The 72,089-nt window shown below is 35.1% G+C and overlaps 1 protein-coding gene across 3 annotated transcripts; it reads left to right on the top strand.

Moving 5' to 3' along the window:
• Positions 1-20,688: 20,688 nt before the first annotated feature.
• On the top strand, positions 20,689-55,564 carry LOC149542722 (chorismate synthase). 3 transcript variants are annotated; one of them, XM_089797599.1, is made up of 11 exons: positions 20,689-22,156; positions 22,794-22,954; positions 23,084-23,182; positions 23,339-23,425; positions 23,575-23,864; positions 32,035-32,249; positions 32,331-32,439; positions 32,623-32,945; positions 33,233-33,688; positions 52,535-52,616; positions 52,762-55,564. In XM_089797599.1, exons 2-11 carry the CDS (start codon positions 22,881-22,883, stop codon positions 55,236-55,238), a joined length of 4,212 nt encoding a protein of 1,403 aa, XP_089653725.1. In that variant the 5' UTR covers positions 20,689-22,156; positions 22,794-22,880; the 3' UTR covers positions 55,239-55,564. The 3 variants fall into 3 exon arrangements, with proteins under 3 accessions (XP_089653725.1, XP_089653724.1, XP_089653726.1); XM_089797598.1 differs by having other exon boundaries at positions 20,732-22,638; XM_089797600.1 differs by having other exon boundaries at positions 20,910-21,029.
• Positions 55,565-72,089: the final 16,525 nt, after the last annotated feature.

The raw sequence follows: 72,089 nt of genomic DNA on the forward strand, positions 1-72,089 counted from the left end.
TCAGCACATGGTGTCTACAACACTGGAGTTTGCATAATTAACTGAGTTGTCATGTAGACAACACAATTATTTGCACTCCTAATTAAGCACATGGTGTCTAAAACATTATTTTTCATGCTACAACTTTGTAGGCTTATCCTACAAAGTCTACTTCAAGTTATATGTTTCACCTTGGTTCCGACCCTATTTGTTGGTAAAGTAAGAAGCAAAATAATGTTCTCTTTCTCCCACAGAGGCTAAGTATTGAGGCGTTGTTAATGCAGCTACAGAGGCTCTTTGGTTATAACACATCCTGGAGGAGTTTGGATTTGATCTACCTAAACCTACAGTCATACATTGTGACAATCAGAGTGCTATTGAGATATCTAAGCATCCAGTTCAGCATCAATGGATCGAGCACATTAAGGTTCATATGCACTATATTAGAAATCTGATACATGAGCATATCATTGCATTACAATATTGTCCTATAGTAGAGTAGGTCACCGATATCTTCACCAAACCCTTAATTGAGATCAAGTATATCCATTTGCAAGATCTCTTGGGGGTGTGGGATGTTGCAGAAAGGGGAGTCCCTTGACTTCTCTCTTCTTTCTTCTGGGAAGGATCTTTTCCTCATCTGAGATCTTCTTCTCTCTCATCTTCTTTATTGTACTTATCTCTCTTTTTGGAGGATGGTTTTTCCCATGTCATTTTCCTTCTTTCTCCACTTTATGAGAGATTGCATTGCATCACATTGTATGCAGAGCATTACTTTTGTACATGGGTACCTAACATGGCCTTATAGTCGGGACCCATCATGCATTTGTGAGCTTAAGTGCATTCCCCTAAGTTGCACTTAAGGGGGGGTGTTGGTGTAAATGGGTATTTACTATTTACACTTTACTTAAGTTTATTTAGGTTAATGCATTATTTTATTATTTATTAGGTTGACACTTAGGAGTTTGTGTAGTTTTATGAGTTGTCGTGTTGACAACATAGAAGTATGCAAATCTAATTCAACACATGGTGTCTACAACACTGGAGTTTGCATAATTAACTGAGTTGTCATGTATACAACACAGTTATTTGCACTCCTAATTAAGCACATGGTGTCTACAACATTATTTTTTTTGCTACAACTTTGTAGGCTTATCCTCTCATCATCACACTTACTCTTGTGCTAAATGGAGGATAACCCACACCTGGTGGACATGTGCCTAGTTGTGAGACTTATCATGTTATTGATTCTCATGCATTTTAGAAGCATTCCAGAGGCCTTTATATGTAGGCACTCCTAATGTACTTGTAGATTGAATTGAATACTATATTGTTATTTTAGATCATACTTTGGTCTATTTTGTGCTTGTGTTTGAGTTCCTTGGTCTTGGGTGACTTTTTCCCTAAGGAAATTCTTATAGATTTAAAAGAAAATTCAATAGTAGTAGGGGTGAAATTATCAAAATTTGACATCTCAAAAGCAGTAAGCCTACCAATCACACCTTCTAAAGTTAGTTTATTACTAGGAGTACATCTCAATTCTTGTAATGCAAAAACCTTTATAGCATAAATAGGAACTAGAGTTCTGAATACCTCCCTGATTACAATCTCATCATCAATCTTTCCATTTTCTCCTCTTATGACAACTTTTTTTATTCTTCCACAATACTGGACTATATTCTCACCTTCCATCATTCTCATTTCATTAAACTTACCTCTCAAGCTCTCTAATTTTGCCCTCAAGACATTTTTGTCTCCTCCATAGATAGTCTACAATGTATCTCACATTTTTTTGCTAGTCTTGCAGTCTTTTATATCATCAAACTCAACGTAGCTTAGGCCTGATGCAATCTCCAACATAGCTTGGTTGCGTTCTTACTTCTCTTTCAAATGTTGAGCTATCAGAGGAAGAATTGTTATCTCCACAAATACATTATCCATAAAATGTATTGCACCATCTCCAATTACTACCAAATGTAGCCTCATCAAACTTTGTAATGCAAGGAAGTTCTCTTTGTTCAATCTTGGCACTTCCTTTTTGTACATCGTGATTGTTAGCTTCAAGTACCTTCAACCTTTCTCTACAATTACCAATGCTTTGATACCAGTTGTTAAAATGTTTAGAACAACTAATAGGGTGGGTGGCGGGGGGGGAGGTGTGGTGAATCAATTATCCAAGGTCTAGATGTACCAATTGAACAAATAAACACTTAAACTACTTCAAATTTGAATATCCATTAGCTCTACCTCTATATTAGATTATTAATAACATCAACTAGTAGTCCATTGTCCTACTTATAATAGACTTGTAGAATGTAGAACATTAACTGTAAATCATCACAAATAACATCCACACAAGTTTGACACTAGGACTTAACGTGGAAACCCAAATTGGGAAAAACCACTAGTAACATGTCACCAATATTTTCACTCTTTTGAAGTGACCTCTGATATGAGCCAACCCTAAAACACATTGTTTTGATTAAGTAAAAATAGGTTTTAAAAGACCTGAAACCTTTAATAGAGTAGCTAACAACAAGAGAAAAGAAGCCTACAAGTACTTTGCATCAGCACCAAAAAACCAGAACTAACTAAGACCATAAGTCTTAATACAAACAAAGGAAAAGATAGCAAAAAGACAAAAAAAAAAGACAACTACAGGGTCTTTAAGACATCCACAACCTAATCTGCAAGGATATTCATGTTAACCACCGAGGCCTTCAGATCAGCCATTTCTTTGGCTTCCATAACCTTAGTCTTCTTAGAATTAGCCCTAGTATGTTTTTTGGATCCTTTTTCCTCTTTCAAGTCCTTTAAACCTTGGATTCTCCCCTATTCCATTTTTTCCAATAGAGTGTTAATTTTTTTTGCCACAGTCTTCAAGATGGAGCAACTCTGATCAATCACTTCTTAGTGTTGACCACTCTGTTATCCATGTCATCCAGCTTTTTCTACAAATCCTTTATCTTTTGTTCAATAGCTTTGTTATTAGCTTCTAAGGGTGGAACTCTTCATTAGATTCTTAACCTCTTCTGCATTACCAATCACCTCAGAAAGCCTATCAATATGTTGACCAAGATTTCTCTCACCTCTAGTGGTCCTATTTAATTGAGAAAACTCTCTCCTAATGTCTTGCATCTGCTCCTATGTCCTACTGATATCCCTTTTCATCAATCCCAGATTACCAATCATACCCTTCCAATACCCTTGTTCCTCATAGTCCTTGTTATGAGCCAAGTAATCCTCATCCCTTTCCATATTGTCTCTATCGATATCTACCTCCTTAAAACCTTTATCAACAACCCTCCCTTGAGAAAGTATATTCTTACCATTTTTCTCCATCCTCTTGATCAGAGATTCATCATCAGAAGGAATGCCATAAACCCTACTAGTCTTCTTCCCCTTATTTCTGGTAGCAATACTAGAATTACCAGTGGTTTTCTTCCCTATACCCTCCCTTAACTCCTCTTTAGATTTTGTGTCCATCTCACAGACAAGCTCCCAGGAGCAAACTTATTCCTCTTCTTAACCTCCATCTCATCATCTTCCTCCTCTATGTCCTCATCATTTCCCTCATCTTGTTCACTCCCCTTAGTTTCACACTCCAAAGTTTTCTCACTAAAACCAGGTCTATCCACTTTCTTGGCTTAAGGAGATTCATAATCAAAATCATCAAGCCTTCATGGAAAGCATGGTCACCCTCACAATTATTTTTGAATAGCCAGAATGATGTTACCCAACAACTACCAGAGGTAAAAGGGGAGATTAAGTCTAACCCTATGCCTAAAATGGTTAAACAACATAAAATAATGTCCAAAAATATTAGTAAACTAACCATCTAGGGTTAGGTATTCAATCACCATGAACATGATAAACCTCCAAGGACGAGAAATGGAGCTAGGGCTAAAATTAGCATTGGCAATTTTAACCAACCTGTTACGCTCGTTAGTTGTCTCTGCAAATTCTTCAACAACGTGATCCTACAACTTCCTATCCCTGTAGAAGTTGATACCCTCTATATCAAGACTAGTGGCTTCCACTATAATGTCCTCCATGACATCCATTCTCTGATTCCCCACCAAAATACTACCATCCTTCCAGGTCTTAATAAATTGGCGAGTAATGGAGGGATTGCTACCCTTTAACTTCTTCATGAAGCCTATGAAATGCCCCTATTCCAAAATATCCCAAATATACGTCTTCTTCATCCCTTTCTTGTAGATCACACGCTTGATCCTTTTTCCTCTACCTCCCATTTTCCTCAAACTACAACAGATTCTCCTAATTGTTGCAGAAATAGTAAATAAGGAAAACTCAGTGTCAATATCAAAAAAAAGATTTTTGTTATGCATAAAGACCTATAATCCATGTGGAAATGAATGTATAGTCCCTTAAAAACTAATCATAGCCCGCAACTCTCCATTCCTGCCCAAAACATAATTATTCCTAATGTCGTGTTCATCATTATTAAAGCTTTTTTGCAAACTTCTAACCTTGTTGTACTCTATCAAGGCTAGCCCATTGATAGGGATGTTGTCACCATGATTCTAAATTATCTTTACATGACTATTACATGCCACATTCATAGTCCAATCAACAAATTGTTCATTTCTCTATAGTTGTGAGTGATAATAGACTCCTCAAAAGAATTAATAAGATTCAAAGCCTTGCACATAATATTATGGATGGTCCAAAAAGGATTATTAATTTTATAAACACAATTAATAATATTAAGGGAATCCCCCTCAAGCCAAATTTTCTTCAAATTCAAACTCTTGGCTAAATTAAGATTATAGAGAGCTGCACTAGTCTCCATAACATGATTAGTTTATTTGCCAATAGGAATAGCCATAATACCCAAACTATCCCCATTCATATTTTTGATAATGACACCACAACCCGCAATCCTTGGGTTACCCTTTGAGGCCCAATCAAAACTAATCTCACACCAGCCCTATGGTGAACAGTCCCACGTAGCCAAATTCCTAGGATTGATAGCATTCCGAGAGATGCTTAACCCTTCCAAATTCCAGTTTTGAATCACTTTACCTTCCCATTCATTTTGAGGTTCATGACCTTTCCCTAATATCAAAATATTTTCAATCACCAAATGCTTAATCTTATGAAATAACTGAACATAATTAGTCTCCTTACCTCTAAACACCCTGTCATTTCTTTCTTTCCACACACCCCAACAAAGAAATGGGAGGATGAAATCCCATAACTTCATAATCAAAGTATTACTGGAAGGAGACTCCCAAGCTAGGAATAAATCTTGAATTTTGAGGGAGAAAACCCAATCCAAATCCAACATAGCACAGATCCTTTCCCATAACCTTCTAGTATAAGAGCAGTGAATAGTCAAATGGCTAACCGACTCTTCCTTTTCCTTACAAAGTTAACACCTACTGACAAGACACGTACCTTTCTTCATTAAATTGTTAATGGTGAGAATTTTTTCCTACAAAAAGAATCCAAAAAAAATGTTAACTTTAGGGGTCAAGCCTTTAAACCAAGCTTTAGCCCAGCAAGGCACCTGATAGTCTCTTAAAGCATTGCCATACATAGAGGAAACATAGAATAACCCATTAGGATTATACTTCCATATTAAAGTATCCTCTTCTTGAACTAAAAAGACAACATTTAGAATTTTATTAAGTTCATTAAGATTCTCATCCACTCTGTTAAGGTTCACCCATTTATCCTCTTCCCAATAATCAACAACATAATTCCCAAAAGCATTGATCCATATACCCATTCCACCTCTGATCAAAACTCAAGGCATGCTCAAGAATCCAAACATCCTCCCAAAAATGGATAGTCCTATCATTACCAACCTTCCATCTAACTCCTTTTTTGATCAATTATTTGTTTTTATGAGCATGCTTCCAAATCACAAATCCCCCTTGAGTGATCTCACTACACATGAAAGATTAAACCCTTGATCCTCCCTATTATATTTATCATTCCATATATCTTTCCATTCACCCTCCTCATTATACCTTCTCCATTTTAGCTTGGCAAGTAAATAATCATTCATACTTTTGATCTTTCTTAGACCATGTCCTCCTTTTTTGATTGGCATGCGGACTTTATCCCAAACAATCAAAGCCAATTTTTTTTTTTTCCCATACCTGTCCATAAGAATAGTTTCTGAATTTTTTCAATGGCTAAAGAAAATTTTCTAAGAATCTTGAAAACACTCAAAGCATACAGAGGCATATTCTGGAAAGTGGATTTGACCATAGTAATCTTACCAGCCTGGCTAAGGAGGGAACCTTTCGAACTAGCTAACTTTGAGTGGATTTTGTCGATCAATGAACTCTATAAGGACTTAGGAGGATCAAGACAAAGAGGAAGACCGAGGTAAGATCTTGAAAGGCTGCTAACCTCACAACCAATGATTCTTTTGATTTTTTTTTGCCTATTCTCATTAACATTGATAAAGTAAATCAAGCTTTTGTTCTAGTTAATAATCTATCTAGTGGCCTACCCATAATCTTCAAGAGCCTTCCTGATATTTCTTGCATTTTTGGCAGAGGCTTCTCCCATCATAATTGATTCATCAACAAATTGTTGATGAGAGCAAGTTAAATTCTTAGAAGAAGGTATTAGACCCACAAAATGCCCCTTAAGAACCATTTTATCCACATATCTTCCGAAACATTCAACCACAAGAATGAATAGGATAGGAGATACCAGGTCCCCTTAGCTTAAACCATGAGAATGCTGAAAGAAAGGGATCAGAGAACCATTGATAAGAAGAGAAAAGGTGCAAAGGAAACCAACATAAGGACCAATTCCAAAAATCTTTTATTTAACCCAAAAGCTTCTAGCCCAAATTTCAAAAACTTCCAATCTACCCTGTCATAAGCTTTGGATAAATCGATCTTTAGTAAGAACCCCTCTTTCTTGGAATTAGCAAGGGAATAAATATTTTCATGTGCTATAATGATAGAATCCAAAATTTGCCTACCTAAAACAAACCCATTCCACTGTCTCAAAATCAGAGAAGGTAATAAAGATAAAATCCTTAGAGTAAGAACTTTGGATATAATTTTATAAAAAGAGTTACAAAGACTAATTGGTCTAAATTAGTCCATACAATCAGCACCAGTCTTTTTAGGAATCAAAGCCTATAAAAGTACCATTCAATTCCTTAAGGAGCTTTCTAGGCTCAAAGAACTCTTTAACACCATTAAACACATCCTCTTGAATGATATCCCAGTAAGTATGAAAAAAGAGAAAGGGGAAACCATCCAGACTAGGAGCTTTATCTCCCTTAAAGGAAAAAATAGCTTTGGTAATTTCATCATTGGTAGGGATGGCAGTGATTTTTTTTATTACGATCATCAGAGATGCTCTTAGGGATACACTCTAGAAATTCCTTTTGCTTAACCTTGTCCAAATTGGGTTCACTCTATAGCAGTCCACTAAAAAAATTCACGGCTTCCCTTTTAATAGCCTCATCATCATCAATAAAAAGACCATGAACATTGAGTCTAAAGAACTTATTAACCATTTTATGCTTCAAAGTAGTCATATGGAAAAATTTAGTATTCCTATCCCCTTTAAAAAAAAAAAAAAAAAACTTTTCTAGATCGTTATCTCCAGTACATCTCAATATACTCAGATATAGTCAAAACATACACATGGATACCTAAAATACTTAGATATATGATCTATCTATCTAATCTGCAAATAGACATCAATCCTCAAATGAAGTTCATACTTATCAGATCCTCCTATGATCCTTGCAATTCTGTCTATGCAATTTCAAGCAAATTACTTAGGTTCTTGACCCGACAACAAGACATGCAGTGCCATACAACTTCAGAAGATAAGCTATAACTAGACCATATGCACTTTGTGTTGAAAAAAATTAAAACAAGTACATGAATATGTTTTTCAATCATTATTTTGTCATTGATGTCAAACTTGCTACTTGTTGGTAAGACAATTGCTTATATGATTTGAGTAATATCATTTGTTTGATTGATGAAGAGGATTTGATCAAATGAGGTAACAATAGCACCTAGAGGAAAGGTTGAGTTATGATATGGAAAAGGAGTACAAGGATCAGTTAAGAAAGTGATTTTATAATACATTGATAATCTACTTGAGGTTGCAAAGGATGGATAAACTGATTATGTTCAGAAGAACAAGTCAAACAAAGTATGTCTGCCAAGATTAACAATCTGCACAATAGGTGCTAAGAAAAGTTAGTATAAGCTGAGCTGAAAATTAGTTGGAGTTGAACAAAGTCAATTTTAGTATAAGCCAAGTAAAGTTTAGTCGATGACGATCACTAGTAAACTTTAGTTCATGCCGAGTGTTTTGACAGTGGATGTCGAGCAACGCAATATGTGTCAAGCATCAAAAGCAAGTTAATTCTGAGTGCCAGAAGTATGAGAAAGGTCAAGAATTCGATGAATTTGAGCTAACAAGTTTAATTTATTGGATTGTGTGAATTGTGTGGAAGATAATTTTGACGAGCTGGTGGCACAGAATTCATGGTGAACCATTTTGAGGTGAATTCAAAGAGAATTGAAGGAGAAGTTGCTAGAAGGGGATGAAATGAAATAATGGGTAGATTCATTGAATCCCACCTAATCTAACCTAACCCTAAAATGTATGAAGGAGGATGAACGAAAAAATATCTTGATTCTCTATTTATAGACATGGTTGGTGAGAAGCAAAGGTTGTCATGTGCAAGAAGATAAGGAAGACAAGGAGTCCAGGGTATTACTTCATTCAATGACCTAAGAGAAGAGTTTGCATTGGTAAGCAAAACAAGAAGGCTTAAGGGTAGCGTGTTTGAAGGGTGAACAAGCTATCCGAGATGAAGTCTGTGAAAGCCAAGCAGAATGGAGGACTGAAACAAAGATCTATAATATGCAAGTGTGTTGTAAGCTGTTATCAAATCAAGCCTTACTATTAGTCTCTAATCATTGTATCAGTCTAGGGTAAATCCTTTGGATTAAGGTTGACCTAATAGTTATTTATAAATCCTTTAACCAAGTGACATTCCAAGTGAATGATCTAAAGTCCTTTAACAAGGCTCACTCCTAACAAGATGATTGAAATCCCTTAACTAGGCCACATTTAACAGTCTGCATTGTAACCTTTAACAGGGTTGGCCTTTCACAGGACATCACTTGAAAAGAGTGAGAATGAGTAGCATGTTACTAGTGGTTTTTCCCAAATTGGGTTTCCACATTAAATCATTATGTCAAATGTGTTATTGAATCTATTATGTTTCATGTTTACATTTTTGTAAAGTTGATATGATAGTAACCTACAAGTTTAAGTGAATGTATGATCTAATGGATGCATGCATGATGAAAATGTTTTATGAATATGGGTTCACTAAGTTGTGAAATTTTTTAATTGTACATCTGGACCTTGGATAACTGATTCACCCACCCCCCCCTCAGTTATTCTAAAGAATTCCAACACTTTGGGCATGTGTCAGCATAAAATTATAGACCCACTGAAAAGGAGATAACTTCATAATGAAATTGTCAATGAAACTACGTATTCAATTCTTTGAAATCAATACATCATGTATATGCAAAACTCATAAAATATACAATGAATGACTGTACAATCTGAATACATAAAAAAGAACTACACTATTGTTGTTCAATATAGAGGAAAATATGTTGAGAAATTTGGAATCACAATTCTAGAACTAGAGCCAACCTTGTGGTCTCACAGTTATAAAAATTGGAACCTATATAATGAGAAGAGAAGAAAGATTTATAGAGGAAAAGAAGCTCAGATCAAAAATCTAATTCTGACAAGTGTCATGCTGAGACTCCTCATACTGATGCTATTGGCTTCTGAATTAACAATTTTTGAATAACCCAGTGATAAGAACACATCCACCTAGGGGTAGGTAATTCCCATGGTCAATGCACCTATTCAAACACTTGGGCCAACTATAAAGCTATACTCTCCTTCTTCTTCTTTAGGCTCTACAAGACCTAGGTGGGTGAACCTTAGATTCTTTATATGGTACATGTGTAAAGGCATATAACTGAATCTAGATAACAAATAAAAACCCCTGAATCTTCTATGTTTATGCAAACATTCATGGACATGAAATAGCTAATAACAGGGCACGTGAACTTGATAAACTAAGTGAGGGCAACTTCTTTTCAATTCTTAAACATAAAGGGAAAATATATTCGATTAAATATTTGAATCATCAACATAACCCAGGTATGTAACAACAAAAACATGCAACCTCTAAGTTAATCAATCCCTTGTCCATTGGGAATTCAATAAGTTAGAACATACACATGGATACCCAAAATACTTAGATATCTGATCGATCTATCTACTTTGTAAATAGACATCAATCTTCAAATGAAGTTCATACTTATCAGATCCTCCTATGATCCCTGCAATTCTCTTAATGCAATATCAAACAAATTACTCAGGTTCTTGACCCAACAACAAGATACACAGTGACATACAACTTCAGAAGACAAGCTGCAATTGGACAATATGCACTTTGGACATATATCAACTAAAACTATAGACCCACAGAAAAGGAGATAAACTTCAAAATGAAACTGTCAGTGAAACTTTGTATTCAATTCCTTGAAATCAATACATCATATATATGCAAAACTCAAAAAATATAAAATGAACAACTGTATAATCTAAATACACAAAAAAAACTAAACTGTTGTTGTTTAATACAAAGGAAAATATGCTGAGAAATGTGGAATCACAATTCTAGAACTGGAGCCAACCTTAAGGTCTCACAGTCATAAAAAATGGAACTTGTACAATGAGGAGAGAAGAAAGATTTATAGAGGAGAAGAAGCTCAAATCAAAAATCTGATTCTAACAAGTGTCATGCTAAGACTCCTCATCTTGATGCTGTTGAAACCGATCTCCTTTCTCCATCTATCAACAATCAAAACTAATTAAATATTGTTGCAGAGTGTTTGAAAATATCTCCTTAAAGTAATCAAGAAAACTCTTTTCCAAAGAAATATCAAATATCTAATAAGATGTGCAGAAATTTCAATTTGAACCTGTTTGTCTTATTCTGCCTTTTCCATGAAACTCTAACTGTTCTTGCTAACAAAACACTATCTTCTACATTTTCTTTTAAAACACATCCAATTCTCTCTTGGTGGTTGTTTATGAATCTAATCCTATGAAAATTTGATCATATTTGATCTTATTCCCCTTTGAAATTGTAAAACTGCATTATCATTGAGGATGCCCCTAAAAACACAAAACTGCCTATAGCTTCTTCTAGTGAATACTTCTGTAAAAACTGATTGCAGAAATGGAAAATTTGGATTCTCCCAGTTTTGACAGTATATAATAGTCCATATCTCTAATGAAAATGGTGTCTCTAAGGTTGATTTGAAAAACTAGGCCCCAAGCCATGAACAAAGCAAATTAAATGAAAAATTTAAATGACTATATAGTCAAAACTATTTAATATCATTAAATTCATTTAAAATATCCCACCCTCAAAATGTACGCTTAGTTTCGAAGATAATTGGATATGAATATTTTGTTTGATTTCAAATTTTAATACCTTTTCCTTGCCACTTGTCAATTTTCCATTTGCCAGTTGACCCGGGTGGGCCACACATCACCTTATACAACATTTGAAACACTTTAATCTTCCCCTCATAAGATCGTAAGATAATATGATCCTATAGTAACTTCGTACCTCTCAAATTCACCTCTCCTGACCTTACGATAACTTCAATTTGGTGTAGCATCATATCTCTCCAACGATAACCTCTTGACCTTATGATTTGATTTTGGTGTGACATCTTAAGCCATCATGTTTTGTCCTCTAACCTTATGTAATGACCATGACCATTATAACATCATATCACTTTGAATTTCATCTCACAATCTTATGAAATTTCGTAGCATCTTATCATTCATATCTCCTCCTCCTGATCTTACGACTTTGCTTCTCAACATGCCACGTGTCACCTTATTTTTTGGGCATTTGAATAGTCAAAATTTGTTTGATTTTGTTACCAAGTTGGCCGTAGGTGGGCCTCCTCCGCATATGTTTTCACTTCAGGCTTACATCTAAAAGAAATTACTTTTGACACCTCTCTATGTTTTGGTAGCACATATAAAATGCCCTAGGTCTTACCACACACACAATGTGGGACATTGTTCATCATGGATAGTTTTGACAATGGCAATCATTAGGTAGACATAGGTGGAGAGAGCCCGCCCTTCCCGAGCCTTGAACCATGGGTGCTTTGTCCTCACCTTGCCATGGACTACTCCCCTTCCTAGCCCAACCATGCTAAGTGTTTCCCCTGCTCTTTAACATGGACTATGCTCTCATGGATGTTCTATTCCTTTCATTGGACTACAACCCCTCTACACATTTTAAACTATGCCCCCCCCGCCCTTGAAACTTATAATTGTAGTTTCATGATTCATCCCTTACATGTCATGGGCCTCCTCACTGTCATTATCGTAGAATGCTAAAACATCTACTGTTGTTGTTGTTTGGGCGTCACTATATGATCCAAAATGTTAAGAAGTGGGTTTTGTTCCAACTCCTCTCATGGTCTACAGCTGTAATGGTGTCTCTCCCTTTATGTGGGGCTCTATTCCTACCTTTTGTGTGGGCTACTCCCCTGTTCTTCATCTCTTCCCTGTGCATTTGCGAGCAAAGGGGCAATCTTTACCATCCAATCCTTACATTGCATTCCTACACTAGAAAAAGCAATGTAGCATGCTAACTTGTCTTTTGCCCATGCCTCTCACTATTTACACTTCAAAGGCATCTTTGCTTCAAGTATTAACAAAAAACTCAAAAATGAACAAGGCCCTTTCAAGTTTTTTCTTCTATGAATTAATTGGGAAGAGATCCTATCTCATGCAACAACTACTTGGAAAATCAAAGAAGTTCGTCGCTTGATCACAAGCCTCCCACTCATTACTTATTAGAGCTTGCAAATGACTTGCATCTAAACCGCTATCTTTCTATAATTTGGTTCTCTTCCCTCAGATGATTTGGCCATAAATGTAATAGATTTCAAACCTAAACTCACTAAGTACTTAGTTGCTTGAACCTCACTAAATCCCGCTCCCACAATACCGACCTTCTTTTGCCTATACCCTATTGAACTGATGAAGGTCAAAAATATTGTGCACTATATCCCTTTTTCTAAAAGTCTTCTTACATTGCCCATGGATTCTTCTCCATCTTTTTAACAGATATGATAGGTTTAGATACACTAAGAACTTTAGTTCATTTCTGCTTTGAAAACATCTTATGTTGCCTCAATTTTTATCAGTCTGGCAAAGTCAGTCGGACCTCGAAGCAGGTATGGCTAATTTTTTTTTGAACTCAAACAATTAACACCTCGAATTGATCCATTGAGAATTTGGTACTGACTAGGTTCAAATTCGAGCATTGAATCATCACTTAAAACTTGTTTACCATGTTTTCACAAACAGTGATTTTCTGATAAGAGGGCCTATAGGCTAGCTTTAAAAACTGACAAAAACAAATAACCAGGCTCTAAGAAATGACATGTTGATAGTTTGTTCTACATTCTTCCACCCTGTCATATTTTGTCTCATGACAACTTTGAGATCAAAATATATTGACCATCAAAGTTTCCCACTTGAAACAACCTGCAAATAAACATGTTAGAAAACAAGAAAGTGGATTCAGTTTTGGTTTTGAAAATAGGTCAAATAGATACTTGGGGGCATAAAAACTAGGGCATTAGTTTAATACCATGAGAGGAATATAATTCTATGATTTGGGCTCATGACGAATAACAGGGCGCATTCAGTGAGCAATTAAAATTAGGTACTTAGAATTGCAGGACTGGAAACATTAGCAGATTTGTGGTTTTTGCAAATGGAATAGACCTGGGAAGTATGCAGATGGATTTGTCAAGACTTGCAAACTGGCAAACTTGAAGTATTTTTGGAATAAAACATAGTGGTACAAGCCATTTGATCTCATCATTCATGGATTCAAAGTTATGACATCCCGCATAGGGGTACTGATCAATCTACATTTCTTGACACCAATAAAAATTTATAAATTGCATTTGGAATCACGTTCGAAAACTGATCAAATAGATTCATCATAAGATCAAATCTAAAACATGGAAAGTGTGTGACCTCTAGAATGCAATGCAAAAGGAATTTTCTTAGTATGATTAATTGGGTCAAAGTTATAGTTGGTCAAATAGGGCCTCCTAGAATTTAGGGTAATTTGCATCAGCATGATAGAGAAAAGTAACCAACTTCGAGGGATTCAAAACCTAGTGAAAACATATTGAATGACATGAAAATTGAAATATAGGTTCACTGATATGCATAATAAACACTCCAAAAGTGGCGACTCATGAAATATTACCCGATGCGAGATATTCAAATGCAAACTAGGTTTCCTGTCGTTGTTTGATACTTGGGCAAAAATGTGGAATCAAACATTGCTCGAAATGAAACTTCATAGAATGATTCAAAATGTTAGTTTATCATTATAGGACACATAGATTTACTGAATTCAAGGTGCTAGACACATAAAACACCTCTTAGGTCTCAAAATGATAGTCGGGTACATAAGCATGAAAATGCATTTACAGGGCTCAAAATGACTCAAAATTTTGGAATGGTACTCAAAATGGGAATGCAATTTTGAGTTCCATCATTGTCCTTGGTAATAATATCATGCATCTCAATCAGCTTCAAACCTTCCTCCTTCCTAGTCATGTGCTCATAACCCTCATACTGAATGATATCCTGAATCTCCTTTAATTCCTCAAGAATCCTCCTTTTGTTGTCAAAGATGTTCCCAAAGGTCTCCTTGTTCCATCTTTTGATATTATCTTTAACATTCCTCAAGTTTTTAGCAACTTTAAACATAATTGTTCCCTCCACTTGAATAGCCCACCAGACCTTAATAAGGTTTTCCAACCCAGGATGGAGACTCCACATTTTTTCAAAACAAAAGGGATAATGCTTCTTAATAGTGATTGGGTCAAACAAAAGAAAAATGGGGTAGTGGTCATAGCCCACTCTTACATGATTAGATAGAGAGCATTTATAATACAAAAACCAATCATTACTAATAAGGGCTCTATCCAACCTCACTTGACTAAAGTCTTTTCCTGACCTTCTATTTGTCCAAGTATAGTCAGCACCATGAAGATCCATGTCATGCAAAAGATGGCTATCAATAAATTCCATCAAATCCAGCCTGCTATCCAAATTTGTTTGACTACCATACATCTTCTCATTTTCTTCCAGAGGTGTGTCAAAGTCACCCATAATAACCCAATTCTCACCCTCAAAATTCTTTCTCTGATTAGAAAGATCAATCCAAAGATCTTTCCTACCCCATTTAGTGTTACACGCATAAATATTAGTTAACACCTATGAAGTGTCATCCTTAGTATTAGAGAATCTAATATTCATCATATTCCTAATCTGTGAAACAAGTTCCCCACAAATAAATTTATCAAATCAATAGACAATCATACCTCTTGAGGCCCCATCAACATCTCCCCCTAGAATCTTGCCACTTTTAAATAATAACAAACTTTAAACTTTATCTTTAAGCATCTTAATTTCTTACAAAAGAACATTATCCAACTTATTATCTCTAATCATGTTCTTCACCATGTCTTGCTTAAGAGGATTATTTAATCCTTTGATATTCCATGAGATAAACTTCATTTCTTATGGAAAGATTTTGTCTCTAAGATAGTCCTCTGACTACCATCTGCTATATTTTTGTTGATCTCCACAATTCTTTTTAGCACATTAGAAGGTCTCCCTATAGAAATAGGGTTTTGGCCAACATCTCTAGATTTGATACCCTTCACAGCTGGGGTAAGAGGTAAACATCCATCCCTAGCTTTGTTATTCCTAAGACTCCTTTTTTAAAGCTATTTCCAATAGGAGAGCTAAAAGGCATAATGACCCCTATCTTGTTACTCCTCATTTTCTTAATCATCAAAGCATTCTCTTTGTTCTTCTTAAATTTGATCTCCTCCTTTTTTTAAAAAAAAATTTCTTTTTGGCCCCCACCTCTGACCAATCATCTCCAATAACTTCTTCCTCTTCCTTCAAGGCTTTAGAGATATCTTCAACACCCCCCCACTTTGATGAGCCATCCATAGTAGGGTCTTCTTTATGAGACCTATTCTTAACGTGGGAGTCCGACCCAAGAATGATCCACTCCTATGCCTCTTGGAGGTCTAATTCCTTTCTTTCATTTAAATTGTTACTATAGTCTCCTGAAATATCTTCAATAAGAATATCACTATCCTCATTCCCACCCCTATTGGTAATCTTGCCATCATTACCAAGGTTATCTTTTGCCACCACAATGTTGCCCTTTGCTGTCAGGTGATTATCTAAGGCCTCCATACCCTGAATCTTCATCACCTCAATATTAGTCAGCTGGGTAAAATCCACTTGATCACAATCATTTGCCACCAAAGCCACCTTCTCAATACTGTTACCTTGCTGAAGAATCATCACCTGAGAACCAATACTAACCTTGTTAGTTCCCTCCACATCATCGTTTTGATCAACACCCATAGAATCCTTAGATCCTTTACGAACCCATATTTTCTTAAATTTTTTCTACTTGCTAATCAGAGTGGGGCATTTCTTCGCCTAGTGACACAATGTTTTAGAGTGAAAACAAGCAAAAGGGATGGATTCATATTCAATCTTCTATTGTTTGACTCCCAATTTAGATTTGAGTGTAATAGCCTCTGACATATCAACTCCTTGAATAACCCCCACATAGATTTTGGCATAAGTTGATCTTCTTCTAGACACTGTAACTGGGTCCATAGATAAGAGTTCACCAAAAGCATTAGCAATTCCTTGGAAAACATCTTCAACCTAAAACTCAAGAGGCATACTTGGAAGTTTTATCCATACAGGGGCTTGAATCATCATTTTATCTTGAGAGTTTAGGTTCGAGGACCATCTATGCAAGATCAAAGTATGCTTACCCATAACCCACAGTCCATTGCATAAAATTTCCCTTCTATCTTCATCATAGGAGAAGCTAAAGGATAAGCATCTTTTTGACATAACAACTATATCAACCTGTCCCTTCAAGGCCCATTTCCTTTTAACATAGGCACGAATAATCTCAATGTTCGGTCCGGCCCCTAAGAACCTCCCCATAAGAGTCTGATACATTCTAGATATATTCATGTCCATGATTTGGTCTGGAATCTCTAGGGTAATCAAACCTTGCTCGGAAGAGGAAACACTCTTAACCGAAGGAAAGGAAGACTTATCTGTCGACTTGATGCCAAACAAGCTAGACCATTTTTTGACCGAAATAAATGTGGCGTCCATTGGCCTGGGTCCCCAGGTGCCCCACCTCCATCAGGATCCTTCCCATTCTTTGCATCTACTATCTTCTCCCCTTGACCTCCTTCACCAGACAAACCTGCACCATTGTCATTCCCTTTTGAAATTTGAAAACCATCTTTCCCACTCATGAAAACCATCTTTCCCACTCATGACACCCAACTTTCCTACTCCAGCTCCCATCTTCAATATTTTTCATCTATGTTGCCATCAATGCCCATTACAAAACACATTGTTAAATGTGACCTTATTAAAGGATTTAATCACCTTGTCAGGAGTGGCCTTACTAAAGGACTTTAGAACATTCCATTAGAATGCCACCTTAACTAAAGGATTTATATATGACTGTTAGGTCGACCTTGATTTAAGGATTTCAATATTGATATAATGTTTATAAAGTAACATTAGGTTTTGATCTGACAAATACAACTCACTTTGCAAATATAGATCATAGTTCGACTCACATACTGATCAATTGACTGGCCTCCATTTTCATCTTAGTCTCTCATTCTCTTGACAACCTTTCAAGCAATCACTCTTCACTTCTTCACAACTCTTCTCAGCCTCTTGCTTAAGTTTGCCAATCAATAACATCAACAACTACTCTAGCCTTGTTAGGTTAGTCATTATACATCCTTAAATAGGTAATTTTGATCTTTTGTCACTTAAATATCATCATATATCTTACGGTTTCGATCAAATTCAACACATACAATGAATCTATCCACCTTCTTGTCAATCCTCTTCTTTTGTAGAAACTTCTCCTTGAATCCTTGCATAGAAATACACAAACATGGTTTCCCTTGATTTAAATGTTCTACATCATCCATACTTATCTTCCACACACTTTACATATTCCAAGAAATCAACTATATTGGCTAGAAATGACGGTTTCCTCATAGACTGTCAAAATGTTGTCCCTCAACCAGCACTGTGTTATGACGCTTGGTCATCACTAGGTTACTCGGTCGCTACCAACTCTCTATTTGGCACATATACTAATGCTTTGTCAATATTGATGCTCGATTGATATTACTTATGCTCGATCGACATTACTTCTACTCGACACATACCGGGGCTCAGTCGACACTAGCATCACTCGACATTAGCATCAGTCGACATAAACTTCAAGTTCCTTAATCTTTTGCTCTATTGCTTGGTCAAGCCTATCTATTTGGTCAATCTTTAATCACTTCTTCAAGGCTTCAATACAACTATCTTCTTCACTTGTAGTATGATTAAACAATTACTTTATCTTGTCAAAGTCTAACAAATCAAGTGCCCATTGTAGTTTCCTCTCATAACTCAACCTTTACTCCAGGTGCTTTTGTTATGACCAACTTCTTAATTCCTCTTCATCAATCACCTAGATATGACACTCAAATCAGATAAAAAATTGTCTTACTAATAAGGTTTGACATCAATGACAATATAACAATTGTTCTAATTGTAGTTTCTAACACAAATATCACCATTGAATGCCACACCTCCCTTCATCATTAAAATAGTAATCACAAAATCCTCAAAGCCACCTAGAAGTACATAAGATAAAATATTTTTTTTCCACTACTAAGAAAATCAATACCTACCTTCATACATCCAAAAACAAGTTGAAAAATATTTGTAATTATTATTCAAAGTTGCTACCATAATAAACTCTCCCCACTTCTAATATAATGATGATGAGAATAATGCTAATAATCATATTCAAGATACAAACTTATACCCCAATCCTCTCGAGATCCTAAAAAATACTCCCAATGCTCTGAAAAGACACTACCCATTTTGGAAATGTAGTAACTATTGAATTTGCTTCCCTCATTATGTGTGTAATTTTGAAGTTTTGAAACTTGCCTAATTTTGTTGGACAATATCAACAATTTTACTAAATGAGTTTCCCCTCCAACACTGCATTCACAATCACCTGCAACTCTCATTCCAAGTGAACTTGGTTTACATTTGATTTATGCACCAATTCTACCATGAATAGAGATATCATAGCCTTGGCTTTGTTATTGTACCATCTTCCAATTTAGATGAAGCAAAAACAACTATATATTCTAGCTCATCTCTATCCACACAAGCATCTCCAAAAGGGCCCAAATTTCCTTTGGAGGTGCCATCAAAATTGATTTTAATCCAACCTTTTGTCCAATTTTGACCACTCCACATTTTCCCCATAAGATCCACAATGGTAAACCCTTGAAAATCCATAAATAGATAATTTGTACACTGATTATTTTGTATTTAGTGTATGCAAACAAAAGATTCAATAATCATTTTATAAGAATAACAAAAGTATGAATATGTTAACTTTGAACATGAATGTAATTTGTTATGAAAAATATAAACAATGTAATCTAATGTTTATTTGAAATTGAATAAAATCTTGATAAGTATTAGTAAGTTGAATAGCCAAATTGTTTGGATTTGGAATAATTAGTGAATTTGTTAAACTTGAGAAATATAAATTGTTCTCTTGAATGATTTTCATTTAGGTATTTTATTGTTCATAATTTTTTTATTCAAGATATTTATATCACTATGGCGAGAATGTTGTACTCTTGTTTATATCTATGTAAATAAAAAAGTTTTTTGGTTTTGGGCCGAATTTTTCCGATACAAATGTGTGTTAGATGATCCTTAGAGGATTGACTTTACATATTTGAACGAAGGATGAAAATGCATCAAGCAAGCAGACCTAGGATGACATTCTTTAGTAATTCTCAAATATGTGTTGTTGTAATGCTCTTCTATGTTTTAATAATAAAACTCTACATGATCCTTGCTAACTTTTAGATGATAGTCATTAATATTTTAAAAACGAGCAAATTAATATATTTAAATAGACTAATCATGCACAATCAAGAACATGAGCTAAGCAAATTAATATATTTAAATAGGCTAATCATGCATACGATCAAGAACATGAGCTAGGTGAATTAACATAACTAGTAAATTAATCAATATGACAAGAATTTGAACTTAAAAGTTCAGTTGTCAAATTCACAATTATGAAACTCATTAGATTCAAATCAAAACTTAATAAACCTAAGACCAAACTTATACAATATTATACTACTCATAAATTGATTATTATATCTTAATCTCAAAATCATAAATTTCAAAATATCTCCGTTGGAAATATAAATTATTTCATAAGTAGATTCAAAATCTACTCTTATATTTACGACGTTCTTTTTATTATAATTACATAAATTAATTTTGTATCAACGTTCCACGTTAGAGATCATAATCCAACATCGTAGTTTATAGTATATCACTTACGTGCTTAAATCTAACTAAATATCTTTATTCCGAACGATAGCCAAGGGATTCAAATACCGTTTTTAATCGAGACGACCGAGGGATGCGCATTTTTCTTTGTTGAAAAATGTCATTGGATTAATTACTTTGGAGAAAATGACATAAAAGCCTCTATTTCTTCTCGTTGTTGGGTCTGGCTCGCTGTTGGGATTCTGTTGTTGTTGATTTGCAAAGCACCGTTTGATCAAACCAGGAGCAGGGGCTTTCTTCGACGACAGCCTTTATACGAATGAAAACGAAGGGCTCTGTAAATGGACGGCATTGATTCTCAATCTGCTTGGCTATCGATCCATCTTCTGGTTTACTCTCTCGTTTACGGGCTTTCTCTGACTTCTGAGGTAGGGTTTTCAAAAAGTCAGAACATCTTCAAATCAAAAACAGGAAAAAAAATATAAAATTGAAAAGACCAATTGCTAGGCTTTTTAAAATTCCACAGATGAGATAATTGTATAAGGTCGGCTGCCATTGCTTTTGTTTACTGTTCGAGATTTCCAGATGTCCAACTAGGGTTTTTAGTTGATCGGCTACATCAGATTTTCCTTTCATCAAAATTTTAGCAAACCCCTTTTGTTCCTTTGTAAATTCGGAAGAAACATTATGTGAATTCGAGGAAATAGTATGGAACAGGTTTAAACACATTAAAACTTACAGGTCTTATTGGACCCACTGTTGGTTTTGCCCAGAAGTTTACTTGTGGCACTGGATGACATGGCTTCGTTTCGAGTAAAGAGAATTTATGGAACTAAGCCTGTCCATTGAGCAGAAAGGCCTGCCTCGATCTTCCATTAAGATCATTTATTCTATTTTGTGTTGGAAAAGCTTAATATGCATCGTGCCTTCTGCTTGAATTGCCCGTTACCTGTCCCTAAGTTTCCTTATAAGACTTTCTTGTGTTATGACATACCTCGTAGAAAAGATCAAGAGGAAATTGGCATCTATGGTTTGTATTTGTTGTAGCTTTTACCGCAGTTGGGGCAGTTGCATAGGGCATTGACTGCAAATTTGGTATTTCCAGCAGCTGATGCTTCTGACTGATTAAGCTATATGTATAAGGTTGGTATAAAGATCAATCTTTAGGGGACACAGGTGAGGATACAAATGCATATCACTGTTTTCTGAAGAGAAATAGGTAACCATCGATATAGACTGGGTTGTAATCAGATGGACAAAATGTTCAATGGTTCTTGAACTGGAGCTGTGTCTGTGATTGTCTTGCAATGACTGTAAAATACAGCGATATATATCAATATCGTTCGGCAGTGGGGGTGAGGCTTACAGCTGAAAGTTGGAGCAGTTGGATAATGCCTACCTCGCTAGTTCAAGGTTGAGTAATTGAGAAATTGCACAGAGTTTGGCACTGCTGTAGCAAAAGTTGACATTTAATTGGAAGCTGTTGGCCTATATAGATCTCCATCAGATTGGGATTGTTTCTAATTGCCACAAAAGAGGATTGCAGGAATGAAATGTATATTATCTACATCCTCTCTTTGAAAAGTTTGCTTCTGTCACTTCCCATGGATGTGCTTTAATACTTGTGCTTAAGCTGTGACATTATCTCCACTGATATGCAGCTGTTGTCTGAACTTTGATTTTTTTGGTTGCTTCATATTGACATTAGCGTGAATTGGTGTTTTGTTGCGACCACCACCTGTAGATTTCTTGACAGGAAATAATTTGGTTTTCCGTTTTCGAAGGGGTTCTTGAAGTGATCACATTTAGCTGGACTGGAAACAGATTAAGAATTTTCTCATTATGGTGTATAGTAATATTTGCTTTTGAATTGTTGAAAGCTTGGTTGTGTCCCGGATACCGTATCTTGCTTTGAAGCAGTTACTGTAAAATAGTGAACATTATTGATTTGGTTAAGGATCAAGCTATCGCTTCATACCGACTATTAGAATTTTATGTCCTTCAACCAGTTAAAAGATTAATTGATCTTTCTGAAAGGTAATTTTCTAGGAACACTTTTCCAAAAATGTCAATGTTGTCATCTTGTTTCATGGTGCCTTTAGTTTGCTATCTTAGGTCTGTTTTAACTTTTAAACCTTTAAAAAACGTGTTCATAAAGATTTGTTTTATTGGAATCTCTTAATTTATGGCAGAATATCAAACTCCTCTAAAGTGTGATTGAGAGCTCCAGTTCATTTGTTTGTACTGGAACCGTGTGGGATCTCGTTGTATTCTTTATAATGGGACAAGAGCCCAACAGTCAGTCTGCAGCTTTGAAGGGTTCCCTTGATTCAAAGGAAGCTGTTCCTTGTCAGTATCCTTGTTATTGTGAAAAATAATACTGAGTTATAGTGCACTTATAAATCAAGTCAAGCTATATTGTTGTACTTGTGCAGCTGGTAAACATAGTTTTCAGAGGGTTAGATTTCTTAACTGCATTTAGAAAAGCAAAGATCTCGTATGCAAGGAATTTCCTTTTATCCTTCGCTGAACTGGAGAGTTGCAAAATACAGCCTGATGGGCTTGATCCTCAGATTCTCAGGTAATTTTTTGGTATAATTTAAGGTGATGTGACTTGATGGTTTGCAGAATTGGAAGTATCAATTAATCAATATTGGAAATTTACAATTTCTGGGAAAGCTAGTCTGAAATTCAGTTCCAATAAGATAGAAATTTAATAAAAGCATTTTTGGTGCAGAAATCCACCACCTGGCCTTGTTGTGGAAGGAGTAAATGCTTCATCATCTTTTTCAACAAGAGGGTTAATTCGTAGAGACAAGGATGAGTACGTTTTCCAAGTAATATCATGGATATATGGTTATTTTTGGAAATTCGACATTTTCTAGTGCTTGAATGCCAAGACAATTTAACGATTTCTTGTTTCAATTATTTTCCTTTTTTGAATCAGACTTTATTAGCTTTAAATATCTGCAGGGATAGAAATTTAGAAGTTCCTGAATGGCGAAGAACTCCAGCTAATCCAGGTGGTTTGCTCCCACAAGCTACTAAACGTACTGAGCATGTTGGTTCCTCCTTTAACAACAACTTCACTTCAAGATCAGTGCCATGTCGGGTGGAAGCTAGCCAGCCACGAAGTAACTATGATAGGGCTGGTTGGCAGGGTCTTGGACCAGGAGGAGGTCCAGGAAGATGGGAACATAGATTAATAAGCAGTGACAGAGAAAGGGATCGCACTCGTCATGATCGGGTTGCACTTGAACAAGGTGATTTGTCAACTTGGCTGTTATATAAGGGAATCTACTAAAGCATTGTTTCACACAGATAATTTGAATAATTTCGGTTTATTATTAAAATCCTAGATGGGCAGCATGAGTTACTCATAGTTAGATTGCAACCTCTTTGTTAGAATCTAGATTGAAGTGTTATTTTTTGTTAATTATGATATTTTTTAGATGTTCTATTCATGTTCCAATTTATTGCCTTGTATGCCGAGTTGCAATGCAAATGCGATGAGATTTTCTGTTTCAGGAAAATCTGGGTTATATTGCCAATATTTCTTGATTCTAAATACAGTTTTCAGATAAACAAATTTGTTTCAAAGTTTATGTCAGATTCAATCATTTTAAACTATGGTTTGTATGAAAAAAACATGATTTCTCTTTCTTCCCTCCCTTACTGGCTTATCAACTGTCTAAAGAATTTTAAGCTAAATTATATTTTACAATAAAGATGTATTGTGCATTGCATGAATTCAGACTAAAAAAATTCAAGTGCAAATCACAGATTGTTGTAGGCAAAAATGAATTTGCTGCAATTTGTACAAGAGGGAAAGTAGAATAGAATAGGTTTGAGCTTTAGCAGTTCAGAACTAGCTGTGATATTGAACTTGGTTGCTACATAGAACAGTTTTTATAAGTTTTAGCACAGAGAAAATTTGGGTAATCATAGTGTGCATAGCTGTACTATGTCTATTAAATTTTAGGTGAGGCTTTTCCTTGCTAAGAAAGTTAACTTTGCTTCTTCACGAGTCATAGCAGATTTTACCTTTTGGATGATATTATTGGAGGTGTTGGTAAATGGAAGAGTTAGTTTAGTACTTATATGTTCTAATGGAAGAGTTAGTTTAGTACTTATATGTTCTAACTTCTCATTTTGTCATGTGTCGCATATGTAGCAGTTCTTTACCCTGTTTATTGATTATTCCACAGTTCTTTAATAACATCTAGACTTGTTTTGGAGCTGGTCAAAATTGGTTAAATCTGTCCACTGATTGTTTTCACTTGATTTTAGCTTTCAGATATTTAAGCGGTCTAGTTAGGCTGTTGGTGGCTTCTGCCCCAAGTTTCACAGGAGTTTTAATCATTTGCTAGAAACATTGTTATCTATCCTCATATTATCAATCATCTGACTGCCTGTGACATGTGAATGCAATTGGTTGTTACTTGCCTAGCACAAATTTATCACACATGAAGCAAGGTGGAGCAGAGTTGATAACAAATTTTCATTCATAAATCTCGAAGTTATGAACTTGTAATTTATAAATTTCCTTTCAGTCTGTTTTTCCCATCAAGGAATCCATTACAACTTACTTTCTTTCCACAAAATTCTGGTTATTTCTGAGCACCGTGCTGTAAACTGCTTTCAGGGAGGCATTCTTGATTGGAAGTTATTTTTATATAGTTGACATTCTGATGGTTAAGACCTACACAATTAAGTCTTGGCATTACATTATTTAATTTACCGGTTTTCGGTTATGGAACCGAGTTTGATAAACTCAAGATGGTTTCTAACTAATATCTTTCTTACATATATTTAGAATTTGAAATGCTGGGCTTTCTTTGTTTGGGGCACCAAGCTTTCTTTGTTGTCTCTTCGATATAAATATTTTTAAGTGCGTATGTATTACAATATCAAAATATGTAATGGAACAACATTAATAATGCCAAGTGAACTGTAAATGGTAAATCACAGTGCTCATATTGAAGGTGTGCCGAAATTTTCTGAGAATTTATTAATACTAATATGCTAAGTTGCCAATTCAGGTGTGCAGATGCACGATTTTTTTTTGGGGATGTTGGATGTCTTTATATATATAATATATATTTTAAAATATCATTTGATAGTATGATACTTCGTCATTTGCACGATAGTTCACTAATAACTTAATATGTCATATCACATAAGCCTATATTCACGATTCCAATGCAAATCAGAAAATCATTATAATAACAAAATCAAAATGTAGTTCATGATTCAATGTTTATCAATCAAGATTCAATAGTCACTAATTAGAATCATAAAGATTCTCAGAAAAAGCTTCATCATCTCCAACTACTACAAGTTCAAGATCATTTGAACCTGAAGTGGTTCCACTTGTACCAATTACACCATGTGTCGTGATGTTATCATCATCATCATAATTTATAGTGAATCTAGTAAGATCTTCAATGGTTGCATCTAAGTTAGCACCCTCAGGGGCTACGTCCCAAAGCTTGGCTGCCCCATCCTTATAGTGATCCTCCATATGTCACAAAAGATGCAAGTTGGCATGAATGTAAACCACGTCTTCAACTTTTTTGAGCCTAACCAGTCCACTTCACTGAGTGGGTAAAGTAGTATGCTTAGTCACAACGTTTGACGAATATAATGCTTCAAGTTCAGATTTTTCTGAATTTCAAATATTTTCAAGAAAATCATTGGAGTTCACCATTTTATTCGTGTGGAAAAATCTGCAGTGTTCTGAGATTGTTTCTTAGTGCAAACATAAAAAAAATGCTGTTTCCAAAGTTTTAGAATGTTTCCCGCCAATTCTTTTCTGTATAGAATTGTTCTGGGGCCGTCCAATGCACAGATTGGCAATCTCTGGGCCATTTTCTGTAAGCCTATCTGCAGTGCTGTGTGATGGAAAAACCTGAGTGCTCAATGGATTTTTCTGTTGATTTTTCCATTTTAAAATATTAGGTGACTGTTTGAAACTAATTTTCAAACTAGGTGATTGTTTGGAAGTTGTTTGTGCAATTAGCCAAAAAGTTGTCAGGTTAAGTTGACAACATTTGCAACTTTTTGCCAATCGACATTTCCAAGGTTTTGCAACTTTGCCTATGCACTCCTATGGCTATCTTAGGACCACTACACCCTAGATCAACCATTTCCTACTCTCCTATGGACCCATATGACCAATTACCCTTGATGGCTTATAACTATGCAATCAAGACAATGGCCTTGCAACTTGGGCCTTATTGAACCTACAACTCAGCCTATTACATTAATGAGACATATCTTTAACTCCACCTCATGGCATTCCATGGGTGTCTTTGTTGCCTTTATGAGGTGCTCTTGCACCACTTTGGTTGCAAGAGGCTTTACATACTTAAGTGGTTGATCGTATGAGAACGTGGTAGCTCCCATGTCGTTTTGGCCCCTTATTGTAATTGGACTATGTTTTATTCCCAAGGCAAAGAAGCCAAATTCTTGTGGTTTTTTAATTTTGGATGAGTCTTTCAAAAGCTTTCTTCATCTGCATATGGTGTTACTCTATCTAGTGTAGCAAGTACTTCAAGCTATAGTACCTTGCAGATAGGGCATATGCAAGGAGGTGCAATGGGTTGGTCATCTTTTCCAGCCTCATTGGATTAGATTTCACATTCTATGGGGTCAATCTCATGTGTTTGTATTGCAAATTTTACCTTCTCCACCATTGTGTCCATGCCATCATCGACATCCCCCCAAACAAGGTGAATCCATGTTCGCAAATTGGAGCATAGTTATGATAGGCTCGGTGAAATCCAATACATATTGCACACAGTCCCACCAACTATAATCCAAGACCAATGTCTTGACCTTTTGGGCCCTCTCTTAATTCGAAGTCTTCCATGCACCCCCACTGGCTAGAAATAACCATTTGGCACAATGCTTCTTTCTCCTTGACAAGTTGTCTCATAACAATAGTATGAGAAGCAAACCTGGTCTCAACAACCTAGGTAAGTTAATAACAATATGTCAATAAATATTAAGCAAATTTATATACAATTTGATAATTGAACACGACATAATTTTTTTCAAAATTAAATAAATAAATTAAATTTAGTAATCACAATTGGAATCTACTCTCAAGTTCTCGATAACTCTGATTTGGAGAAAGATATGAATTTCTAATTGGTCGAAGAGATCTCTTTATAGAAGTCCGCTCTTTTTGCAATAGGGTGGTTCGCACCTTTTCATACCTAGGACTTATGTAATCGGCTACTGCATTATTAATGGCTGCCACCATTTTCTTCCAATGTGATGATCTCACCAAGTTGAAAGGAAGATCATTGGCGTAGAGGCAACGTGCAATGGGTTTATCAACAAGCCCTCTTGCCTCCATTTTAAATGTCGTGTCCAATAGACCTCTTTTGCAGGTGGTAATTTTTACTTCTTCCTCTTCCACTTTTGGTACAAGTACTTGCAAAAATGGATGTTTGGAGGATACAACTGGATTAGTGGGTGATTTGCTATGCGGATGGACCACCATAAGAAGTTTGAACCTTGTTTTGATTTGATAACCAATTTATCAGCCTCTACTTGTTCTTTTACATATGCTTCTATTTGTGCATTAGACATCCCTCTCTTACCTTGGCCTTTGCATATTTCGATTCGTTTAATTGAAGGGCCCATAAAATGAAGTTTAACTCAACAATATGAGCTATTAAATGGTTTACTATCACATACACTACACTCTAAATATATAACACACCTCCCGCAACCTATGATATTCTTTCGGTATTTCTCCATAAAGGAGATCCTATCTCAAATTTGAATTTATTGGCTTTTGGCTTTCCCACTTAACATTCACCACTGTTGGCAGCCATTCTTGCACAATACAATCTGCTTTCTTGCTACTATAAGAATTTAAATAAGTTTAAATTAAAAACTACTATGGATCTCAAACATTCAACTGCAAAAAAACAGATATGAAAATATTAAAATAGATACCTAAACTTATTTCTTTATTTCTTGAAAAAATGAAAACAAACATCAAAATTTCAAAAGAATTCATTAAATAACTCAAGATTGGATTAAATGCTTACCTTAGACACTAAGATCTCCTTTGTGGAAGCTATCTATCATGCCACAAATAATCTTTTTTGAAAATAATTGTCTGTCCTTCAAAATGCCAAAATGGAGACCAAATGAGAATAGAGCAAAGCAGCAAACAAAGTGGGATGAAATACGATGAATAGCCTCTATTCAGGATGTTTTAGGGTTAGAGGGAAAAAAATAAAATAAAAGGTATATTACACATGTTTAATGTATTTTTAAGTGATAATTTTTCACTTTTGACATTTTGTAACTTGCTGGGCCCTGAATATTCAGTGATGTGCTCTGGAAGTGCCCAGAAAGCGCATCACAGGGAATCCACACCTCTGTGATGCGCCTCCTGGGTGCATCCCACTCCACTTCTGCATCCCTACGCACCCAAATCCACATCCAGGCTTGATGGGAGAGGTCCGGCAAGGTAGCTATTATGGAAGGAGATAATCTGACTGGGCGAGTTGAATATTGGAATACACTTTAAATTATGGCAGACACAAGCCATAGATTCTGGAACTCATACCCTGACCCCTGCTACTTGTTTTGCGTACCAGAAATGCATCTCCATCTTGGGAACACACACAATGATATATTCAGGTATCAGGAGATTTCAGTTTATAGATGATGTTTTCTAGAGTCCTATACATTTCCCAGAAGCATACCTTCAAATTTGGCTGATTAACAAACCACAAACTTTCCAGGAATTCATTAACCTTTGTACATAAATGGATAATTTGAGCTGGCTAGATTTGCTTGGACAAACTTTTTTAATTATGACGGAAGATCATAAATCATAGACCCTGGGAGTCATACCCTGACTCATGGTACTTATCTTGTGATTATGATGACAGAAACACATCTCTGTCCCAGAGACACATGGAGATGTGTACAAATGTTGAGATTTCAGATGGTGTTTCTTAGCCTCATGATATATCAATTAGGAGTGGGGAATTAAAGCTGGTTAACTTGCTATAGAAGATATATCACTTAAGTAAGTAATTACACTGTTCATCTCCTCAGGCACTGTTAACTCATTTCTGGGATACATCATGTAATTTTTCTATGAGAATTTGCTGTATGTGTTTTGTAGGAGAACCATTTCTTATCAAACTCTAAAGAGGTACTAGGAAGTAGAAACAACAATAATATGGCTTAGATGTGTACATGCTCTGAAGTTCTATTAATTGATTGACCGGGAAAGATGGTAGTCCATGGTAATAAACTACATGCTACATATGTGTAACATTAACTTTGAGACTTCTACATAGTGTGTATTTTAATATTTTGGTATCTTGGAGGTACCCTTGTGCCATTTATTTTAAATAAAAGCTTCCCTATTACCTAAGTCACAAGGTTCAAGTTCGAGTTTGACAACCATGAAGTTCGGAAAAAGTTCAGGAAGGCAAAAAAATTGAAAAAAATTTGACAATAAATTTGACTTATATAATTTTCAAAAAAATATAAATATATAACCCTGATTCCTAACCATGGGAGAGTTCAACTTTGTAGAGATGATTATAGACTATGATATTTTTTTTACTTTTCATTTCAAATAAAAAGAATTAAAATAAAAGAATAATAATATTTTTATCTAATCTTTACGATTAAATTAAAATTGTGAATATTACAAAATAAAAATAAAAATAATATTGTAATAATAAATTAATTAATAATCGTAAATAAGTATGCAAAATATTAATATCTTATTGATGATAAATAAATAAATAGCATAAATTATACACAAAATATAAATATTTTTGTACATAAAATAAATACACATACAAATGTTTTACTGGTAATACAGGATTAATAAACATAAAATTTATTATCATAATCTTTTTTTATGGGTATTTATTGTCATAATTTATATAATATTAAAACATAATAATAAAAATAACAATGATTATAATAATCTTTTAAAACTTTCCAACCACAATAAATAAATACAAATGTTATTGAAGTGAGACCGTCGGGCGCAAATGGCCGTCACGGATGACACAGTATCTGTAAACAGGGAGCGAATGGAGCAAACAAAGAGTAAAGCAAATGCAAACAGAAATGGAATAGACGAATGGCAGGAGATTGGAGTAGACGAATGGCAGGAGGTTGGAGTAGACAACCGCCATCAGACACGACCCTCGAATAGCACTGAAATATTCAACAACGGCACTGTGATACTCAGACAATCATTTTTGCCCTAACCGAGCTTCATATACGCAGGTGAAGGTCATTGTTTTAGAAGCTTTTTTTGCCCAGAAACCCCAAAACAACTTCACACGAATTTAATGACGAATTTAAACGAATTTTATTCATTTTTTACAGATTTGCTGAATTTTGAACCTCAAGCCAAAAATTCGGCGAACCCTGTGACTAAGCCTATTACAATTCCATCTCCTGTATCAGATACGCGTCCTCTTCATGTGACTGTATTTTGAATTAATTAAGAATGTCAGGGTCTATAACAATCACTGCTAAATGATTATACTGCTTAGCCATTTCTTTTTGAATTTCAAGCTTTTATTGTATTTTGCTTCTCTTTTGACTCCCCTTGCTATCATGCTATTCCATTATTTATATATCATCACTTCTAAAATGAAGTGTTTGCTTTCTATATCACACTGTAAACACTAAAAACCTGCTCTGGGTTTGCTTGCTATTGAAATTTGATTTATTCTGAGCACCAGGTGAAGTGCAGATGTTTTCATTTCAGCCTTGCTTACTATGTGTTTGAATGCTAGTTGATCTAAATGGGTTGACGTGCCCTCTCTCTAGGGCACGAGGAGGTGAAATGATGTGATTTTTACGATTTTCTTTGATAAAATTGAGCAGTTGAATGCCTGAAGAAACTAGGGACATGCAGGTTAACTAAATTAGCAATGTCTGTGGATCCCTTAAGAGCAATAACCACGAGAAAAAAGATTGTTGCCCAGGGAATTAGGTTTGCCCTGATTTCACTAGTTGAAATGAATAAATTGATCTTTTATCTTAAACCTGTGTTTTGTATGTTTCATCATTTGTTCTTTGTGTAATAATGTAATCTACAGAGTATGATGTTGCTAATAGTTTGATAACATGATGTATGCTACAAGAGAGCTTTCTTATAGATTTATCAGATGTGTCTGACGGATGGTGTTAAATGTGAGATTGAATATTTCATTGGTTTAAGCCCTTAAGGTAGCTTCATGTGTCAATTGTGACTGTAACTCAATTACACAAATTTCTGTAGTTCTATAGATAGAGACCTCTATTAAATGAATTTTACTTATTTTTGCACTGCCTGGATGCTATGGAGTTCGTGGAGAATATATGGTGTTATAGATGGAAGAAATTGCAATCTTGAAATTTAAATTTGGTATGCAGATCCTGGGAGGCCATCTCATGCTAGCAATCATCTTACCTGGCAAGGAGGGACTCCTCCAGAACATGACGGTCTTCTAGGAAGTGGGTCAGATCTAAGGTCATCAAGGTCTTCAGGGGGACCTATACTCTCAAATGCACGGGGACAGGACCGACATCATGCAAGTGGAAGGCCAAATCAAGCAAGTGATACATATCAGTCACTTCGTTCAGCTAAGGTGTGTGCCAGGTGTTTTTTAGCTATTTTGCAATATTTTTTGAAGAAAGGGGCGTATTTATAGCCATTGGCATTTTTCCAGACAGGGACTCTTTCACGAACGGAGATCAGAGATATATACAATGATGAAACTTTTGGCAGTGAGGACTTTTCCAATAATGAAAGGATAGAAGAGGAGAGAAGAAGAAGAGGTATTTTTGATGGTCTACCTACGAATCTTTGGAGTTTAGAAAGTTTCTTCAGCAAAAGAAATTATAATTGGATCCCAAGTTTTTTTCCACATTTTAATTTCATATTTTTTTGTAATTTTTGACTTAGTCATGAGATATTGAGCATTTTCACATCCCACTAATATTTTTGCATTTTATTTGAAGATTCATTTGAGTTAATGAGGAAAGAACAACATAAGTTGCTTCAGGAAAAACAAAAACAAAATCTTCTGAAACCGGGTCAGCAATTAGGGTGGGAATTAACAGTCTCTAAAGATCAGAAGAAAGATGAAGATCGTCTTGTGGAAGATGGCAAGAAGTTAGAAGATCAACCAGCTGGTATCCCTCTTCCTGATCATTCTATTTCTTCTTCATCCATCAAAACCAGTTTATCTGGAGCATCTAGGCCTTTGGTACCTCCAGGATTCACGAAAGTATTACTTGAAAAGAAGACATCTTTGAAAACTGGAAACAGAGAAGTACCAGAGGTATTTACTATTACAGTCATTTGGTTGAAATTGACCTTTTTCTCTTCAAAGTTAATGTGGAATCATTTTGTCTTCTATTATTTAATAAATGAGGGACACCCTAATATTCATTTGCTTAGTTATTTTTGTTGACTAGAGTATGTTAATGCTCAACAGCATAAGATCATTATTCATTGTTTTGCTAGATATAAATGAGTAAATTCTTTCTGAACTAGATTATTCCTTTCTGCATTCTTTGTATTTATTGGAGAATACACAGAATTTAATTTTGCGAAGACTTTTTCCAGGCTTACTCTGAAGTGGACAAAAATCATGGCAATACTACCAAATCTGACCCTTGTTTGGAAGGTAAGCAACACCAACTAGAAGAAAGCCAACCAACTACATCAGATGCGAGTATGTATAAGCCGGAGCTGCAGGTAACTGGCCAGGAAACCCTTGCAGCAATTGATGTTGTTGGAGATGTAAAGGATCTCCTTGGTTTAGACAGTGCCGATTCTTCACAGTCCATTGGGGGCTTGGATACTGTTTCTTATTCAGTAAAAAATGATCAAATCATCAACCTACCTGATATTGAACACAATAGTTGGAATATAGGACTGGATATTATAGATATGAAGAAAGCAGGAGAGTCTGATTTTGGAAGAAATGCTAGTAAAGAAAAATCCGAGTCAATTCTGGACAAGCTGTTTTTAAAGACAACTAATGATTTTCGTAAAGCAGATATTTCCATTCCGGAAAAGGTTGGTATTGCCAAACTCTATCATTATTGTGACTGTTGAATATTGGCTTTTTGGATAGAATTGATAAGGTGATTTGTCCATTATCAGAGGGAAAGATAAATCTGGGATATTGAGTAGATAATGAAGCTTAATCATTGTTGTTAATTTGCCTTGCTTTTTGCAATTTTTGTTTCCTATTCATATTTGCTGGTGGTTCAAAGATGTGGATAGTAAGAAATCATATATTATCTCTTTTTGTTTTTGTTTGATATAATAATGAAGTTTCTATTGAGGCTCTCACCTGTGAAAGCTAACAAAGTGGAACATAAGAAAGCTTCAAAAGCAAAACACAAAAAGCTATTAACCAACCAGTTCGGCCATGGGTAGACAACAACAAGATACTGAAACAACACAAGGTACTTTAAACTTAAAAGCTTCTTGAATCTAAATTAGAAACCTCTCCACATGGAGAAGCTGCTTGAAGTATTGAAGCATACAAAGAAACAAGACTCGAAGAAGTGGGAAGATTATTCCTGCCCAGGGGGCCCAAGAGAATTTCAGCCTTCCTTTCTTTTCTTGGCAATGCTTACCTTCTTTTAGCAGTATCAAACATTAGGTGAATGCTTTCTAACACATCAGCATATTCTTTCTAGCAACAGCATGTTCTTTCTAACAACAGTTTCTTATAACTTTTTGCATGTATCAAGCTTTGACATCTATGACAATTATCTAACAATTAATATATCAGTGAAAATAATAGAATTTTTTTAATAATTTATAACTTTATATAACATATAAATAATATTAGTTATATATATTATTGACAGTATCCCTTTCTTCAGATGGAGAGTGGGAAGAGCGGGAGCTGTAGGGTTTTAGGCGGCGGACGATCTACTTCAGGAGAAGTGGAAGCAGAGTTGGATGGGGAGGAGGATGGCGACATGACCTCCTTCCTGGTCCTTGTAGAAGAACCTTTGGGTTTATTAGCTCATTCAAATCTCTCACATTGTGTTCAAATGGAGTGGTAGGGGGTGGATCTTGGATCTCAAGTGCAGTAGGTGTAGCTGATGATGTGTTAAATTCGTAACTCTGATCACAATACTGATCCGACTGTGCAGATCACACAGAGCTTATCATTCTGAAATGCCTTATAAAGGCCTATTACTCCTTGTCCAGACATGATCGGCAGGGTTCTTAAGACAACTATGTGCAAGTATCATCTTAACTAAATCTTATTTAAGTATTCTCAAACCATCACCTTCTTAAGATTGCCGATTATGAGAAGGCATGTATGGGCCGACCTAGATAGGGTCATGTCCCTTCAAGGGACATGCCCTTTTGATTCGGTATTTATGCAGGGTGTGGCTGAAATTTAAGGACACACAAAAATATAAGTCTGCTCCTTGATCAATACTGCCCTAAAGACAATTTGCAGAAAATAAAAATGTTTCCAGAATTATATTTATTAATTCACTCAAGTCTGCTTATTGAAGATCATCCTCAGCAAGTATAAAAGTAGAAGGTATAATCTAAGTCTTATTTATAACAGAATTTGTAGAAACTTTACATGGTATCAGAGCTCTAGTAGTCGAACCTAGGCTCTGCAAATTAAACGATCAGACTTAATATATGTAGCATCATTCTTTTATTTTCAATGGCATACACAATCAGACCTGAGGACAGGTTTGATAGGAAAAAACACTTTGGTGCTTGGAAATTCATATTCATGATGATTCTTGAACAAAATGATGTGAAACAGTTTGTTGATTCAACATCCAAACAACTTGCTATTGAACCTAATAAAACTATTTGAAGTAAAGGAAACAGGAAAACCATGCAAATTATATTAGATGGAGTGAAAAATGAAATAGTACTCATTGCTAACAAAACATCAAACGACATTTCATATGATGAATGCATTATTTAATGCATATGAGGTCAGCAATGCAGCTAGAGTGCTTGCACTAAAAAGACAACTAAATCATATACAGATGAAGGGAGAATCGATGAATTCTTACTTCCTAAGGGTTGCCAGTCTAAGAGATGAACTTGCAAGTATAGGAACTATAATTGATGACAAGGAACTAACACTGATGGCTATAGATAGGTTACCAGATTTATGGGAAACGTTCTCATAAGGAGTAAGTGCTAGAGATAATCTTCTTAACTTCAAGATTGTATTAAGGAAGAATCTAGAAAACTTAAGAAAAGGGGAAAGTAGAAAACTGAAGATGATGAACTTCAGGTTCTCAACACAAATTCCTATAAAGGTAAGAAGAAACACTTCAAGAAGAAAATGGGTAATCAAAAGAATGACAAACCTAAGAAAGATCTATCTAAAATAAAATGCTTGAAATGCTTCAAATTTGGCCACTGTAGATCTAATTGCCATGAGAATTCTAAGCGGCAAGTAAACTGTACAAACATCACTAGGAAAGAAGATAATTATGATCCTGAGAATCGTGTATTCTATTCGGCTCTATCAAATGAAGTCTCAAGTAAATGGGTGAGTGATAGTGGATCATCTCGACATATTACAGGATATAAACAAACACTAGACTCTATATCAGGAAAAGTTGATGGCGAAGTCACCATTGATGATAATTCAACACATTCCGTCAAAGGAATTGGAAATTGCACCTTGAAACTGAAGTCGAGTAGTGTTCTATATGTCAAAGGAGTACTCTATGTACCAGGAATAAAAAGGAACCTAATCTTTGTTACAACACTTGAAGATGATGGACATAATATTGCATTCATGGACGGTAAATTATTGACCTGCTCTAAGAACTCTTCATTTAAGAAATCAAAGTTGATTGGTCAAAGAAAGGGATACTTGTATGAATTAATTGCAGAACCTAGTCGACCTGTTCAATCCTTAATTCTTGAAGCTGTTGATATAAACGAAATATGGCACAGTTAGGTCATCTAAATTTCAAAACCTTATCAACTATGGAAAAGATGGTAATTGGTTTACCTAAGTTGAATAAAGAGCACTCAAGCATATGCAAAGGATGCGCTCTGGGTAAGAACACCAGAAGTCCATTTCATGATAGCACTAGAAAAACTAATAATGTTTTGGAATTAATTCACTCAGGTTTATGTGGACCTATGTTTGTGCCTTCTCTTGGAGGATTTTGGTACTATATACTTTTTATAGATGACTTCTCTAGGAAAACTTGGATTTACTTTTTAAAGTTTAAATAATTAGAAGAAATCCTTAAGAGATTTAAAGAATTCAAAATCTCAACTAAAAACTTATTAGGACACAAAATTAGAACTCATAGGACTGATAATTGAGGGGAATACACTTCAGACTTGTTTAAAGAGTTTTGTAAAGAAACATGAATTAAGAGGGAGTATACCATTCCTTATAACCCACAACAAAATGGGGTAGCAGAAAGGAAAAATAGAACAATTATAGAAGCAACAAGAGCTATATGATATTTGACCAAAATTTAGAATATTATCTTTGGTCAGAAATCTCTTGTGCTGCTATCTATATTCAAAGCAGGAGTCATCACTACTATCTTAAAGATAAAACTCTTGAAGAAGTTTTTACTAAGGTTAAACCCAATATAAGTTATCTTAGGATTTTGGGTGCCTTATATATATACATGCGCCTAAAGAAAAAAGAACCAAGTTAGAACCCTCTGGGAGGAAAAGTATTTTTGTGGGGTATAGTAAAACATCCAAAGCATATAGGATTTTCATATCTAGTTAGAAAAATATTGAACTTAGTAGGGATGTAATATTTGAAGAAGATTTAGCATTCAAAAGAGCCCTAAATTCTGAAGATCCCTCTCCCTTAGTTTTGAAGAAAATATCGTATTTTAGTTAGAGAGGGAGAACATTAAAGAAATTGAAGATAAAATTCAACATCTCAATCTTGAGGAAACTCAAAATTCAAAAAAAAGAACACTTTGGGCCATTAAGACAGTAGAGGAAACAAAAGACTTCGCTGCACCATCTGGAACCTCCAGAGAAAACAAAAGACCCAGAAGATTTACTAGTAATGCAACAAACATGAGTGATTTGTCTAAATCAGAACCAACCAATGTTTTAGATGCTATTAAACATACAACTTGGAAGGATGCCATGATAGAAGAATACCAATCCATTATGAAGAATGATGTTTGAGGTTCCAAGACCTAAAGGAAAATCTGTTGTTTCTTCTAAGTGGATAGTTAAATCAAGCATGTTGCTGACAGTAGCATTGAAAAATACAAAGCCAGATTTGTAGCTAGAGGATTCTCTTAGAAAGAGGGGATTGATTATGAAGAAACCTTTGCTCTTGTTGCCAGATACACCTTTGTAAGAGCAGTCCTAGCTATTGCAGCATCAAAGGGATGGAAAGTACATCAGATGGATGTAAAAACAACATTTCTGAATGGAAAGATTACAAAAGAGGTATATTTGGAGCAACCTGAAGGATTTTAAACTCATAACCCTAAAATTTTTGTTTGCAGGCTCAAGAAAGCTCTCAATGGGCTTAAACAAGCTCCAAGGGCATGGTATGAAAGAATTGATAAGTATCTCACCAGCTTAGGATTCTCCACGAATGATGCTGATCCAAAATCTATATTATAAAAGGGATAAAGATGATATGGTAATTTTGATATTGTATGTTGATGATTTACTAATAACAGTTGATTATCATCTCATAGATCAATGCAAGAAAGATCCAATCAAACAATTTGAGATGAAAGATTTAGGTCTCCTTCATTACTTCCTAGGACTGGAAGTATGGCAGAATTCTGACAACATCATACTTAATCAAGGAAAGTATACATTAGACATCTTGAAGAGATTTGGAATGTGGAATTGTAGGCCTATGTCTTCTTCCATGGAGACTAATCTACATAAACTTAAGGAAGCAGCAACATAATCACCATCCATAGATTCTACTCTTTACAGATAGATGATTGGGTCTCTTATGTACTTGGTAAATACAAGACCTGATATTTGCTACGCTGTCAATGTGATAAGTCAGTTTATGTGTGAGCCAAAGGAGATTCACCTAGTTGCAGTCAAACACATCATGAGATACTTACAAGGCACTCTTAACCTTGGGCTCAAGTATGAGAAAATTGAATTGGACCTACATGGATACATAGACTCATATTGGGTTGGAAGTTTTACCAACAGGAAAAGAACTCCAGGATGCTGTTTCAGTTTAGGTTCAATGATGATATCATAGATATGCAGAAAGCAATCTTCAGTAGCACAAAATTCCATAGAAGTCGAATACATTGCAGCAACGATGGCCTCTCAGGAAGCAATTTGGCTTAGAAATGTACTTGTGGGATTATTTGGTCAAGCCATGACTCCTACGATTATTCATTGTGATAATCAGAGTTCAATCAAGCTTTTTGTGAATCCAGTTTTTCATTACATGTCCAAGCATATTGAAACTCCTTTCCCAAGCATATTGAAATTCCTTTCTATTATGTAAGAGATATGGTAGATAGGAATATTGTAAAATTAGAATACATTTGCACTGCAAATCAGACAACATATATTCTTACCAAATCTCTCTCTCGAGTGAAGATAGATAACTTCAAGAAAAGACTTGGTATGGTTGAATTGTAATTCATCTGTATACATTAAATTATTATTAAAATAATTTTTATTGTCAGGGTATTGACTGTTATGGGCTCCACCATTTGTATTCATTATTTAAGAGGTGACGATCTTTGAGGTAATGAACATTTGTATAAAAGACATTTTGAGAGATGACGATCTCTTATATAATGTGCTAAACAATAGAGAACTACTATCAGATCTAGATGAGTTCAAGATCATTTGTGACAGACATTTCTATGCCTATGAGTCACAACTTGGATAAAGGAAGAATTTATTCTTCAGAGTTTTATCTTGTGCTGGTAGATCTTAACTCAGGATCATGTTGTGATATAGGATTGCCAATACCTATGAGTCAACTTGGATAAATGAAGAATTTAATCATTCTTTGGATTTTATCCTGTGTGTTGCATCCCATGCAATACTGTCATCACTAGTATAAGTCATATCACAGGATGGTAATATGACGTAGTATCATGTGTTCAATGATACCACATGCTTAGAAGATTCAGATAGATATAGAGTATCAATCTATGCTTAATCATTGTAATTGATGACGCTAGATATGTCATCTCTCAGTATGATTATCAAGTTAAGAGGGAGTGTTAAATTCGTAACTCTGATCACCATGCTGATTTGATTGTACAGATTGCACAAAACTTATCATTTTGAAATGCCTTATAAAGGCCTATTACTCCTTGTCTAGACATGATTGGCTGGGTTCTTAAGACAACTATGTGCAAGTATTATCTTAACTAAATCTTAGTTAAGTATTCTCAAACCATTACCTTCTTAAGATCGCCAATTATGAGAAGGCATGTATGGGCTGACCTAGATAGGGTTATGTCCCTTCAAGGGACATGCCCTTTGATTCGGTATTTATGTAGGGTGTGGTTGAAGTTTAAGGACACAAAAATTATAAGTCTGCTCCTTGATCAATACTACCCTAAAGACAATTTGTAGAAAATAAAAACATTTCCAAAATTATATTTATTAATTCAGTCAAGTCTGCATATCGAAGATCATCCTCAACAAGTATAAAAGTAGAAAGTATAATCTAAGTTTGATTTATAACGGAATTTGTAGAAACTTTACATGATGGAATAGCTAACATTTTTGTTGTTGCTAGTATCCCTCATCTGGCTATCTTTTTGACTGTAGCTTATCATTATTACTAATGCGGGTTTGTCTAATTATACGTTCTCCATATGGTGCAAGTGGACTTGACCAATAATGATGTGGACTCCCAAGCTTTGTCTACTCTTGCACATGACTAATATCTTAGTGATGTAGGAGCATCCTGGGTTGCACTGCTATCCTGCATGTTTTTACCTTGCTGCTGAAACGATGTTTTCTGGTTTCTGGGTGCCTGTCGCTGACTGTGTAACTAATTTTCATAATGAATGAGAGGATGTGCTTTTCAGGGATTGAAGAGGGCCCAGAGTACTTCCTTGTGTCAAAGGCACAAGTTCTAATTCCTCATAAGTTGGGAGATATGGCAATTCTCCTGGAGTATTGATTTTGGGCAGTTCTGCGCGATAGTTTTCTGTGCTTGACTTGCAGGATGGATGTGCACTTATCCTTGGTGAATCAGCCTTTGCACATTTAAGGGGTTGTAGAGAACTTAAAATACTATCCACAGTTCAAAGTGCGAGTTCTAATTCAATTGGAGCTAGGAGATATCATGATTTTGCTCAGATATCGATTTCTGGACATTTAATTGCTGATGCAGGCCAACTTGTGGCTCTTCAAGTATTTAATTTTAGTTTTTAGCATTATGGGCCAACTTGTGGCTTAGATTAGTATAATTAGGGGTCTTGGGTAGAGTCTTAATCATAATTTTTGGAAGAATGGAGGGTAGATAATTGATGGAAATCCAAACTTGAAGCTGGATCTTGGATTTGAATGTATTTGTATCTGGCCGTAACCCAGAAGGCCTTACAGTTGGGCATGTATGATGAAATTTTCATGAATCAATAAAGAATATTGTTCTCTCTCTATGGTGCTGTTCTCTCTTGTGTTTGTTTTCGTTGTGTTAACTCTCGCATGGGGGCTTGGGTAGCTGAGTGTACCTATTGGTCTTAGTTACTACCGACCTACCCTGCGTCACTTAGGCTCTTTTCTATATCATTTGGATTGTCAAGATCCTTAAATCTGACAATTCCATTTATCACAATTTATCAAGATGTGTAGTAACGAACAACCCGATCTTGAATCTTCAGACATATCCTTCCATTTTTACTTTCAATCGTTGCTTTTTTTTATTTCCTTACATTTGTAGTTTGGCTCTAATACCATGTTAAATATGAGGATCGCTGCAAATGTAATGGTACTACCTCTAAGGTATGTGTTTTTCAAATGACAACGATCTCTTATTTATATTTCAGAATAAGCCATAAGGAGACATTAAAATTTATCCAGATGTATAGTAACGAACAACCCGACCTTGAATCTTCAGACATATCCTTCCATTTTTACTTCCAATTGTTGCTTTTTTTATTTCTTTACATTTGTAGTTTGGCTTTGATACCATGTTAATTATGAGGATCGCTGCAAATGTAATGGCACTGCCTCTACTGTATGTGTTTTTCAAATGGCAACAATTTCTTATATTTGGGAATAAGCCACAAGAAGACATGTCCAATGATGGGACATGTCTATTTGTTAATAATACAATTAATATGATAACAAATTTAATTATAGTTATATATATATATCTCACTATTATATTAATTTCTCTAATATAACAATAGACTCATATCTCATATATGATGTAACACAAACATATAAATTATAACTCATATATGATTATATATATAGATTTATTCGACATAAGCTACCAAACATTAACTTAATCAAGGCTGTAAATACAATACTTAGATCGAATAGTGTCAGACTTATAAGAGTAGCCACCAACTGAAGTAGTGCGACTTTGTAGCAAATAAGATATAAAGACTGAGAATTTAAGTATATAAGATAAGGGTAATGCTAAAAGAAATATATCAAAGGAAGTCTGTATGCTAGAAATTGTTGTGCTTAAAAAAAGGCAATGCTACTAGTCAAGGGGTCTCCTTAACAAGGATCCAATTAAATTTAAATTTGAATTCAATTGGCCGAGTTGCATTTGGAATTAGTGCTATGAGTGGATAGTTGCAATATTTCATGAGTCATCTTTCTTTGAAAAGTTTCCCTTCTTGTGAAGAGGCAGTGAGAAAAATGGACTTAATCTAGAGGTAAAGTGAAGCAAGCTAACAATGAAATATTAGTTGAATTGAAGAAGACATGCTAAACATAAATATAAGAATGTCGAGCATATTTAGGATGCTGATTAATGTAATTTTAGGTTGACTACTAGCAGTAAACCTAGGTACCTTGGAGACGTGTCCGTGGCAAAATATCCCAAGTTTTCAAGATGGGGACGTCACCGAATGGGGGATGGGTATGGGACATCCCCTTGCCATCCCCAAAAGTGCAAAAAAGGCTAGAGACATTTTGGGTACTCGGGGATGCTTGGGTAAAAAACTTAGGGGACCGCTTGCTGTACTTGGTACGGAAAGGGGACATCTAGACGTCCCTTGACTGTACTGAGGACGGCTGGTCGTCCCTGATTTTTTCCATGCTTAAAATTTAAAAAAAATAAAAAAATCTACATGGTGGTAGGGGCAGAATAGGAGCTGCAGTTTGCTTCATTTTTCCATATTTTGTTTTCTATGTTGAACTTGAACATGATGATGATACATTGATACTTTATGGCAGCCCTCTTGCCTTTGGGCATATTTAGATTTTTAGATTTTTATGATATTGTTCACTCCAAGACTAATATTTAAATATTTTTGTTCACATATTGATATGTGTATTGACAATTAAGTACCGAAATTGGTTAATATTTCCTAGATGGCATTCAATGGTGTATGTAAGGTACTATAATGTTTAAATGACATGCTTTGTGCTTAGTTTCATATGAATGACATGTATATTTGCAAATTTCAGTGTATATTTGCAAATTTCTCTCTATATATATAGCCATCCCCATTTGCCGCCCCCCCACCACCGTCCCCAAAATTGCCAAAAAAATTTGCCGTCCTAGAAACCCATCCCCCACTGTCCCCATCCTGGAAACTTGGGGGAACATAGCAGTAAACGTATTTCAGATGTGTATTGGATGAATTAGAAGCAGATCTCAAGCACATGGGAAGAAATAAAGGTTTACTACAGCAGATATATGTTAAATATTTGAGCAGATCTATGAGATCCCATTTATCTTCCTTTTGTGAAGATATTCAAGGTGTACTCATGCTTTATGGGATAGGAATTTTGTAGGCTTGATTAAGATTGTGAAACAGATTTTCGTTGTATGGGGACAGAATAAAGAAGAATTTGCAGCAGATATGTCTCTAGTGTACTTGGGGAGGCACCCCCACCATCCCAGCATTCTTGGAATGAGAATGTGGGGAAAGTGGTACAGTGTCCCCAGCGGCACCGCTCATCTTGCGACTGTTTGCCAGGAATGTGGGGATATCCTGGTGACCCTGGACCAGTTAGGGGTAGGCAACAACATCCCTCAACTCCTCCAGGGATGCCTCTCGTCATGGCAGAAATCAAAAGGGCAATTTGAAAAAAGAAGACATTTTTAATTTCATTTTGGGTTCTAGTGTAATTTCTACTTGTTTTGATATCATGCTACTCAATTTAATCATCTCTATGATTAGAGTCTCATACTTTTGATATCTATTATTATTATTACATAATAGAACTCTTTCATTTACTAATTCAACTATTAAACTTTTTATTGTTCAATGTTCCATATTCAATATTCAAGTATTTAGTAATTCTAATTTACTATTTTACTGTTTTTTATCTTTATGTCTTATATTGTTATTTATCTTTTCATAACTAGCATTTTAAGTGATGCATGTATAGTATATTATATATACACCCCCTCCCCCGCTGCCATCTTGAAATTGAGGCCCCTCTGTCCCCCATCTCGGAGAGCGGTGTAACTATGTATATATCGTATATGCAAGCAGATTAATGAGGTTATTTAGTCTAATCGTGGTTTGAAATTTATGCAAGTTGTGTGTTTATGTATGTGAAGTTTAAAGAAGATTTCGAGCAAGATTTGTGAAGCATTATTTGATCAAGAAGCTTTCCGTTACTCATTCTATTTAAAGGCTGGATTTATATTATTGTATACAATGAGAGGAGTGTTTCAAATCAGAAACTGTCAATGCATAGATGCATGGCATTGAAAGGTGGCCGAATGACCTTTTCATTGTGAAGTCACAAATTAGGAATAGAAAAGCACACCTCTTCCCCAATGCTTGTAAGAAAACCACTTATCAATAGATGTGATATCAATGCAATGCAAAGCCAGTTATAAAAACAGCAACCTGTAAAGGAGGTGTTATGAGGAAATCCAAAGGTACTTAATAAGAAAAACCTTGAAGCATATTGGACCATATTTATAGGACATATTAAGCAAATGTCCCAAGCAGATTGGAGCAAATTTATTAGCACATTGGAGCAAAATGGTGGAATTAGTTGCACTCTCTGGCATTATATGGTTTATGAGCAGCAAGATGGGGTAAGGTCCTCTTTCTGGCTCAAAATGGCTTATGAGTAGCAAGGCGGGGCTAGGCTATCTATTGCGATCTTGGGGTGAATGCATGAAGAGGGAAACTGGAAAACAGATACAAGTACCTCACTAAGTATTCCACCCCAAGTGGATGTCCAAGGTGCCTGCCACTAGGGCCAAGAGGGTGTGTCTGCTTTTGGGCTTAGTGCGGGGATAGCTTGGTGCAAACCTATAATGTTTCATCCTCTAAATCCTAATGTGTTTGAATGCTAGGATAAAGCTATGGGTGCATTCTAGTCAAAGAGAAGGATTTACCAACTCATGTATTTGTGTATATGCTATGTGTCTGCATATATTCTTGTGTTTACTTAATGTTTTTATTTGTATGCTCTCATTTCTGCATCTATTCATGTGTATACCTAATGTTTTTTATGTGCATGTTCTGTGGTTGGTTCATATCTGACATGTTCTAACTTCTAGATACAAGAATAACTAGAGTAAGCCAAAAAGACATGAATTACTTTTTAGGTCGTAGATAACACATATAAGACTTTTAATACTTTAATCAATGTACCACCCCATTATGGGGGATAGAATGGAATACATAATAAGGGATGCAAGTAGCACACAAGTTCCATTCAAGTATGTCAACCCAAGGTGGGGCTAGGAGGTTGAATGGCGGATGTCATTTCGCACTTGGGGGCTTGATGGATAGGAATAAGCTTGAGGCGCCTTGTACTCTTTTCCCAGGAACTCATAGCGAGGATAGGTTGTGGAATACATGATAAGGGATGCAAGTAGCACATAAATTCCCTTCAAGTATGCCAGCCCTTGGGCTGGGCTAGGAGGCCGAATTGCGAGTGTCTGTCCATGCTCTTGGGTTTGATGGAAATAATTAAGCTTGAGGTGCCTTATATGCATTTCCAAGGGACTCATAATTAGGATAGATTGTCAGGGAAAGTATTATTGAATCCAACATGCACATTATATAAATTATAATGATGATTAGAATTCTCTTTATAATTTTGCTAGTTATTTGTTTTGTCATTTTTCATAATGATAATTAACCTGTGTGCAGGATCTTAATAATTTAGACCTCATTTAATGTTGTTGGGCAAAATATAGGAATATCCCAATGTGAAAATTCCTATTGTAGTTACTGATTATTAATCTCCTATTGTAAATGATTATTAAATTGCCAAAAATAAATTCCCAGCTAATATTAAAAAATAACACAACTGCAATCTCACTTATAAAATACGGAAAGAAGTTCACAACACAAAGAACACAATATTTTTGGACAAATCGTCCTTGGAAAAACCCCCAAGGGAAAACCAATTCTGCAAATGGAAAATATATTAACTTCAGCAAATCAAGAGGTACAAAATTGCTTGCCTCTCATTGGCAGAACTTAGACAACCTCCTAATTTCTCCTGCTGATATTCCTCCATTGTTATCCCCAACGCTATCACTGCGCCCTTGCTAACACTGCAAGACTGTTTGGTATCATTGCAAACGCATTTGCTAAAACTGCAAATGCTTCTACACCTCTTGTTCTCCAAATCTCCCCTGACCTCCTTTTATGCTATTCCTGTTGGAAAACCAACGGCCGAGATTGATTCTCAATCGATGGTTGAGATTAAAAACAACTTAACGACCCTAACCAAGTCGGTTTCTAGTTGTTTCCATAAGTGGTCAATTAATTAACAAATATTTGTCCTAACCCTAGCAAATTAGTAAAACTCTTGCTAATTAACTACATATGGACGAACAACTATCCAAGCTACCAAAACTAACACTCCCTCTTAGTGAGGAAGCTGTTCTGCATGACACCTAACTTATCTCTGAGGAAGATAAATTTTGCCTACCCCAATGTAGTCAGAATGTCTGCTACCTGCTCCTCTATAGGTATGTACTATAGCTGAACAACCCCCTGTTGTATACAATCTCTGATGAACTGATATCCGATATCTATATGTTTATACCTATCATGAAATACTGGATTCTCAGACAACTTGATGCAACTTTGATTATCGCAGTGTATCACAGTAGTTTCAACCTTCAGACACAACAAGGCTACTAAAAACTTCCGAAGCCATATAGCTTCACATGTCACCATGCTAGCTGCTATATATTTTGCTTTGAGTGAACTCAGAGCCACGGATTTTTGCTTCCTACTGAACCAAGATACAACTCCTGACCCTAAACTGAAACAACACCCTGAAGTGTTCCTTTTGTCCATTGTACTTCCTACCCAATCTGCATCAGTATAGCCAATCAACTTGATACCTTCACCTCGAATATATCTAATCAATTTGCACACGTGGGTCTCTTTGTTGTGTGCTACAAAGCCTTCTGGTTGCTCTATGCATACCTCCTCCTTTAACTCACCATTAAGGAATGCTGTCTTGACATTCATTTGATGGATTTGCCATCCCATCTGTGTTGCAAATGAGATCACGGCTCGTATAGAAATATACTTGGCCATTGGAGCAAATGTCTCCTTGTAGTCTATTCCCTCCCCTTGGCCATGAACCTTGCCTTATATTTCTCGATGCTACCATCTGCACTGTACTTTTTCTTATAGATCCAGCGTGATCCAACTACTGCCCTATTTGTTGGTCTAGGAACTACCTCCCACACATCATTCTGCATAATTGAGTTATACTCCTCAACCATAGCGTCTTGCCATACCTGATGCTCTGCAGCCTCCTGATAGCTGGAAGGTTCACTATGTACCAACTGACTAACTAATGCCACATGGTCATTGAACTTTATTGATTGTCTCCGCTCTTTAGTACTCTTAGGAGCTCCCACAAACTCCTGAGTATCCCTTTGTGTCTCTTGAACCTCGCGGTTCCTATTGCCAACTGTAGAGGATGAAATATCAACCTCTAAGTCTTCTAGATGCATTTCCTGTTGCACCTGTTGCTCCATGCTCTGTGAAACTTCACCACTTGAGCCTACACTTGTACTGGTAACTGTACTTGTGCTTTCCTGCCCTTGACTAGGCCTTGGAGCTTTTGCTGGCCGCTCACTCTGATCATCTGCTGGCAAATCTCTGGACCCTCTAAATGCCTTGTCCTCCATGAACTTAATATCACGTCTGACAATAATTTTTTTGGTCTCAGGGATAAAAATCTTTTATACCTTTAAGGTTTCACTGTACCCAACAAGGTACCCCTCTCTGTAGTCTGATCTAACTTGGTACTTATATCTGCTGGAATATGACAATATGCCAAACTCCCAAATATTCTGAAGTGACCAACATCTGGTTTCTTTCCTGTGAAAGCTTCCTTTGGTGTCGTCTTCCCTAGTACCTTGTGTGGAACTCTATTTCGAATGTAGACTGTTGTACTACACACCTTTGCCCATAAATAGTGGGGCATGTCCTGGTCATGTAGCATAGCTCTTGCCGCCTCTGATATAGAATGGTTCTTCCTCTCAACAACTCCATTCTGCTGTGGATTGTAAGGAACAATCCACTCTCTCTTGATTCCTTCTTTGGTACAAAACTACTGGAAGTTATTTCCTTTGTACTCACCTCCATTGTTTGATCGAAGAACCTTTATCTTCTTTCCTGTCGAGTTCTCCACAAGAGCCTTGAACTCTTGGAACCGACTGGAAACCTCATCCTTGGTCTTCAAGAAGTATATCCAGGTCTTCCTAGAGAAATCGTCGATAAAAGTAACATAGTACTCATATCCTCTGAGAGATTTTGTTGGCATCGGTCCACATACATCTGAATGTACTAGATCAAGAACACCTTCAGATTTGGTGTCACTCCTTGGAAAAGATACTTTCGCAAACTTCCCCAACACACATCCTTTACATACATCATCATGCTCTGTGTTCACTTCTGGAACACCTGTCACTGTCTCACGAAGCAATTTGAGTGCTCCATGATGAATATGGCCCATCCTCCTATGTCATAGCCCTCCAAGATCTCTAGGATTACAACTGCTCATGAGTGCCTTAAGAGTATCAAATTGCAACCTATAAAGGCGACCACTCCTAACTCCAATAGTGATGGGTGATTTCAAATCCTTGTGCTTAATCAACACGTGTCCCTCTAAAGAGTACATTATACTCCCTATCCTGAAGGACAGATACATAAATCAAATTCATACCTAAGCCTAGCACATGCAACACATCATGAATTGGAATTATCTTTCCATTCTCCCGCTGAAATTGAATAGTCCCTTTCCCAATTGGGTTAAGTTTGGACAAGTTTCCCATAGAAATTTGGATATTGGTGTTCTCCTCCTTATAACTAGAGAAGTACTCTCTCTAACTCCTATCATATGAAATGACGCTCCACTATCTATATACGAGATAGTCTGTGAGTTTGAGCTCACCATAGAAGCTTTAAGTGCAAATTCATCTTCCATTCTACTTGAGAGTTCTTCTGCACTTGCTGAAGCTGTCGCTTGCTTCTTTGCTGCCTTCCTTTCTGGGAAATCACTGACATAGTAACCATACTCGTGACATCCAAAGCACTTGACCTTAGAAAGGTCCTTCTTTTCACTTTGTGAATTCGATCCTTTGCTAGACCCCTTCTTTGCTTTCCCTTTCCTTGCCAGGGCAATGTTTTCCTGTTCCACCTCACTTTTCTGACTCTTATTGGCCCCATTGACAAGACTTAGTCTAAACTCTTGAGTGAAATCAATCCATAGTCGATCCCAACTTGGTAAGGTATCCTATCCACTGACAACTTGAACAAAGACACTCCATTGTTTAGTAAACCCATTTAGGGCTATTCTCACTAGCTTGTCATCACTAGGCTATCTCCAACAACTGCTAGCTCGTCCTTGACAAGTCTAAGCCTGGGGAGGTAACTTGTGACGTCTTCTCCTTGGTTCATCTGGGTATTCTTCAACTTCTCTCTGAGAATCATCTTCCTATTGGTGGTAGGATTCTGGTACAAATTCAGAATGACGTCCCACATCTTCTTCAATATATCTAGCTACTAGATATGTGGAACAATATGATCCTTGACACCATCAAGGATTATCCTCCTCGCCTTGGCATCTTTCTTCTTGTATGTTGCAAGCTATGTAGCATCTGTAGCTACAACTATACCAATGGTAGCATAATCTTTGATACCATTCTCATCCAACAATAAAGAAAGTCGAGCCTTCCAAACACCAAAATTTGAGGCACCATCCAGTCTGTCCTGATCTCTCAAACCAGTTGAAGCCGTCTCAAGGGATTAAAGCAATAATAAATCTAAAGAGATCAATCTAGGTTTTATAAACCCTCAATTTCTTTCCTAGGGCAAAACTCCTCTACCCTCAACACCACTCCGATACCATGTGAAAGTTCCTATTGCACTCACTGATTATTAATCTCCTATTGTAAATGATTATTAAACTACCAAAAATAAATTCCTAGCTAATACTGAAAAATAACACAACGGAAACTTCACTTATAAAATACGGAAAGGATTTCACAACACAAAGAACACAATATTTTTGGACAGATTGTCCCTAGAAAAACTCCCAAGGGAAAACTAGTTCTGCAGATGGAAAATATATTAACTTCAACAAAACAAGAGATACAAAATTCCTTGCTTCTCACTGGTAGAACTCAGACAACCTTCTAATTTCTCCTGCTGATATTCCTCCGCGTTATCCCCAACGTTATCATTGCGCCCTTACTAACACTGCAAGATTGTTTGCTATCACAACAAACTCATTTGCTAACATTGCAAATGCTTTCACAACTCTTGTTCTCCAAATGCCCCCTTGACCCCCTTTTATACTACTCTTGTTAGAAAACCAACGGCCGAGATTGATTCTCAATTGATGGTCAAGATTAAAAACAACTTAACAACCCTAACCAAGTTTTTTTCTAGTTGTTTCCAAAAGTGGTCAATTAATTAACAAATATTTGTCCTAACTCTAACAAATTAGTTAGTAAAACAATTACTTGCTAATTAACTACATATGGACGAACAGCTGTCCAAGCTACCAAAACTAACACCCAAAAGGGGAGATTCACATTTCATTCTTCTAATCATCATCTTAATGTATGGTTCTTGTGTTAATGCAAAGAGATATCCATGATATTGTACATATGCTGGGTCTAATCAAACTTTTACATTCTCAAGTTATAAGAAAGTAAGGATGAGAGAAAACTTGTTTTGAGCTTACAAAACTTCCAAATTTCCAATCATTGGCTCAGAATTGATGACTCACATTTGAACTGAAGACCGATATATACCTTGAGATAAATATCACAGTTGCACAACAGAAGCTAACTGTATCATACGGAGGATCTAAAGCTTGCTTATCTCCAAGAGTTAGTTTAAGGATCCTCCCATTGGCCAGATTTGGTTATGCCCCTAAATCACAATGCAGTCTCTATTAATACAAAACAAAGGAGATAAAAGTCAAATGAGTGCCGAGCTGTTTGATATTGAAATAGTATTGTCTTACAAAGGCTCATTGCACTCAAGGAGAAAATAAGTGCAAATGAGGAGGCCGGTTCAAATAACAATGGCAGCCATTCATTATGTGAATGGAGCTGACTACCTTAATTTGAAGGGCATCATTAGCTTGATAAGGGTATACCATAGTACGTAGCAATTAGCTTTGAAGGGAGGGTGTCCATTGCAAGGTGTATGGGTGTGTCTCCTTATCATTAAAAGATAATGTGGAGGTCCAACACATTTGAGAGAGGGATAACAGCACAGCAGATCACTAAACAAAGGATATAACAGTCAAATGAGTGCCGACCTGTTTGATATTTAAAATATTATTGTCTTACAAAGGCTCACTGCACTCAAGGAGAAAAGAAGTACAAATGAGGAGGCCAGTTCAAAGAACAATGTCAGCTATTCATTATGTGAGTGGAGTTGATTACCTTAATTTGAAGGGCAGCAATTAGTTTGATAAGGGCAGACCATAGTAAGTAGCGATTAGCTCTGAAGGGAGGTGTCCATTGCAAGGTGTAGGGGCGTGTCTCTTTATCATTAAAAGATAATGAGGAGGTCCAACACATTTGAGAGAGGGATAACACCACAATAGATCACAAGCAATAGTCAGCAGACTGATAATGTATCAATTCATTGAGAAGATCAAATTTGATGTAGATTTATACAATCTGCATTCAGTAAAGAAATTAATCAATTTATTAATCAAGGTCCAAATTCATTAATTGTCCACTGCTGAGTTAGGAACAAAAACCCTTGATTCAGGCAATTCTGCAAGCACTTTCAAAGTAGACGTACATGAGGAAATCAGCAGATTTTAAAGGAGAATTTAGCAGAAAATCATTTTGTGATTTATTATCAGAATTATGTCGTGAATCTGAATATTATAATAAATCCAAGTTTTAGACAAGGCTATTATCATTTTGATATAAGGATTGTTGTTTTAGGGCTAACATCTGAAATGTCCAAAAAAAGACATTATAGTTTTTTCAAATTATTGTCACATTTGTTCATTCAAATAGTATAATTGCCAATAATGTTTAAAAACTGAGATTTTGTGATTGATTTTATCTTTCATACTGCTGGAGGTTTTTGTACGAGGATGCTTCATTATTGTGGAAGATGTCTTTATGCAGTTAATCTAAATTTTAGGGATTATAATGTGGGTATCTTGGCCAATGCTTCTGTTGTAGTTGTGTTGTTTGCTATTCATTATGTGCTTGCTTAATTGCTTTGATTTAATTCCTAAATTTTTTCCTTTTAATTGTAATAGGACACTGAGGTGATTAATGGAATTGGAGATGATAAAAGGGCCCTCAAAAGTTCAAAGTTTGCTCGCTGGTTTCATACAGAAGGTATGCATTAAGCTAGCAAAGTTTGCAGTAGCCATAAAAGCAATAATGTAAAGATTGGAAGATACATTCCCTTTCTAACTAGTTAGGTTGTTGATTTATGTAAATATGTTCTACTGTGCACTTAATTGGTTTTACTGTTTGTCAGAGGAGAGGTCTAGTGGTGGCATGCCTGTTCACAATGCATCAGATATACTGTCATTATTTCCAAAGAATGAAATCAATACGACTCTGATTACTCCCATTGAAGATAAAGTGCAAGTGGATGAACCCCCAAATAGTCCTTTGATATCTATTTTTCCTGTCAAAAACACGTGCAAAGTGCTACCAATGCCTGATGGGCCGTCTTTGGAGGATGTTGAGAAGGTAATGACAGCTGTTGTGAAACCAACAGTTCATGAGGAAATGGGCCAATTCCGGGTGGGTAGAAATCATAAATCTGACTCTGTTGTTCCACAAATCAATGTTCTTACATGTGAAGACCTAGAACAAACCATCATTGCTCAAGCATCTGAAAGTGTTTCAAAGGTGCCAAATTATCCTGAAGAAAATCACACCCTGTTAGAGGGCAGTCCCTCAACCAATGAGCAAAGCTTAAACATGGATAATCATGCATCTCAGCATCTGCTGTCATTGTTACAAAAAGGAACAAGCATTAAAGACCAGAAGTCACCAAGGGTGCAATATCATGAGGAAAGACACGTAATCCCCTCGAAAGAAATAAGTCATGAGAATTCTGGTTATGCTGAGAAGAATGAAACTCCAGAGAGAACAGGAGCCCAGACGCTAGAATTTCTGTTTGGAAAACAATTCATGAAGGAGTTGCGATCTGCTGATGCTCCTGTTTCTGTAAAACAACCTGATTTCCTTAATACACATTCTAATGATTCTGTTGTAGAAGATGGTAGAGTTGATTCATCATATGGCTTGTCATCGAACAGGAATTTTTTCCCTTCAAATTCACAATTTGAATCCCATTTTGGTAAATTTGATGCATTTCCATCATCAGGGAAAATCAATGCAGAGGATGACAAAATTTCAGGTTTACGATCACAAGAACTGTCCTTAGCTGACAAGGGATATGGACATGTTCAAGATCCTTGGTCTAGTACAGCAAATATAAATGATGGTAACCAGAGTAATGTTGCCCACTCTCATTTTGAAAATGCAAAGGCTATTGGAAACAGAAACTTTGCACCGTTTGGGATCAGCAGACAGAAATCTCTATCAAACACAGCAGAGAAGGGAGAATATTCAAGTAATTTAAACTCTGATTTAAGAGATGAGGTGTTGGAAGCTAGTGGGTTTCATGACAGGAATTCAATCAGAAGAGGTTTATTTGATCCAGGGAGCAAAAAACCTATTTCTGATGCAGGGACCATTCCAACTGGGCATTCATTCATGGGAAAGAATGACTCTTTCGATACAAAATTAACCCATGATGGAAGACCAATGCTTCTTGGAAGATCAAGGAATGGGAACTCAGCTTCTTCACCCATCCTTGATGAATTTTTCAGGGCAAACATAAATGGGCCTCAGATGTCTGAAAATTTAATTTTCTCAGATGTGCCAAGAGCAGCACCAGAGATTGCTCAAAAGCCCCCCATTTTTACAGATGAGAAGAGTAGATATGAAGATCAAAATAAAAGAGGTCATGGTGCAGTTGGTCAGCATTATCATGGTGGTGATGCCCCTGTTTTGGAGTCTAGAATCTCCCTGAATGACATGGTTGGTGCTTTACATTCACCATTTACCACTTCTTCCAATCAGTCAGGTGGTGGTGTTCAAGATAACTTTGGTAGCAAAAGTGGGAACCATCAGTTATTTGGCTTGCCCTCACATCCATCTCATCTTGCACAGCAGCAGTTGCTAGGGTTGGCAGATGTTCCATTATCACATTCTTTTCCTGGCCCCCACTCTCGGCCACCACCTGCCTTCTTTCCCTATCATCATGGTCCTGGGCCCTATGACCCAAATTTAGGAGCTGTGCAGCAGATTAATCATCAACCACCTCCCCAAAGTAGACAGATGAAGTTGTTTGATCATGGCAGCTCCCCAGAGCCACAGCATCCTGCCCCGGATGTTTGGTCAGAGCATTTGCCTGGAAGATCCTTTTCACAAGAACAGTCTGGGCAAATGTTGTATCCACTTCATAATGGTCCTCACATGAATCAGCCAATATACAATTCTTTGAGGCCACATGGATTTCCACCAAATCATTTTATGCAGCCTGTTCCAGTGCCACAGAGAGGGCTCTCTTCAATGAATAACTTTCCTTTTATTCCTGACCAAATGCCTCATGGCCCTCGTGGCCTTCCTTCAAACTATACACATCATATTGCTGGTCCGTTCACACCTGAAATTCCTATACATTCTATGCAAGGTCTACCATTTCATCCTCATTCCAGTCACACTACCCTTGGAATGGCTCATAACCAGTCTTTCAGACCAAATTTAGGTGCCTCACATGAGTTTAGTGTTACAGCTGATGGAAGTCAGCATGCAGTTGCGATGGGCAATGATGGACCATCATTAGACTCACTGTTTGCAAAAGATTCAAAGAGGCAACCAGTCGGGGCACTCCCTGTTGGTCAATATCCTGGGAGAAACATGGGTTATGGATAAGGTCTAGTCTGTTTATAGGGCTATGGAAGTATTTGTGGTGGTTCAAATGTGCTTGAGTAATATCATTTGATTGGTTACAAGCAGAGACAAACATGGGCTATAGCTTGTAGGTTGCCTTGGCTAAGAGGCATTTTGTTTCTTCTTTGAGAAGGCTTTATATCACCGAGGGGGCTTGATTCTAATTCGAGAAGCCTCTTGTATTCTACGTTCTTGGTTTTGTAGATACTGAATATTCTAAGGCATGCAGATTGTTTGGAATTTATTTATTTTAGCAGTTGTTGCAGTAGTTCTTAATCGAAATTATCTGCCAAGCTTTTGTGTTCTAATCATTTGGTTTTTCTGTTGCCTGAAATACGTGTATTTGATGTTTAAATTATGTGTATAATGTAATTGTAGTGTTGTCTTCGAGCTCATTACCTGCAGAATTTCATCTACTTGAGTATTTTCATATAATGCTCAGATGTTATTAATGCCTGAAGTCTGGAATTTTGAATGGAGTGAATAGCAAGAAATTATGGAAGTCACAGCATTTTTAGCTGTTTATAAAACTGTGTCTATTTGCTAGTCAGAAGATTCGAGGGTACTATAGGTGTTTTTTGATGGAAGTTTTCTATTTGTATAGAATTTTGGGCCTCTCAGTACTTCCTCCGAGCTTTGGTGGAGTTTTAGCACGTCTGGTACACCAAACAAATAATTATTTTGAGTGGGGAGCATAAAAATTAGTTTGGACATTGGTAGCAAATTGCAAGTATGTAACCATGATAGGCATGGTCTCATCTGCCACCTTTATTTTATGTCTACCTCAAATATATATAACCGGCAATTGTAACTTAAATACCTAGGCATGGTCTCATCGGTCACCTTTATATATATAAACTAGCGTCGAAGGTAAGGTAATTTGTATTCAAATTTATTGTTGTATCGGTGAAAATTATAATTGCTCTTTTCCATTTATATACTTCTAAATTAATTAGTATCAAAGGTATTTGTGTTCAAAATTATAGTTGTATTGGTAATATTGTAATCATACACACAAAAATAATTAATGTCAAAGATACTTGTTTTCGTATATGTATATTTAAAGTAGTATCAAAGATACTTGTTTCCAGATGTATAGTTGTTTTGTTGAAAACTGTAATTGTGCCTTGGTATTTGTATTGGACTCACATTGACCTGTCCCTTGATGAAAGGACGAGTGCGTAAAACAATGCTCCAAATGGGAAATTGGCACATAACTAGATTGTAGTTCAATTCTATTTGCATTCATTTCCAAGGTGCGCAGGCCTATTGTCAGTCGGTTTACATTACCGTCACTTTGGTTTAGAGAACCATGTAGAATTGGCTTAGTTTTGGGGGTGTGATTTTGTTTTTTGTTGGAATTTTTGTAAGGTACGGATGCGTTTGTAAATGATATATATAGTATGTGTGCGCGCGCGTGCAAAGAAATGAAAGAAACTATAAAATTAAACAAATCATATATATATATATATATATCCAGATGAAGATCTAATCAAACAAATCTGGCTACTGTAAACAGTCCAGAATTGGTCAGGACTAAACCAAATCTGCCTGGATGGGTAATCATGTCAGAAGATCCTGTGCTTCTGCATCCATTGTTTCCCAGCACATATCAGTTATCCAGGATGAATATAAATAAGGAGGGCTTGAGAGAATGGATTTTCTACATTAAGTAATGGCGATTAGAATTGCAAGTTTGTTGACAACTGTCAACAACAGTTGACATGATGTAGTCGTAAGTTGAGCATCTAATGTCGTTACCGTCTTTAACAGCGATAAAGTGATTGGAAAACAAGGTTGTTTAAGATCCTAAAGTGTTAGAAGTGTATGGGCAATAAATTGCAAGTGTATTTTATGTGCTGTAAGTGCAAAAAAATATTAAAAAATGCCTTTCTTTCTTTTCTGTGCGACTATTTTTTATGGAAGCCTGTGGATGGCATCCGAGTGACACCCAGGTGGCACCCATCCGACTTCATGTACCCGTACATATCCGCTTCCGCTTTCGTATGTGAACTTCTTTTTTTGGGCCTGCTAAGCTCACTATTTGATCAATGAGTCGATGAAGTCGCCAAACTATCTGAATCTTCTGAGATGGTATATTCAAAGACAATTCTTGAACTCACTGAAATATTGAACATACTTTTAGTGCAAATCTAATTGATGGGGCTGCACTATTTGGATCCGTTTGTTCTTTTTGTTGACAGCTACTTGGATCCTATAGGCTGTTTGGTCGAATGGACGTTATTAAAAACTTTCATTCATTCACTACATATTAGAATAGTACATTTTTCATTAGTATAGGAGCATGACACCTGCATTTCAAGGCACATGGTATGATACTTGTTCCTTGATAGTTGCAGAGGGTGATTTTATAGTTGTTGATAATTGCAGAGGCTCAAAAATAGCTTTTACATGCAATTGTCTAATATGACCCAATTTTCTTGCATAGGGGTGAATTGATTGGAAATACATTGAACTAAAAACTTAATTCCATTTATTTGTTTGCTTGAGAACACATTTACTTAAGAACTAAGTTCCATTTATTTGTTTAAAATTTGTGCATTTATTTCATTAACATGATTAATCCCAAGTTTTCAATGTGAAGTCAATGAATGATTTTGTTTATCTTAAGATTTTTATGTAAGAATTATGTATTTTAAATTTTAAATTTTTTTGGTCCACTCCACATTCAAATTCTATGAACTACACTTTTTAAATTCTAGCTTTAATATTTTTTTAAAATTAAATTTGTTATTTCAACACTAAATTCGGATCTAGTCATGGGATTCCATAGATTGATATGGATTAGTTTTGGGCTATCATGGTTTATTTTTCTTTTTCAATCTTTACCTACACGACCTCTATTGTGCATTTTTCTTTCTTGATATTTAGCACGGTGTCTTTCCCCTTTCCTAGTCAAATATACATCTTATGCAATTTTGTTTTGCAATGAGCACTTCACTCGGCCTACAAGAATAAACTAGCACTCATACCCTATATCTGGTACGTATTTGATACATAACACAGATGTTATAATGTTGAGTAATCGTTTAGTTCGTGTTTTCATAATGCGATTCTTATTATGATCTTTGTTCAAGCTCTTCTACTACTAAATTGCCTTGTTCTTTATTACATCATGTGCTTTGTCATGCTAATTAAGATAGTAATTTTTTTTTGTAAAAAAAATGTTCGACTAGAGCAGTGAGAGGTGAGGGAGACTTCATCCCTAATATAAGCAATTAACAACACTTCCTTGATGGGGTTAACCTTATGGCAAGGACAACTAACACCACAACTTTATCATCATACTATGTCAATACCGAGGTTGTCATCATGGTTCATTGACTTGATTTCCAATATATGATGATATTTTTGCTCTTACTGAAGAATTGTTGTTTGACGAGTAAAATGATTTTAGCAATGCATCATGACTCAATATGTTTATTGATTTATCCTTTAACTCTCTTCTGTCCCAATGATGGATCACAAAGTGTGATTCAAAATGTTGACGCAAAAACATTCTGACACAATCATTTCCAAAAATAGCAATTTACTATATGATGGATTGTGGAAAATTGATGTCTTTAAAACATCTTTACATGTTAAGTCATTGCTAATAGTGAGTACTAAGAGTATGAAGAATTGTTAGTTGGTGACTATAATGATTTTAGCAATGCATCTTTACATGTTAATAGTGAGAAATAAGAGTATGATATCTTGTTGATAAATGAATTATGATTTGTTTTTTAATAACTCTAAGTATTACATTGATTTGATTCTTGTATATTTAATTACTCATTCATGACAATGACACAATCTTACAACATTTTTTGGCCATAGCATTTTGAATGGTTTGGACTTGTTTAGAGCTCCTCGTCACATATTTGATCCTTGGCCACCATTTTCAGTTGATGTCTATATTGTTGATATATTTTTTTACTCCTAGGGGACCTTGACTTGTTGTCAAAGGTGCTCTTGGTTCACCTCAAGTTTAACTCAGCATTCTTCAAGGCATTTAAATAGCTTTTTGAATGGTTTGGACTTGTTTAGAGCTCCTAGTCACATATTTGATCTTTGGCCACCATTTTCAGTTGATGTCTATATTGTTGATATATTTTTTTACTACTAGGGGACCTTGACTTGTTGTCAAAGGTGCTCTTGGTTCACCTCAAGTTTAACTCAGCATTCTTCAAGGCATTTAAATAGCTTTTTGAATGGTTTGGACTTGTTTAGAGCTCCTAGTCACATATTTAATCCTTGGTCACCATTTTCAGTTGATGTCTATATTGTTGATATATTTTTTTACTCCTAGGGGACCTTGACTTGTTGTCAAAGGTGCTCTTGGTTCACCTCAAGTTTAACTCAGCATTCTTCAAGGCATTTAATTCATATACTTATCATGAAGTGGGCTACCATTATTAATAAATGGCTTGTGGGCATATCTTTTGAAATGGATCCAAACTAGAGTATTTAATACTCTAAAGATAGAAACCAAGAATTATTTCTAGGCCCATCTTCAATTCCTTAGGGGAGTCATTATGATTAATTAATCTATTTGAATGTGTTATCGAGAGGGGGATACTAATTTGAATAACAAGAGCTACGCGTAGTTGGAGTCCCTGCCAATTGTGATATCTAATTTATATTGTAGCTGTAATCCCTGATAATTAAAATACAATATTTAATTTATGTTGTTGAGTAGTTGGGAACTAATAAAAACTAGAAAAGTGGTGAAATTTGATTGGCTCTTGGCATTAATTTAATCACACCTTACCAATATGAAGTTGTCATGTCAAGAATGTTCATCAACAGAGCATATAGACATAGGTGTAAGAGTTCTTTAATTTAATTTTTGTTACTTGCAATATCAATACAAAGGGGAGCCATTGTAAATCATGTAACATAAGCTCCTCTATTTCACCTTTTCTTGCTTTTGATTTTAGATAGTAACACTTCAGTAGATTTCATATCAAAGCAATAGAAAGGGAAAAAAGTAAGCTAAGATAAACGATTATAGTGACTACTATTTGCAAAAGTAAAAATTGCTCAATATACGTATAAAATATAGTCATTTTTCAATGATTTTTGGTTTTACAATATCATATATGAATAACAAATAAGTTGGATGGAGAATATTTGACTAGCAAAAGTGTTAAAAATATATAACAAAACTAGATCAAAGGGCTTGTTTGAGCCCTTTGAGAACAAAAAAAGTAATTGATGCACAAAAGGTGTACAAGATAAATATTTTACAAAAGATTTATCAATGGCTTACAAGAAGATTCAACCACATTTGAAATTTCATTATTTTTTCCTAGTTCTACACTATCTAATTTCTCCTATAATATTAAGATAAATATTTTGCAAAAGATTTATCAATGTCTTGAAGATTTAGCCACATCTAAAACTTCATATTTTTTTCCTAGTTCTACACAATAGGATTTCTCCTAAAATATGTTTTGATAAATGTTTGATTATTTGAGAAGTCATTTATAGCTAAGTACAAGTACAAATGAGTACTTGAAGCACTCATTTCAAATTTCAGAAATGATAGATTGTATGAAAACATACAAATTTTTTAAACATTTGAAATATATGAAATGATTTTAACAATTAGAACATTTCAGAAATATAAATCTAGTTAAATTTTATGAATGAAAACTTAGAAGATAGTACCATGACTTAAAAAAAATTCTTGATACCCAATAAAGGAATATTTACACAAATTGTACAATTTTTTCCCTCATCCTATGTCCCTCAATGTTTACGTGCAAACTTAAAACAAAATCTACCTTTATTGAATTATACAAGATCAAACTTACTTGGACAACGTTGCATCCAAATTTTCCCGAGACTTGTACTTAAGGCATCATCAAATCCAAATTTTCCTGAAATTTAGATTTCTGTTTCAGCATCTTAACCTGTTGAAGAATAAAGCCATTGGATAGCTAATGTATTTTAGTGATTCAAAGTTATCTTGTTATGACCCGGTCACATCGAATGTAATAATAGACATATTAACTAATTTTTTTCATTAATTAGTAATAGACATATTAACTAATTTTTTTCATTAATTAGTAATTACAATAAATGACATATTTTGGGTACTAAAGGATGTTGCTTGCTCAGAGAGTCTACCATACTATGAAAATAAACTCTATCAATTATCACCATGAAGTTGTAAAAAGGTCTCTATTATTAAAGTTTGGATTCCAATAGTTCATAGTTTAACTGTATTTTGTAATGACGAAAAAATAAACACAAGATTAACTTGTACTGAATTGGTTATATCATATAAGATGTTATTGCATTCATCGCATACTATAAACATATGAACTCAGAATTTCATGGTACTCTAAGCTTATATTTTTCTCTTTGGATGTAAATGTTTAGAAAACTATTTAGTTTTGCATGACTTACCAAGTAATTTATTTTGGCAAAAATAAATTTAGGTTATTTTGAGAAAGTAAATATCAATTTATTTGGGTGAGTGAATTATTCCACAGCTTAAACATTACAAACCTAGACTTGGTTTCCTAGATTAAGTGTACTAAATAGTCAAAATTTACAAAACAAGTGCACAATTTTTTTGTTCCACTTTATGGTCAGCTACAATATTTGGAGTTTGGATAGATTCATTACGAAGATGAGAAATCCTAATTCAACAACATCACTTACCATTGGAATCAATTCAAGTATGTCTCTTTTTCTCTAACTACACTGAAAACAAATCAAGAAGGGGTTTCAAGGACTTGTCCAACTAGACTTTAGGTAAAATATATATCATTGGTGTGGTTGGATTTTTAACAAGGGATGCCTAAGATGACGTAATAGAAGACATGTGCAAAATTATAGGAAAAATAAAAGACAACTTCTCTATGCAATAAATAGTTTTTCATGTTTCTTAGTTAAAATTACCATGGAAAAATGAGGTGTGTTGTTGAGATTAGATCAGATTGCAGGAACTTGAACAATGACAACACAAGGAAAATAAAGAGAATATATATAAAAGAAAAGAAGAAGAAAAATAAAGCTTTGTTTTAAAACAGAAAATGCTCTATTTTTTATAGAAGAGAATTAAATTAATTTTATTGCAGCAGCCTTCTAATCTCTAACATATTTCAATAGCAGTGCTTTTATTAAAAATATATATAAAAACCTATGCTCCCCATAAGCCTACGATGGAAATCTATCAAATAACTACTTGTCGCAACAGTTCATACTAGAAGCTATCTTTTATTTTATCTTGTTGTGCTGGTGGAATTGAAAAAAATACCATCTAATGCTTGTAACAACAGTTTCAATTATTATAATAGTAGTCTATGATCACAAAGATCAATTCCCAGAATTATGCCACATATGTACCAATCTACTATTTGCGCAAGCACGTGAAGTTCATGTACAAGGCCACAAAAGCACATCTCTCATACTATGACATATACCAATTCCATCTGTCCAATCAAATTTTCGTTCAAATTTCTTGGGCCAAAAAATATAAAGACTGCCCAGAAAAATGAACATGTCTAATGAGAGAATATCAATTCAAATTCAAATAATTCTATTTAGTATAAAAATTTGATTAGACCATAGGTTAAATGAAAAATTAAAAGGTGCGCACGATTATTGAAGCACATACTAATACCAATTAGTGCACCAAAGACTATAGTCCCCACCTTAAAGAGGTAGGGACCAACAAGACTATATTGAAAGCAATCCCTTATTTCATCAAAAACTAGAGAATTATTATGCTCTAAGGATTGTGAATGCTCTGTCAGTCATTGTACTAAAGAGAAATAAGGAAATGATATAATCAAAGGTATTGATAAGTGGAGGAACCTTCTAACATGACCCCATCTTATTCTAGCACATCATCTCCACTCAGAACTAGCAATCCACATGGATGACAAGAGAAATGGAAAACATGGTGAGAAGAAATCAATTAAAGAAATAATACCTCTGTGATGACAAAGGGCATCTCTTTATTAGTGCGGCCCATAAACCTATTGCAAGAAATAACAACCCAAACTTGTCATTGCAGAAGGAAGGAAATATGAGAAAAACAAGCTCATCCAACTATTGACACAACATAAATCTAGACAAGAAGATTTAATATAAAAAGAGGTGGCCATCCAACGTGGACAATTAAGAAAAAAACTTCCTTAGTTTTCAGGTCGTGCAGAGAAAGATGGACTCACCAGGTGGTCAATATGGATGCAATTATTTGTCTGTTAAGCTATTTAAACAAGGTGGAAAATATGGACACACAACAATGGCCCAAATATGTGGTTGAAGAGGGGCTAGCTTGAAGAAAGGTAACGTGGATGAAGTAGACTGGAAAATGGCTAAGTAAGTGGGACATTAACATGCCAGACCATCCCAACAACAATGAAGAGATAAAAAGATTTGTGTTGGAAAAATTTAAAGCGACCATGTGGACAAAACAAATAGGGAATAAAAGGGCCCACTATGTGAAAGAGTTCAATCCCACGTGGTCCCATGAGATTAAGGATTACTTACGTGTAGACATGAAAGGTAAAAATAGGTTGCTAGTGGCACAACGAGATCCCATCATTTACTGTGTGAGATGGGAAGGTGGATGATGCCCAAGGAAGAGTGGGAAGAAAGAAAGTGCATCTACTATAGTAAAGGGCATGTCAAAACATAATGACACTTCATATTTGAGTGCACTTCCTACCAAGATATCTGGGAGCAGTTCGAGGAAAATTTAAAGGAGGGCCAATTACATCAGCTTTTTGAGGAGACAAGATTACATAAAACAAATTTCTTAAAATATATTGACAACAGGCAGGTTGACATAGAAAAGAACATGAAAAGGGTTCTCATAGGTTGGCTGGTCTTGTGGAAGCTGTTAAAATACCTTCATTCAAGCATCACATGGTAATAAAGGTGACAGTAAGATAAAATATGGATTAAGATAAATTATGAAGGGTTAACAATGGTTGTACAACCTTGGTTATCTTTGTTAGAGGATACTCTCATAGCCTTGAGTAAGGACTAGTCTTATGTTATCATAAGAAGGAACCAAGCACTAGGCTAGTAGTTTGCTCCACAATAATGAGATAAGTATTTTTAATTATTATACCTTTAGTATTGTCATTATTATATTTGTGGTCAACCTCTTTAGTATTGTCATTATTATATTTGTGGTCAGCCTCTTATTTGTATTTCTATATCTACTATAAGAGTAATTTGTCTTGTTCTTCTCTCTGTTCCTCTAAATATTTTCTTGCAGGATAAAGAAGATTGATATTAGATTCAGAAGGAGACTTCTTCAGAGGTAACTTTGGATGAGGAGCTTAGAAGATTGATATTAGATTCAGAGGGAGTCTGATAGTTATCATAAGCAATCTTGGACAAAAAGATCAACAAATTAAATTTTCTTAATGAGTTCTTATTTGTGAGAGAAGTCCAAGGTGAAATCCCTTAGTTCCACCCTCTGTGTCGAGACATGGTGGATGTCATGTGAGTTACTACATGACTTTGTGGTTACTATCGTAAGGTGACGATCTTACAATAGTCTAGCCTCCTATTATGATGAATATCTTATGATGTCTAAGCCGATCATGAAAGATTATATCTTGCATGGCAGATTAATTTCCTTAAATAGACCATGAATATAATCTTCTTATGGTAAGTATTATTGAAGATACGCGTGCACTTACCTTATGAACATTTGAGTATTTGGTGAATATTACAAGAATTGATATTTTGAGGCCATTACTTCTGATATCATAAGATGATATCTAATGGTGAATATCATCTGATCAAGGATATTTTTGAACATGCCATTCTTGATAATACATTAAGGTAATATCAAATCCTATGTTTATCCTCCCTAACTAAGAGGGAGTGTTGATATTTTATAGCTTCAATCAGATAAATCCTATGAGACTAAACTATTGAAGGTGTGTGTGTGTGTACACATATATCTATATGTATAAACTATTGAAGATGAATGTGTGTGTGTGTGTACATATAGATATGTGTGTATATATATACACATACGTCTATATGTATAAACTATTGAAGATGTGTGTGTGTCTGTATACACACATAGATACACACATAGATATGTGTAGATGTGTGTGTGTACATAAATATATGTGTATACACATATATGTGTGTGTGTGTGTATGTATGCACACACACACAATCAATTATTATTATATTAATTAAATAATAATGAACATGGGACATGTCTTTCCCAACCTCATCCTCCATATAAATGCAAGAGATACGCCTTCATTTGAAAAACAGATAAAAACATGAGCGATGCTATTACGTTTGTAGTGATCACAAAATTGATACTTTTGCCAAAGGGCCACAGTCCTGACATTAAAAAGTGGCTTTCCTTGTAGGTTCACCTTGCAGAGATGAGGGGTTAGAGAGATCAAGATTTTTCTTGCCTTTTTGGAGAGATTACAGAAAGAGGTAAAAATATCCTTGATCACTTGAGTGAGATGGGAGGTAGCAATCATAAAGGAAATTATTTTTTTGTTAATATATTTATATAATTATATTTCACACAAAATGTTGAAATATCTCTACACAATATTCAAATATCATATTGAAAAAATATTTCTATCATAATTTTTTTAAAAATATAACTACAAATTTTTTTAAAAATATAACTACAAATTTTTTATATTAATATTAGAATAAATAAACTATAAAAATTATATAACAGATAAAATATAAATAATAGTTTTATACATTCTCTAAAACAAGCTACCATCAATAATATTGAACGTAAACTGATATTGTAAATATCCATATACAAATGAACTGATATAACGAACATCCATCCATATACAATGCATGAAATACTTATAAAATGCAAAGATATTTTCATGTACAAAAATGATTAAATTAAAAATTTATTTCAACCAAAGCAGTTTTACAAGCATGTATTAAATGTAATAATACAAATAAAAATGAATGGATAAATCCGGAAGATAAATGGTCAAAATTGATAGAAGATGGTGATGAAAATGGTATACCAAGCCATTGAATCTAAAGGGGTTTAATATTTTTTAAAGCAAAATTGAAGTGTACGATGACCTCACTAAATCTGTATGCTAAGAAATCAATAGGCTTTCATTCATGACATTCCACGCATCTTCTTTTGTTTCTTTTGAATGCAACTTTAAATGCATTGACACTTTTGGTAATGCATGCTTCCAAGCCTTCAATTTCTGACATAGTTGTGTTCTGCAATTGATAAAAGTCAATACAATCAAAGTTGATTCTATTTCTCTTGAGAATCCCAAGATGGTCGTTAAATGTTTACCCACAAATGTTGGGTTTCCATAAATGACCCACCCATGGTAATTTTGAAGAGGCAAACATTTTCCAAATACTCCAAATCTCATAGTTTTTTTATCTACTTCAATGATTTGAGGTTCTAACTAGTCACTAGTGTCAAGTTTCTAATTTAAGATTAGATATTGTTATCATATTGTTGGTCTTTTGTTGGACATTAATAAAGTTATTTTATCTTATTTTATAAATACTTTCCAATTATTGTTTTTAAAAAGTAGTAAAAAATGATAATACATGTATTAATAGTCAATAACACATGTATTAACAACGAATTATACATGTATTAATAGCTGATAATTTGTTTTAGCTTTTTTGGTTGGTGATTGGTCAATTTGTGCCAATTTTTTTTTTTGGTGAGCCGCTATTGGGAGTGAATATAATGGGGTATCACACAAATGTTTTGAATTGACACTTTTTGACCACTTCACACTCTACGACTTCTACAGAGAGCTCTATAAATGCGAAAATGTCTAAACCTTAGCTTTAAGCACTTCAATCATCTACAAAGGTTCACTAAAACTTGGCAAATGTTGACTTACAAATTAGTTCTAGGTGTGCAAAGTTAGTCTGAGCGGCTACTGGGTCTCTTCCCCTATCATATATTTGTTTTATGTAAAATTTGTATAACTATGTACATTATATATCTTTTAAATCTTGAAAGCATTTCTATTTTATAGGTAATTAATTTGATAAATTTATTTTGCATTCTATTTTCAATTATACATTTTTTTTAACAGTTAGATTTTATTCTTATATTTAAGTAGAATAATTAGTATTTTTGGTTGAATCAGAAATAATTTATGTAGTAATACGCAAGTTAGATTAATAATGAAAATTATATGACTAATAGTCCTCACAATATAAATATATAAGTTGTATTTGCCATGCTCATCAATAAAATGTTTTAATTTGTTGACAAGTGGGAGAAGGTCGTGAAACTATTATGTTCATTGAGTTGTCAAAAATTTTCAAAGAAAAAATATTATGTATAATGCTTTGGCGATAGTTGAGGTAACACCATGAGAAGAAATTAAAGTAGTGATATAGGTTTCACAATTAAAACATTAGAGAAGACAAATCAGTTCAAATAGAGACTAGAATTGTAGTCGATGAAATGGTAATAAATAATGTTGGAGCCATATGAACACACTAAACGAGAATGCCAAGTAGCTAAGGCACATTCTTTGCTCAATTATTATAGGCACTGTATTGTTGAAAACTATGACCAAATTTATAATGTAAATCTTAGGTATATAAATTGATAAAAAATAAAAAAGTTAGTTTATTACTCTAAGAATTCATTCAATATTAGTGATAACAAATAAATAAATAATTATTTGTATTTGCAATATTTGTATATTATAATTACAATATTTTTCTTAGAGTTTTGAGATTACAACAAACAATAGTTAAATCACAAAGCTAGTGCACAAAACATGTTTGTACAAGAAGAACATTCAAGATCACAATCATCACCACTAAAAAATAAAAGGAATAAGAGACGAGGTAAAATGTGGAAATTGTTGATCACGAATTTTGCAAGTTAGAAAGCTAACAAATCTTATGGGAAGTTCATATAGTGTGGGACTGGATTGCTACCATTGAACAACCTCCGAGATTGAGAAGATGACTCTTCATGAATAAGGGGATTTGGAAAAAGGAGAAGAATGCTGAATTCAAACTATACTATTGCAATGCACTAGAATATTTCACAATATAATTCAAAATTGATTTGTAATAAACTAGACCCAATCACATAGACTGGAATATAAGAATCATCTCACAAAGAAGCATAACATACCATAATCCCTTCATTATCAAAATAAAAGCATAATATTCAGATCTTAGAGAGACTATAATATTTGTATCATTTCATGAGTGCACCCACACAAGCTTCTAAGACATAACCTTCTATACCATCAACATGATAAAATCATAAATATTTAAATAATTTCAATTGAAAGATTATAAAACATGATCCAATTTTAGAAAAGTTCCAAAAAAACACTTATAAGAATCTAATAAAGACAAACAATAATTCAATTGACATAATATATTATATTCATAAAAACTCAAAAAATACTCAAACATAACACAATCAAACCTTTAAGATGACCCCATAACTATTTCCCCCTCAAGTAGAAATTTCTCTACCAAAACAATATTCCATCAACATTACACATGCTTCCAAAGCACATCCAAGGAGTCAAGATGACCATTAAAACCATATAAATTATCTTTGCTAGGCATGTTTAAACTGCAAAACATCAGTTTAAACATATTTTGTGAACAGGTTTATAAAGTCTACTTTGGCACCTTTATGCCATGCCATGATATTTGCATCAAACTCTGCACTTGAAATGTATTGCAATGCCTAGGCTCCTTATGAGACACATGGCTCAATGAAGAACACAACCCATAAATATTAAGAGAAGGTTCTATCGCTATTGAATCTAGTCATTTCCTGACTGACCTCAAAAAGATGACAAAGAGAGCCCAATATATGATCTAATCTACAATATTAGCAATTAATTTGAATGTTGACATTAGATTTAGTGCAGATATCTCAATTTTATTATAGGAAAAACGAATACAACTGTTGCACTAATGCGACACAAGTTACTAATGTGGGAATTGTGATAGAAGCCTATAATTGTTGAATATGGTTGTCTCTTGATCTGATTGTTTCTTGAAGCTTACTCACTTGTGATTGTGCACTTGAAAGTTCTTGTTAGTTTCCTATCAATTCCTTTTGTCATCAAGATAGTCTCTGCCATTAGGAAATTGTTTCTTGAAGCTTACTCACTTGTGATTGTGCACTTGAAAGTTCTTGCTAGTTTCTTATCAATTCCTTTTGTCATCAAGATAGTCTTTGCCATTAGGAAATTTTTTCTTGAAGCTTACTCACTTGTGATTGTGCACTTGAAAGTTCTTGTTAGTTTCCTATCAATTCCTTTTGTCTTCAAGATAGTCTCTATCATTAGGAAACTCTATTTCTCGAATTCCAATGCATTCTAGAAATGACTCACTCTATCCTTGTGAAGTTTGTGTGCTATGATGGACACTAATTCTCTTTTCATATTTAGGAGCTTGTCTAATTTCTCATTGAAATCTATCTTTTTCTTCCCCCCTTTCAATTGATCATAGATCTGTGACAAGTGGCAGGTAAAATTTTTCCTTTCCTACTTTTTCTTTTTCTTTTTCTGTACTCTTCTTTCTTTTCCCTATGGTTGATAACTATGTTAGTATCTTCCAAAGATCTTTTGAATTGAGCAATCTCTTATTCCTTAAAGATCTTTTGAATTGAGCAATCTCTTACTTCCTAAAGATCTTTTGAATTGAGTGATCACTTACTCCTTAATATGAAACCTTTGGTTCAAATCAGTCCTTTCTCCATTAGATGCTATTATAAATTTATTGAGCTTGGTATATTTCTTATCTAGCTTATCTTTTCCTTATTGTTGCTCTTCAATGTCTTTTTTTACCTCTTTGCCGAGTTTGACACAAACTAGCTCAATATATTTTATTTGAGCTTTGTATTTATCTAGAGTGTTAGAAACAATATATATATCTTTGTCAATTTTTCTCAAGCTTACACACCAGTTTTAGAAAGTCGTTGGTTACTATCTTCTTAGATTCTTCCATTAACTATCCATTACTTTGAGGCCAATCTAGCTTAAGGTCAAGACTCATTGCACAAGTGTTGTATTCCTTTGGGGACATCTATCCCTACCCTTGTACACTGGAGACCGTGGACACAAGGGTGAATCATTTTCTTTTCTCACCATATAGGGAACTAAGGGTAGCTATAGTTGTTTAATTTTCATTCTATTTATCCCTTTTTTTTTTGTGTCTTGACCATTTTGGATTGTTTGATGGGACTAGAATGACTATCTACTATGAAAGAGGCCACATTTTTGCCTTAACAAATGAAACATCTAAGGTTAAGACTAATGGAACAAACATAATAGTAACATCAAATTGTGTTTTGAGGGTCATGAACATTGGTGGACTCATTTTGGATGAGGAAAACTAAGGTAGGGGTTTCATTCTTGAAAATGGGTCACAAGAAAGTTGCTTTGAACAAAAACCTTGGAGCTAGTGATAACACAACTTGTTTGGGAGAATCTTTAGGTAGTTCTCTTGGAGAAATTAAACCAGTGTAACACCAACATTAGGGTATGTCAAGATGGTGAGACAATGTGGCGAGTTTCTAGGATGGAGGAAAATGGCCTCAATTTAAAATGGAGGACAACGACGAGGGGACAATTGAGAAGGGAGTGGCATTGTATACTATACAAATAGAACTCAAAATGATAGTTATGAAATAACATTGGTGTATAACATACCATACTGAAATACTTGGACATAGAAAAATCACAACACAAACTAGAACTGTTGAACATTCAACATAGTAACATAGTACATACCCAATAGTAATATTCATTGTAACATAGCACATACCCAATAGTAACATTCAAGAATAAAAATCCAAATAGAAATTCAAGTACTTGTTAGTATGCAATGCCTAATTAGGAAAATATTGTAATACAACAGGAGGCATAGCCCTTGAGAAATTATTTTTGGGGCTATTTTTATGAGGGCCAACATGTTGTAATTATTCTAGCCCTAGTTTTGTAAGTGAAAAAAATCTTGTATACAATGGCTTAGGGTTAGGGATTTTAGAAGGTGTGATGAGATAGTAGGTTCTTGTAGTGGTACTAATCTGTAAGGGATTAGAGATTTTAATAACTGGATAATAAAAATATTGGATTTTCTGTTTGGTGGATGTAGCCCAGGGATTTAGTGAACCACATTAAATCTTTGTGTCTTATGTTCTCCTCTATGTGGATTATTATTTTTATGATATTGGATATGTTTGCATGTAATTGTTATTTCCATCTCCCTAATCCTAAAAAGTGGTATCAAAGCCTATTTGTTTCAATTATTCTCTACAAGAAAGTCTCATGATTGAGTGGGAGCAACGGTAGACGAGGGTAAGCTAAAGGTTGAGAAGTTTAATGGGAAGAACTTTTAGTTATGGAATGAAGGACTATCTTTATCAGAAGGATTTATGGTGGCCATTGCAAACAAAATCCAAGAAATCAACTTCTTTGACACATGAGGACTAAGATATTTGGATAGAAAGGCACTTGGAAGTATTCATTTATGCCTGGTGCAATTGGTGGCATTTGATATTACAAAAGAGAAGATGACTAAAGAGTTGATGCAAACCCTAGCAAAGCTATATGAAAATCCCTCTGCTTCAAATACAACATTTCTCATGAAGGGTTTATTTAATATAAAGATGACTTAAATGAGTTTAATATGGTTCCAGTCAATTATCTTCTATAAATGTTAATTTTGATGAAGAAATTAGGGCTCTTCTAATTTTGTGTTCTTTGCCTGAAAGCTGGAATGGCTTGGTAATGACTACGAGTAGTTCTATTCTTGGATCTAATACCCTAAAATTTGATGATGTGATTGGTG

This window comes from Cupressus sempervirens, chromosome 8 (genome assembly GCF_028749045.1).
Source record: "Cupressus sempervirens isolate cs-2001-9-10 chromosome 8, ASM2874904v1, whole genome shotgun sequence".
NCBI classification, from domain to species: domain Eukaryota; kingdom Viridiplantae; phylum Streptophyta; class Pinopsida; order Cupressales; family Cupressaceae; genus Cupressus; species Cupressus sempervirens.

Coding starts and splice junctions, on each gene's coding strand:
- LOC149542722 (XM_089797599.1), top strand. CDS start 22,881: ATGGGACAAGAGCCCAACAGTCAGTCTGCAGCTTTGAAGGGTTCCCTT. Junction 32,946..33,232: donor GAAACAGAGAAGTACCAGAG/GTATTTACTATT, acceptor GACTTTTTCCAG/GCTTACTCTGAAGTGGACAA. Junction 33,689..52,534: donor ATATTTCCATTCCGGAAAAG/GTTGGTATTGCC, acceptor TAATTGTAATAG/GACACTGAGGTGATTAATGG.